The sequence below is a fragment of the Hylobates moloch genome, unplaced genomic scaffold (assembly GCF_009828535.3).
Source record: "Hylobates moloch isolate HMO894 unplaced genomic scaffold, HMol_V3 SCAFFOLD_3, whole genome shotgun sequence".
Classification (NCBI taxonomy): domain Eukaryota; kingdom Metazoa; phylum Chordata; class Mammalia; order Primates; family Hylobatidae; genus Hylobates; species Hylobates moloch.
The window spans coordinates 174795866-174867954 of record NW_026652278.1 but is presented as its reverse complement, the minus strand read 5'-3'; the positions used below and the strand labels follow the sequence as shown (position 1 = coordinate 174867954).

General features: G+C 42.6%; 2 protein-coding genes across 12 annotated transcripts in view; both read left to right on the top strand.

The window, feature by feature from the left end:
* The window catches only part of FAT1 (FAT atypical cadherin 1), a 138949-nt gene extending 130577 nt beyond the window's left edge, over positions 1-8372 (top strand). For 3 of the 11 annotated variants that reach the window (XM_058436999.1, XM_058436997.1, XM_058436998.1), the window contains 4 exons: positions 331-468; positions 3390-3449; positions 5754-5789; positions 6946-8372. In XM_058436999.1, the coding sequence (XP_058292982.1) occupies positions 331-468; positions 3390-3449; positions 5754-5789; positions 6946-7574 (863 nt within the window). In that variant the 3' untranslated portion in view covers positions 7575-8372. Of the gene's footprint in view, positions 1-330; positions 469-971; positions 1023-3389; positions 3458-5753; positions 5790-6945 lie in introns of those variants that run through there. The other 8 variants (XM_032149067.2, XM_032149064.2, XM_032149068.2 and 5 more) reach the window with 6 other exon arrangements.
* Positions 8373-41697: 33325 nt separating this feature from the next.
* MTNR1A (melatonin receptor 1A) lies at positions 41698-63209 on the top strand. Its single transcript, XM_032149063.1, has 2 exons — positions 41698-42080; positions 62307-63209. Exons 1-2 carry the CDS (start codon positions 41891-41893, stop codon positions 63173-63175), a joined length of 1059 nt encoding a protein of 352 aa, XP_032004954.1. The 5' UTR covers positions 41698-41890; the 3' UTR covers positions 63176-63209.
* Positions 63210-72089: the final 8880 nt, after the last annotated feature.

Here is a 72089-nt window from a genome sequence, read left to right as displayed (position 1 = left end):
ATATATTTGATGCTTTTTTTTTTTAAAGCTACACATATTATTTTAAAACAAAATTTTAGCAGCCTTTACTGTCTAGTGATACCCACAGGCATGCTTATGGGTGATTTCTACTCTGTGAATAATCTCTGAGATGATGTGTAGGTCTTTCTGTGCAGGGTGTTTTTTATTTGTTCGTTTGAGTTTGTAAGGTGTTTCTGTTTTTCTTTCAGTCGTTCATTTATTCAGTAAATCTCAGGCCATCGTTGGGTAATGCGTGGTGTGTCTCAGGATTCAGCGGTGAACAAAACCGTCTTGACCCATATACTTACTGTTTATCATCCTTCCTTTTAGCGAAAGTGGTGGATCTCGATCCCTGTCTTTCCAAGAAGCCTCTAGAGGAAAAGGCTTCCCAGCCGTACAGTGCCCGGGAAAGCCTGTCTGAAGTGCAGTCCCTGAGTTCCTTCCAGTCCGAATCGTGCGATGACAATGGTGAGGCAGCGGTGTGCTGCAACACTGCGATTTGCTTGCTTGTTGTGTTATTGTGTTATCTCACAATGTAGACGCACTAGCTACCCTTAAAAGCCTCACCATATTTTCATTTTTCTTGGACCACTTTTAAACAATACCATACGTACTTGCATGAGTGTCTGCTGGGGAAAATAGCTAAACTGTTCTTAATGGATAGGTGTTTGAACTGGTCAGTAATAGAGAAGAACATATTCATTGAAGGATCTGATTGACTAGTCTTGTATTGGCTTTTTTTTCACAACAGTAAATATCACCCCAGTTTTGTGGGTTTGTCAGAAATCCTCCTCACAACTTTCTTAACCACACAGCACGCACACAAACACGCACACACTCTCTCTCTCTCTCACACACACACACACCCCCTCTAAGAAGAGATGTGATAGTCTGAAATGTTCGATTTCAGTAGCACCTTTGGTATTACAAGGTTTTATTTGTCTCCTCCCCCAACCCCACTGCGGCCCCAGCTCCCATTTGGATCAGAGCGTACTGCCAGAGCACAGTTTAAGAGATTGCTAGTAAGTTTAATTCTATTTCTAATGAAGAAAGTTTGATGGTGGGATCTTTGCCACCAGTTATGTTGATCTGGTTTCCCTATAGGGTAAATCGCATTGATAACTAGCTTTGCCATATTAACGCATACCAGTAGAGAAAATTGTCAATATTCAGTAACACAGTGTAGTTTTTAGTGGAAATTTTTGAATCTCAGAATTAGTAAGTTTAATGATAATTTTTTTATTGTATAAACATGTAATGTTTATTATTAAACATATATTAATATGTTATACATTATTAATATGTTAACATATTAATATGTTATATGTTTCAAATATTATATTGGTGTAAAAAGGTAACCCCACTAATAATTATTCAATCCAGAGTAATATAGTCCATAATATATCATATAGTCCATAAATCCGTATAGTCATCATCTATTGCAGTCATTTTTCAAGCTAAAGATAGCTATAAGTATGTGCTGTCATTTCTGATTTCAAGTATGTGTGTGTGTATATATATATATATATGGTATCAAAATATACCTGTGTTTATTAGGAATAGAGTATATGGACATAGCTTTCCTCGTTAAACCAACAAGATAGAATTATGTCTTTTATCCATTTTAATTCTAAGAAGTTCCTTTTTCCAGTTTTATGTAATAATGTATATCTTGGCCCCTAAATGCTCTTTATAAATACATTTCAGAATTTTATCAGCATTTTCTTTCTAGTTCTTGTTGTTGAAACATCAGTCTTCTTAATAATAGTCCCAAGTGGCCGGGTGCGGTCACTCACGTCTGTAATCCCAGCACTTTGGGAGGCCGAGGCAGGCAGATCACGAGGACAGGAGATCAAGACCATCCTGGCAGTGAAACCCCGTCTCTACTACTAAAAATATAAAAACAATTAGCCAGGTGTGGTGGTGGGCACCTGTACTCCCAGCTACTGGGGAGGCTGAGGCAGGAGAATGGCGTGAGCCTGGGAGTCGTAGCTTGCAGTGAGCTGAGATCACGCCACTGCACTCCAGCCTGGGCGACAGAGCGAGACTCCGTCTCAAAAAAAAAAAAAAAATATTCCCAAGTGCTTTTAATAAGTTATGGTCAAATTACTTATGAAAACTAGCTTCCAGATAATGCAGTGCAGAGAAAAAACATATATACAGGAGTGTTTTTATTTTACTCATTACCGTAATGTAATTATCAGTTGTAAACTGAAAGTCTGCTGAGAGTCTGTTCCTGCATCGTATTCCCAGTTTTCCAGGGCCATTGTTACAGATTACCACAAACTCTGTGGCCTAAAACAATGTAGACTTGTGTTGCTGTCATTCTGTAGCTTAGAAGCCCAACCCCTGTGTCTCACAGGGCTAAAATCACACGATCAGTAGGGCTGCATTCCCTTCTGCAACTCGAGGGAAGAACCTGTTTTCCTTCCTCTCCTGGTTTTTAGAGGCTGCCCACATTCTTTGGCTCTTGGTTTCTTCCATCTCTCAGAGACAGCAACACAGCTTTTCACTGACCACCCTTCTGTCAGCAGAGCTCCCCCCCAGCCGTAACTGGGAAAGCCTCTGTGCGGAAAAATCACCCTTATGATTACATCGGGCCCGCCTAGATAATCCAGGGAAATCCCTCATCTCAGTTTCCTTATGTGAACCACATCAACAAAGTCCCTTTTGCCGTGTATAGTGACATATTCACAGGCTCCTGGGATTAGGACGTGGACTGTTTGAGGGCCGGCCTTCTGCCCACCACATGTGTACATATTTGCCTTGGCATAGCTGTTTTAAAACAATCTGATACACAAATGAAAAGGGAATTTACACAGGAAACGGACGGGCAGAGTCTCCTCCTCTACTGGTACATTAGCTCACCAGCGATTAGTCCATCTGCAAACAGACAGATTTGCAGGGAAAACAATCAGAACAGGGACAAAAACATTCTTGTTTTAGATTGTATATGTTTCTCCTTCAATTTCTTTTTTTGGGGGACAATGTGTGAGTGATTGAGCAGCCAGAAGAGTGGCGAACCACAGATTGTAGCCTTGGAATGTCGAGTCTTGCCTGTAAGATGTTAAAATAAGAATCGTTTTGGCCTGGCATGATCCATAGTTGTAACTGTGAAAAAATTTAAAGCTAAATTTTTTTTAAATTCCAATAAAATATGTTTACTTTATTCTTTTGATTAATAATAACAAATATATAGCTCGATTAGAAAAGTCTCTGAGACACACAACTAACAGTGAGGAGACCATGCATCATTATGTGGTTGTATTAAAGCACTCATCGGTTTGAATTTGAGGTAGAAATGGTATAATACAAAACTTTATTTCATGCACTGTTTTCTGACTAACTGAAGATGTTCCTAATTGACTGCTTTTGTACCTTTTTGCAAGCTTCCATAGTGACCGTAATGCACCTTGTCAACGCTGTGGTTGACACGGTGAGCACAGAAGGTACAGTTGTAAGTGCTCGTGCTTGTGTCTCTGTCTCGCAGCAGCTGTGTCGTAGAGCACGGCCGCATTGCCTATTGCAATGGTAGGAAAAAAGTTTGTGTTTTTGTGGGGGTTGAGTCCTTTTATTTTATGCAGGTGTGTATATATGTAATATGGGTGTTTTGCAAAAAATATTTCGATGTATGTTATGTCTTTGTTCCTTTTTACCATTCATATTGATTTACACAGACATCAGAAGTAACCATAAGATCTTGAGAGCTTATCTATAGGTGGTGCAATATAAAAAAAGTTCAGAAGTAATTTTACCTAAAATTTTTTTGAAACAAAAATTCTTCTTCAAATGTAGAGGAATAAGACTTGAATAACATAAAGCTTTCATAATTAACCTGTAACTGACTCTTCACTTTTGGTTTTTCCCTGAGTATGATCAAAGAAAAGGGTGTAGAGCATGGTAAAAGAATATTTTCATATTTGGTTTAGTGAAAATTATTTAATGTGAAGCTTTATCTGCTCAGAGTTGTAAGAAAGGACATTGAACACCTTCCCCAAATTATTTTAAATTAAAATAGCCCTTTATTAGTGCACTGAAATTCATCACATGGGGAAGGCACAGGCTCATACTTTTCAAACTGTAATGTGAATCAGATCATCTGGATGGCTGTTAAAAGCCCAATTGCTGGTTCCCAGCACCAGCATTTCTGATCCAACAGGTCTGGGTTGGGACTTGAGAATTTGCAATTTTCACCAGTTCGCAGGTAGCTCTGATGGTACCGGTCTAGAGATCCCACTTGAGAACTGCTTACGGAGGCCATCGAGTACACAGACGTCATCATGGAGCTCGGGGGACCCGCTATGCTAGGACATGACGCTGTCAGCGTTCAGGAGGAGGGAGGATAGCTCTGGGCCCCATTTGCTATCAGGCAGAAGAGGCTTAGATACTCCAGTGTTCATCGTTACAGTTACTGATGACGCCTACGCTTCTTTTCCTAAGAAGTACCATGTTTTCACTTGGCGAATCAAAAACTTATCTGTATTTTGTCTAGTGAAGTTTTAGTGTTAAACTGATGACCTTCAGCATTTTAAATATTACTGAAGTTTATAGGAGCAGAATTTCAACAGTTCCTTCATTGCAGTCTCCTTCATCGAAAAATATTTTTTGGCATATCCAAGAAGTGCACATTGAATTTAAAGTTGAAAGCTATTACTAGTGCCTCAGTAACAAAAGTTGATCTTTTTTTGTTTAAAGGAATTGCTACTTTTGTCACTAGACTTAAAAATGATTCTGTAGATACATGTTACCTAAATGCTGGCGTATTCATTTTTTAGAAACACCAGTCTTTTAAAATTATTGAAATTTCTAGAAGTGAACTATCAATCAAATATTTGTCCCAAATTATAACACTGTTGAATGCATAGAAAGCCTTGTTTAAAAAATCACTGATGTGACCGTTTTTCTACTGTGATGTCTACTTTCACAGTTATTGGTAGTTTCTAACAGTGCTTAACCTGCGTTATCCTGTTTAATCCTCCTAACAACTCGAAGGGATTTTCACCCCATTTCAAAGAGAGAACCTGAAGGTTAGCCAGGGCCAGGGCAGGCGTCTCATGGCCCTAACTGATAGTGGGATTTACGTGCATTTGGTTACACATCCTGCTAGGCTTCTGTGTATAAATGCGGGGCCCTGGCAGGGCAAGTGTAATTACAGACACGGGGGTAAGTGTAGCCGTGGTCTCTTTAGGGAATGGCTCACAGTGTAAATATTTAATCATATTCAGAATACATATAGTTTGGAGAGATCTTCAGCTTATAGATCTGTCTTTAAGTATCTTAAGTTTGCCTGTGAATTCCTCTGAATTCAATGTCCTTTGAAGTTGCAATGTGCTATAAAGTGTGTGCATTATGTAGCTGTAGATGTGTTTGGACTATCACCTGTGTAATCTGATCAGCTTATATTTTATTAGAGCCTGTTTGTTTTATTTTAATTATTCCTAAGAAAATTCTGTGTTTTCAGGCTGTGATTGTCAGAAACAAGGAAAAGAAAGTAATATTTGAGTTTTCTGGCCAGATCTCTGGTTCATCATTCCATGGTCTTTTTCCTGCACTTCCATATTCCATTTTATTTGTGGTACATACATTTCTCAGCCATTTGGAATTGTTGTAGATACTGGCGTAAGGACATGCTGTATGGCTGATTGGGCCTTTATAAGCAGTTTTCATTGTTCTGTGTACTTACCTTTATTGCCTTTTCAGCCGTCTGTTTTAATTACAAATGTTTTCTTTTTTTCCTACTCTGCCACCAAAAGAATCTTTGGCTGCTCCTGACCTCAGCAAACCAAGAGGTGACTTACGCATGCCAGTTATTCATTGATATTCACTAAAAACAATGGGTCAAGCCTTGCCCCAGTGCCGACTGACTACACTGGGTCGCCCGGTGTTTGCAGCAGTAACTAAGTACACGGCTGCATGTGTGTGCGCATTGCATTCGAAGCACAGATTGCCTAACCTTCTCCCGCCTCTACAAGGATTTTTTAAATCCTAAGGAGGAAAAAAAAAAAAACTATTCCAAAATTGGAAGTTTTTTTTTTTTAAATAGTGATGCTTTGTATAGTCTAAAAGGATCATAGTCCTTTTGGAAGTAACACAGATTGATTGTTACAGTGTATCAGAGGCTGTGTTATAATCTTGCAACGCTTGTTCAATTGTATTTTGCTTGAATTGGGGGCATGCTTTGATACATACCTATATTAAGTTAATTTGTTGTCTGAGGGCTAATGAAAAATAGTAATTTTAATATTAAACTTGCTACATTATTATGAAGGAAGCTTATTTTCTAAACTTTAGCATGTTAAAGGTTACTTTTATTACTTTAAAAAGTTGCATTGGCTGGGCCTGATGGCTCACGCCTGTAATCCCAGCACTTTGGGAAGCTGAGTTGGCAAGATTGCTTGTGGCCAGGAGTTTAAGACCAGCCTGGGCAACATAGTGAGACCTTGTCTCTACAAAAAATAGAAATGAGGTTTTTTTTAAGTTGCATTAATCAGTATTTTTTTAATGAGAAGTAGTGCAGATCAAGTGACACTGGGTATTTTGCTAATGTCCTAAGACTGGTTCAATACTTTTCTTCCTATAGAGCAATGGGTTCTACATTACAGAAGAAAAGTTAAAAGGATGGTTAGAATCATTTGTAGAAAAATGTATAGAATTTAGATGCTAGCATCCATTTCTCTTAGGACTCCTTTCGTCTCCTTGAATGTTAGTTGTGTACATAAAACCGTGAGTCCACATTTTAGAAATAGAGCCTAGTTCATAGGGGTCTTTAAACTGGAGTGGGTTGAGGGATGTCTTCAGAGCAAAGACGAGGAATTTCCAGTGGTGAACTTTGAATGAAGGCATAAATGCAGTTGCATCTTTGTGTCTTTGATACACTGAGCTCTCTTTCCATGGCACAAAAGCTTGGGAGAAGACACACTGACATCTCATTTCTTTCCCACCAAGGGTATCACTGGGATACATCAGACTGGATGCCAAGCGTTCCTCTGCCGGACATACAAGAGTTCCCCAACTATGAGGTGATTGATGAGCAGACACCCCTGTACTCAGCAGATCCAAACGCCATCGATACGGATTATTACCCTGGAGGGTATGACATCGAAAGTGATTTTCCTCCACCCCCGGAAGACTTCCCCGCAGCCGATGAGCTACCACCGTTACCGCCCGAATTCAGTGATCAGTTTGAATCCATCCACCCTCCTAGAGACATGCCTGCCGCGGGTAGCTTGGGTTCTTCATCAAGAAACCGGCAGAGGTTCAACTTGAATCAGTATTTGCCCAATTTTTATCCCCTCGATATGTCTGAACCTCAAACAAAAGGCACTGGTGAGAATCGTACTTGTAGAGAATCCCATGCCCCTTACCCGCCAGGGTATCAAAGACACTTCGAGGCGCCCGCTGTCGAGAGCATGCCCATGTCAGTGTACGCCTCCACGGCCTCCTGCTCCGACGTGTCGGCCTGCTGCGAAGTGGAGTCCGAGGTCATGATGAGTGACTATGAGAGCGGGGACGACGGCCACTTCGAAGAGGTGACGATCCCGCCCCTGGATTCCCAGCAGCACACGGAAGTCTGACTCTCAGCTCCCCCCAAAGTGCCTGACTTTAGTGAACCTAGAGATGATACGAGTGATCCGCATTGTTCTTTGCAGCAGTGCTTCTAAGCTTTTTTTGGTGAGCCGAATGGGCATGGCAGCGCTGGATCCTGCACCTCTGGACATGCTAGCCATTTGCAGTGTCCCAACTACTGTCATCGTGAGGTTTTCATCGGCTGTGCTGTATCCCAACATCTTTTGGGATTTACATCTGTCTGTGTTAAAATAATCAAACGAAAAACCAGTCCTGTGTTGTCAGCATGATTCCTATATTTATATAGATTTGATTATTTTAATTTTCCTGTCTCTTTTTTTTGTAAATTTTATGTACAGATTTGATTTTTCATAGTTTTAACTAGATTTCCAAGATATTTTGTGCATTTGTTTCAACTGAATTTTGGTGGTGTTAGTGCCATTATCTAGCACCCTGATTTTTTTTTTTTTACTATAACCAGGGTTTCACTCTGTCTTTTTCCACTGAAGTATGACATTTTGTTAGAATATTTCAGTGTAGTCATTCATTTCTAGCTGTACATAGGATGAGGGAGAGATGTGATACATGAACATGTCTTACATGGGTTGCTGTATTTAGAATTATAAACATTTTTCATTATTGGAAAGTGTAACGGGGACCTTCTGCATACCTGTTTAGAACCAAAACCACCATGACACAGTTTTTATAGTGTCTGTATATTTGTGATGCAATGGTCTCGTAAAGGTTTTTAATGAAAACTACCATTAGCCAGTCTTTCTTACTGACAATAAATTATTAATAAAATACTTGAGCTTTACTGCCTCTTTTTCCTTCCCATTGATACTCCTGTTCAGGATTCGGTGGCTGAATTGAGATAGAAGAATGGATGAATGGAAGGGTGGATATTGATGTATTTGCTTTTAGTGGTCAAGGCGTAAATGCGAAAATCCTCTCTACCCTGACCAAAAGCCGGGCTGTCCGTGCAGAGCTAGCCACCAGGTGGCAGTATGTAGCTGCTTGATACGGCTCAAAACTATAGCCACAAAAGTAAAAAGCATAACTTTTTAATATTTTTCAACAAAACCAAGAAAATTTTATACATTGTTAATTAGTATGAATTTATTGGTTGTAATTTTAATGCTTACATGTTTTTCACCTTTGTCAATGTTTTGTATCAAAAACAGTCTCTATGAAGCATTATACCTTTCTGTAGTCAACTTACACAGTACTGTATGATTTAATGTGAGATCCAGAAGCTGTTTTTTATACAGTCAAAATCCATCCCTACTTCCAACACATTTATTGAGTACTTACTATGTGCCACTATGATATGAATGACAAAGAATTAAGCTTTCTTAGAACTTGGGAGAAACATGTTTTCCCTTTAAGTAAATGCCTTTATTTTCATCAAATAATATAAATACATAGTTTAAAAACATCAAAGAGAGCTAAAATATATATAATAAAACAGCAGTCCCATGCAACCTGCTGTACCCAGGTACAACTCCTTAAGCTGTTTTTCTCATTCTTCCTTTCATATTTTCAAATGTGTATATTATTCTTTCCTGAGTCACTAAATTTAGAAATTGCCTATTGACTCCCTACGGTGTTGGAGGAAGACCATGTAACCTAATAGGCCTCCACTGAACTTGTTTTCCTACCATTAGTTATAACGTAATTTTTGGATTAATCCATATAGAGTGTTTCCATTACTTTGATTATGTAAGTATTCACTGCTATGCCAAGCAGTATATGATGTTTATTTTCACTTACTTAGCAACTTTCTTTTTTTTAACAATTGTCTTTTTATTTTACTCATTTTTTAAACTTGTGACTATTCGTGTATTCAGAAAACATTTTCCCTCAATAATAACTATATTATTTTGCCTGCACAGACAAAAATCCTCTGCCGTCTTGGAGTTTACATTTGGTGGGGACAGGTGGTAGGAGATGATCAGGAGATACGTGGTAGTGTTTAGAGTAGTGAGTGCTGAGGAGAGAGACTGATTGAGGAAGGAATGTGTGAGATTGTGATGGGAAGGGACGTTCTGAGAAGACGGCAGGCCTCAGTGGCAAGCGGCATTTGAGTCCAACCCTGAAGTTGATGAGGAAGAATACCACGTGGTTTCTCTGGGGACTGTTCCAGGCAGACAGATTAGCTGCTACTGTAAAGGGAGGAGTGTGAGAACGCCCAAGGAAAACACAAGTGCAGCTTCTCATGTACATGGTCACAGCAGGAAGTCTGTCCGTGCCTTTTTTTCCCTTGGACATTCTCCTCAGGGAGCCCCTCAGCTTGGTGGCCCAGACTCCATTTTTTGTTCTCTTCGGCATCTATAGTTGTTGTTCCAGAATATTCTCCTTACCATGGACTCCATAATTTTCTCTTGGCCTAACTCTTGTTTTATATCCTGGTACTGTCTGAGAAAGAGTTGCATGGGAAGTAATTTTTTGTGACTTTCTGAAAGTGTCTTTATTCTACTCTTGATAGATTGGGTGTAGATTTCTGGTTTGGAGGTAAATTACTTTCAGAATCTTGAAGTCACGGAACCCACCGTCTTCCAGCTTCAAATGTTGACATTGAAAAGTCCGGTGTCATTCCTAGCCCCAGTTGACTATTCGTGGCCTGATATTACTCTCACAAATCTTCAGGGATATTCCTCTGGGGACATGCTGCTTCTCTACAAAATTGTGAGATTTCCTGCTGATGTCTGGCGTGGGCCTTTTCCAGGGATTGCTACTCAGTGTTTACCATGAAAACCCATGTTGTGGGGACTGTTCTTGCGTTATTTCTTTGATCATTTCTTCCCCTCTGCTTTCTCAGTTCTTCTTTTAATTCTCAAAACAGGTGATCTCAGTTCTGTTGTCAAGACTCATAACTATAGGTTGCTTGACTTGCTAAATTCTCTCACTTTTTGATTGAACTCCTATTGTCCAAGAATCTTTGTTTTGTTCCCCTTCTGGGATTCATTCCACTTTTATCTTCTGTTCCTTCTGTTACCAGTTTTATTTCTGCTGTCATTTTTAATGTTTAAGAGACTGGTCTGGTCCTGATTGTCGCTTTTCTGTATTACACCGGCATTTTTCCTGTTTTGGAGCTCCCTGGTATCTCATTTTTGCTCATTGTATTTTAGAATAAGTCCTTCCATTTTGCCTGGTTTCCCCCTGGGAGGGCTTTTAAATACTCCTTTGCGGAGGCCTTGCTCCCCTTTCACCCTGCTGGCTTTCCTCTTGCTTGTTTTGAGCCTGATGAGGCACTCAAGCTGGCCGAAAGCCGTGGCTGTGCTCCTTAGCTCCTGGACTCCTCTGTGACACTGTGGGCCCTGGACTCCTCTGTGACACTGTGGGCCCTGGACTCCTCTGTGACACTGTGGGCCCTGGACTCCTCTGTGACATTGTGGGCCCTGGACTCCTCTGTGACATTGTGGGCCAGCTTGCTTTGTCTGTTTCTTTGTCTTGTCTTTGAAGAGTTTCAGTTTCTCCCAAGGAAGGACCTTCTGTTTCCAGCCTGGGAATTATCATTGCTCTTATTTTGAAGTTGGCCAGATGAGGGGACTGGGGATTTGTCATTCCCTTAGTCCTCTAGTTCTGGGTTACAAGAACTTTTCCTGCTTCTTTCTCTGTCTATTTTATCATCGAGGCGGCTCAGGATAGAGCTGAGAAACTGCATTCTAACAGCTTGAACACAGTTCAGACAGCATCCCCGCCACTCGCCCCATTCTTCACTATGTGTGTGACAAAGGGGCCTGTTCCCGTGGCCTCCAGGCTCTGCTGCCCAATCTTGCATCTGCTGTAGTGTGGTTTACAGTTAACAATGCCTCTTAAAAGCATTGAAAATGGAATTGCTTTTTAACTTTTTCCCCCATTTCCTGTTTCAGATTCATTTTCCTTTTTTAAAATAATGTCTTGTTTCCTTAAACATTTATTGTTTGATTGATTTTCCGGAGAAGAAAGGGGGCGGAATGTAGCACTCCGCCATCTGAACCTGGAAGTCCGGAATGTGCTCACACCACCCGTTTCCAGTGTTTGGAAGAACGCTGGGGTATCAGTGTTCTATTGCTCCACAGGACATGGCCATACATTGAGTGGCTTAAAATCACCCCCATTACTTCTCATTGCATAGATCAAATCCCCCAGGCATGGCATGGCCAGGTTTTCTGCTCAGCTTCTCACAGGCTGGAATCAAGCTGTCAGGCTGTAGTTTCATCTGAGGCTGGGGAGCTCACGAGGATCTTGGCAGAATTCAGTCCCTTGCAGTTGTAGAACCGGTCTCAGTTTCTTGCTAACTGTAGGACAGAGGTTCCCTGTTTCTTGCTGGCTGTCCCACTTTTTTTTTTTTTTTTTCTTTTTTTGAGATGGAGTCTGGCTCTGTTGCCCAGGCTGGAGTGCAATGGTGCAATCTTGGCTCACTGCAACCTCCGCCTCCCAGGTTCAAGTGATTCTCCTGCCTCAGCCTCCCGAGTAGCTGGGATTACAGGCATGCGACGCCGTGCCCAGCCAATTTTTGTATTTTTAGTAGAGATGGGGTTTCACCATGTTTCTCAGGCTGATATTGAACTCCTGACCTCAGATAATCCACCTGCCTTGGCCTCCCAAAGTGCTGGAATTATAGGCGTGAGTCACCGCACCCGGCCCATGCCCACTTTCTTGACAGCTTCTCTTGAGTCAGGTCCTAGCTCCTCGGCCCTCTCACATGGTAGCTACATCTTGACCTGCCTCCTGACCTCAGGAAGGGCCTGATCCCTTTTAAAAGGCTCACGTGATTTAGTCAGGTGCTCACCCAGGACATAAAGTCTCCGTTTGAGTAACTAAAAGTCAGCTGGTTAGTAACCTAGCCATGGGAATTCCCATCACATTCACAAGTCCCATTCACCTTCGGGGGGGGGAATTACACCATGTACCCCAGGACAGGGATGGGTTCTTTGAGGCCATCTTAGACTTCTACCTACCAAAACTGGCACTTTTTGTTGGTTCTTGGTTTTATTTTATTTTTATTTATTTATTTATTTTTTGAGACGGAGTTTCACTCTTGTTGCCCAGGCTGGAGTGCGATGACATGACCTTGGCTCACTGCAACCTCCGCCTCCCGGATTCAAGCGATTCTCCTGCCTCAGCCTCCCGAGTAGCTGGGATTACAGGCATGCACTGCCACGCCGGCTAATTCTGTATTTTTAGTAGCGACAGGGTTTCTCTATATTGGTCAGGCTGGTCTCGAACTCCTGACCTCAGTTGATCCGCCTGCTTCGGCCTCCCAAAGTGCTGGGATTACAGGCGTGAGCCACCGCGCCTGGCCGGTTCTTGTTCTTTTTCTAAGGGATAATTCCCTTATTTAGCAGAATAATTTTTAAGAAGTTTAAGGTTTTAAAATGTCTAAACATAAAGATCATAAAAGATTTAAATATCTTTAAGCCCTTGGGGGAAATGGGGAAATGTCGGTTAAAGGTTACAAACTTCAATTACAAGAGGAACGAGGTCTGATGCCCCCAGGTTTCACCTGGATTCTATGAGACAGACACCACACACTAGATTTCAAAACCACTTACTATTTGTCACAATCTTTATTTGGTACCCTTGGAAATTGTGGTTCAGCTTAAAAGAAGAGATATACAGGTTAAATATCCATTAGAAAAAAGGCTAGTAAATATTTACTTTTTTTTTTTTTTTTTTTTGAGACGGAGTCTCGCTCTGTCCCCCAGGCTGGAGGGCAGTGACGCGATCTCGGCTCACTGCAAGCTCCACCTCCCGGGTGCCATCCTCCTGCCTCAACCTCCAGAGTAGCTGGGATTACAGGCGCCCGCCACCGTGCCCGGCTAATTTTTTGTATTTTTAGTAGAGACGGGGTTTCACCGTGGTCTGGATCTCCTGACCTCGTGATCCACCCGCCTCGGCCTCCCAAAGTGCTGGGATTACAGGCGTGAGCCACCGCGCCCGGCCATATTTAAACTTTTAAATTTCTATTTTTCTTAATTCTACCTCTAAAATTTGGGGGGGGGGTTTGTTTTTGTTTTTGTCTGTCTGATGGGAAGAATAAATTGAAGTCACTGCTTGTCACGTTCATTTTTGTTCTAGAGTGTGTGGAGCCATCCTACTCAACCTGCTGAAAAGTGAGGTAGACTTTCCCAGTGCCCAGAAACAGCAAATGTTTTTCCAGAAGCTGCATTAGCCTTTGGGGGCCACTTTCTATTGGGGGAGCCCACCCCCAATATTTCAACGTAGGTTCTATTTTCCATAAGCGTTGGCTGGCTGAGAAATAAAAAGAGACAGTAGTACAAAGAGAGGAATTTTACAGCTGGGCCGCCGGAGGTGACATCACATATCGGTAGGACCGTGATGCCCGCTTAAGCCTCAAAACCAGCAAGTTTTTATTAAGGGTTTCAGAAGGGGAGGGGGTCTAAGAACAGGGAATAGGCACAAAGATCACATGCTTCAAAGGGCAAAAAGCAGAACTACTAGTAGGGATCTAATGAAGATCACATGCTTCTGAGGGAACAGGATAAAGGGCAAAAGCAGAACCACTGATAAGGGTCCATGTTCAGCGGTGCATGTATTGTCTTGATAAACATCTTAAACAACAGAAAACAGGGTTTGAGAGCAGAGAACCAGTCTGACCACAAATTTACCAGGGCAGAGTTTTTCCCATCCTAATAAGCCTGAGGGTACTGCAGGAGACCAGGGCACATCTCAGTCCTTATCTCAACCGCATAAGACAGACATTCCCAGAGCGGCCGTTTATAGACCTCCCCCTAGGAATGCATTCCTTTCCCAGGGTACAAATATTAATATTCCTTGCTAGGAAAAGAATTTAGTGATATCTTCCCTACTTGCATGTCCCTTTATAGGCTCTCTGCAAGAAGAAAAATATGGCTCTTTTTGCCCAACCCCGCAGGCGATCAGACCTTATGGTTATCTTCCCTTGTTCCCTAAAAATTGCTGTTATTCTGTTATTTTTCAAGGCGCACTGATTTCATATTGTTCAAACACACATGTTTTACAATCAATTTATACAGTTAACCCAATTATCACAGTGGTCCTGAGGTGACGTATATCCTCAGCTTACGAAGATAACAGGATTAAGAGATTAAAGACAGGCATAAGAAATTATAAAAGTAGTATTTGGGAACTGATAAATGTCCATGAAATCTTCACAATTTATGTTCCTCTGCCGGGGCTCCAGCTGGTCCCTCCGTTTGGGGTCCCTGACTTCCCGCAACAACTTTTAATGCACAGAAGCATTAAAAGTGGATGCTACCTCAGTCTGAATGCACTCTCGCACAGAAACTAAGCATTAGCCTAGGAAATAAGGGACTCATTCAATGTGTGTGCGCCCACACACATTGCTAATGTGGATGACATGAACTCAAAAGCTTCAGTTTACCCCTTTTAATGAAAGCACTGGAATAAGCTCTTGGAAAGCAGGGCTTTGGGTTGCCAAATGGACTGTCATAGAATTTCACCTACTTTAATGCTGGTATTAATCAATAACTCAAAATCGGGGCTGGGCATGATGGTTCATGCCTGTAATCCCAGCACTTCGGGAGGCCAAGGTGAGACGATCACTTGCGGCTGGGAGTTCAAGACAGCCCGGGCAATGTAGTAAGACCCCATCTCTAGTAGAACTTTAAAAATTAAATTAAAAAAAAATAGCTGTAATCCTCAGACATATAGGAATTAGGGCTAGCTATTATTTAAAAATAAAAAGTAAGCAGGGTATCAACAGGAATTAGGAGAAACTGAACATCTGGATTCTTTGATACCTAAGAGTGTAGGGAACTCAGCAAATAACCCAAGCTATGAAATGCCACCTCCCGGGAGCTGCCACAAGCTTGCGGGTTAGCTTTAGGATGTTTCAAGTGCAACACCAAGATGCAATCTCAAGTCCTTAGTTTCGAGATGGGGTGGGGAAAAATTAGTCTTACCATCTCCTGCTAAAAAGAGAAGGAAGGATATTGTGGGAACTGAGGTGACAGGAGTGGAGGAGGGTTGAGGAGGTTGGGGGAGGACACTTGGGGACATGATGGCAGGGCTGGCTGCAGGAAGGAGGGAGGTGGCATCCACTCTGCACAGGGCTCAGCCAATGTGAGCAAATGAAAGGCCATTAAAACTGCATCACAGGAATGCATGGCTGCCTGCTAAAGTCAGTGGCAAGTTAAGCTGAGAATGTTGCAGACAGAGAATGCATTCTCATGTCATCTACTTGGGTGCATTCAGTGGGAAGGCTTGTTGACATGTTCGTTCCTGCATGCATCTAGCGGGTGTTCCCTGAACCTTCACCCTGGGCCACACTCCCTTCCCTGACCTCTCTCTTCCTGGTGTCTTCAGATAATCCCGGGATAAATCTCTTATTAAGCAGAATTGTTTTTTTCTTTAAGTTTAGAGTTCTAAAATGTCTAAATATAAGCATTATAAGAGATTTAAATCCCTAATCTGTTGTGGTAGTGGGGCAATGTTGGTTAAAGGACAAGATGAGCAGGTTCTAATGTACAGCATAGTGATTATAGTTAGTAATAATGCATACTGGACATTCACCGAGAGAGTGGATTGTGTGTTCCCCACGGAAAAAAGGTAATTATGGGAGGGGATGGATATGCTAATTAGACAGATTATGTAATCATTTCACAATGTATATGCGTATCAAATCATCACATTGTACACCTTAAATACATACAATTTTTATTTATCCATCATACCTTGATAAAGTTGGGGAAAAATAAACTCCCCAAAGTTAAACTCCCCAACAAGGGGGAAAACCCTAGGATCCTTCCACTGCTTTTTGGCATTTCTGCTTCCAGGAGATGATACAAAACTATCTCAAAAAGGCACCTGGATTTCAGACAGTCCCCTTTGTATCTCAGGGTGACATTCCTGGTTCTTCACAGTTTCTTTCTGTTCAAATCACTAGACATCACTGGAATAGGCGCGTCATCTCTTCATTTTGTCATCTGCTCTAGTAGGAAGTCCTTCATGGTGTTGTATATATTTTAATTTTTTAAAAAAGGACATCCATACTGTATTCCAACCATGTAAGTTACAGGTATATAAAGTAGAAACAAAATGATTAGATACATTTTCTTAAGATTTCTGGGATACAAGCAATCCTACATTTTAAAACTGCCATCGAATACATTATCACGTTTTAATTTTTATATTTTATATTTAAGTTGAAAAAAGTAAACTATTTTGAAAAAATACAGGATTATAATCATATCACCCAGAAACACTATTTTGCATGCAATAATCTGATTTTATTTTCTGAGTGTGGTTTACAAAATCCGTATCTTGCATCAAATTTGTGCCCTGCTTTTCTCACTTTAAAGTACGGGTCCTTTTCAGAAAAATTCCATTTTAAAGCGCTGTGTACTATTGCATAGCATGAATTTGCTATAACTTCTTTACCTATTTCATTTTGCTACTTTGAAGATTTTTTAAATTTTTTCGCAACAATGACATCTTTGTATGTTCATTTTTGTTCCTCTTCCGGGCAGATTTATAGATGTGTGGATTATCTGTTTTCAAAGTACTACCTATCACATAACAAAATTCTAGAACTGCAGCACTGGAACTCTGATGGGATTGTGCTCAGATCTCCTTAACACTGATGTAGTCCTCTGCCCTTACTTCCATGCCAACGTTTCCCCCACCTTTTCCATGTCATGGCCTATGTAGAAAACGTTTTTATGGCACCGTGGGTGATATAAAGGCCCTAGGCTGCTCTAAACCAGAGATTTCAGAGTGCTGTGGTTACGGTGGGCCCCTCCCAACTGCCCAGTTTGCCCCAGCAGCCCGGAGGGCTGGAGCACCAGGCTCTGTGCACGGAAGCTCTGCTATAGACAGCTCTGGATAATCCTGCCTCCCTGTCTCTTCCTGTGAATTTATTTCTTTTTCTTTCTTTCTGAGATGGCGTCTCGCTCTGTTCCCCAGGCTGGAGTGCAATGGCACAATCTCAGCTCACTGCAACCTCCACCTCTTGGGTTCAAGCGATTCTCCTGCCTCAGCCTCCCAAGTAGCTGGGATTACAGGCATGCACCACCACACCAGCTAATTTTGTATTTTTAGTAGAGACAGGGTTTCACTGTTAACCAGGCTGGTCTCGAACTCCTGACCTCAGGTGATCCACCCGCCTCGGCCTCCCAAAGTGCTGTGATTACAGGCGTAGGGTGCCCGCCACCATTTTTGTTTTTTTTTATTTTTAGTAGAAAACTCTGTCTCCAGGCTTCATGATTGCCAACTGGCTGTGAATCCTGACCTCCAGGTTCAACCGAGATTACAGGTGTGAGCCACCGCGCCCGGCCTGTGAATTTATTTCCATGAAACAGTCTAGACCAGAATGGAATCATCTTTGTGAAATTTGCTTTAATTTGGATTCAATTTTCAGTGACTGGGGTCAATGTAAGGCGTAGGTTTGCTGTCTGTCAGGCCCACTGGAAAACCCTCCCGCCCCCACGCGCCACCTCCCGTCCTCTTCTGCTTGATGGGCTCCCCTGTCGCGGCAATCCCCACTTTGACTCAAGTCTACCGCATTGGGTCAGTGGCTTTCTGAAGGTCACGCTCTTTCTCTTTAGCCGACTGGCATTTGCTATACTTTCTGACTGCTCTTCACGAAAGGCATTAGGCTCCATTACAATTAGTGCACCCGCAGAGAGACAGAGCTGTTTGTCAGAATTTAATTTCCGTGCTAGCAGTTTACTGCCTCTACTGCAAACAGAACGAGCCACTTGAATAGAATGGCAAGTATTTTTTTTTCCCCAAGCAAATCTCTGCTCATGTGAGCACTTAGGCAATTACTGCACTTGTCACTGCTGTTGAAGTGTGGATGTGTAAGAGCTGCATTTTTCCAACGATGCCAGACTTGAGGAGAAAAAGCGTGTGACACGTTTGAATGAAAATGTCATCACACCAAGTATATCCTGTAGGGAGCTAACAGTGCACGTCTCTATAGAAGAGATGATAAATATGAGCTCAGGCCTGGCTCAGTGGCTCACGCCTGTAATCCCAGCACTTTGGGAGGCCGAGGCGGGCGGATTACCTGAGGTTGGGAGTTCAAGACCAGCCTGGCCAACATGGTGAAACCCCGTCTGTACTAAAAATACAAAAATTAGCTGGGCGTGATAACGCATGCCTGAAATCCCAACTACTCAGGAGGCAGAGGCAGGAGAATCACTTGAACCCGGGAAGCAGAGGTTGTAGTGAGCCGAGATAGTGCCTCTGCCCTCCAGCCTGGGTTACAGAGTAAGACTGTCTCAAAACAAACAAAAAAGATAAATATGAGCTCAGATTCCTAAATTCCAAGCATTATCCAATTATCTCAAGAGATAAAATTCTCAAAATGTCTAATGACTATCACTTTGCTTCTTTTTTTTTGTTCCTTTGTTTTGAGACAGAGTCTCACTCTGTCACCCAGGCTGGAGTGCAGTGGCATGATCTCGGCTCACTGCAGCCTCTGCCTCCCAGGTTTAAGCAATTCTCCTGCCTCAGCCTCCCTAGTAGCTGAGACTACAGGCGCGCGCCACCACGCCCGGCTAATTTTTTGTATTTTTTTTTTTTTTAGTAGAGACGGGGTTTCACCATCTTGGACAGGATGGTCTTGGTCTCCTGACCTCGTGATCCACCTGCCTCGGCCTCCCAAAGTGCTGGGATTACAGGCATGAGCCACCGCGCCTGGCCACTTTGCTTCGTTTTAATGTTCATGAGCTCTACTTAAGTTTCAGCATAAGGGGAGAATATGGAGAGAGAAACAAGGGCTGGCCCGAGAGGCTTCCTGCCTGACAGTCTCGGAAGCACAGTTCCACGTCTTTATCAAATTCAAAATGTTAGCCCACCTGCAAAGTAGGATTACAAACGCATTTTTAAATGATGCTCCTGTTTTGTGATTGGTGTTCTTAAAATTTTAATTTTAAATGAGTATTTTTCTCTTCCTTTGAAAGAAGAGAAAGTATACTTTTAAAAATTTTACCTATTTAAGGAATACGTGATGTTTACTTACATATACACACAAATGCATAGGGAGAAGTTTACTTCAGTCAAGCAAATGACATGTCTACCGTTTCACATAGTTACCCTTTTTGGTGTGTGTGGTCAAAGTACCTAAATTCTGTCTTTTTTTTTTAATTTTTAATTTTTTATTTTATTTTATTTTATTTTTTATTTTTTTATTTTTTGAGACGGAGTCTCGCTCTGTCGCCCAGGCTGGAGTGCAGTGGCGCAGTCTCGGCTCACTGCAAGCCCCGCCTCCCGGGTTCACGCCATTCTCCTGCCTCAGCCTCTCCGAGTAGCTGGGACTACAGGCGCCCGCCACCACACCCAGCTAATTTTTTGTATTTTTAGTAGAGACGAGGTTTCACCGTGGTCTCGATCGCCTGACCTCGTGATCCGCCCGCCTCGGCCTCCCAAAGTGCTGGGATTACAAGCATGAGCCACCGCGCCCAGCCCCTAAATTCTACTCTCTTACTAAATTTCCAGCATACATGATGATTTGGATGTGTGTCCCCACCAAACCTCACATTAAATTGTATACTTCATTGTTGGAGGTGGGGCCTGGTAGGTCATTGGACCATAGAGGTGGAGTTCTCGTGACTGCTTTAGCACCATCTGCCCCCCACCCCACCCCAAGGGTACTGTACAGTGAGTTCTCTCAACATCTGGTCGTTTAAATGTGTGTAGCACTTCCTCCCTCTCTTTATTCTTCCAGCTCCAGCCATGTGAGAAGCCTGCTCCCCCTTCCCCTTCCACCATGACTGGAAGCTTCCTGAGGCCTCCCAAGAAGCAGAAGCTGCCATCTTCCTGTACAGCCTGCAGAACCGTAAGCCTGTTAAACCTCTTTTCTTTACCAATCACCCAGTCTGAGGTTTCTTTAGAGCAATGCAACAACTGTCGATACACATGACAATATTATTCACTGAAGCCTTCATTCTTTACACTTCCTGGCTTATTCATCCTACATAGTGGACACTTTCTATACTTCAACCTCCATCTCCTCAATTCCCGCCACCACCCCCACCCCACTACCCCACCACCCCACCCAGTGGTCCCTGGTAGCCACAGTTCTGCTCTTGGCTTCTGTATATTTGACTTGTTGTTTGTTTAAATTTCACATAGAACAGGGATGATGCAGTGTCTTTCTTTCTGTGTCTGGCTTATTTTGCTTATTTTGCATAATGTCCTCAAGTTCATTATCAATTATATTATAAATCACAGAATCTCCTTTTATACAGCTGAAAAAAATATTCTAGTGTGTACACATACCACAGTTTCTTTATCCATTCATCCATCAATGGCCCCACGGGTTGTTTACATATCTTGGCCCTTACGAATCGTGCTGTGATAAACAGGGGTACAGATATTTTTATGAGGTGGTGATGTCACTTTGCAGAGGGATTGCTGGGTCCTATGGCAGTGCTATTGTAATTTCTTTAGGAGCCTCCATCTACAGTCTACACCAATCTACAGTCCCACCAACAGCGTACCAGGGGGCCCTTGTCTACACACCCTCACCGACATTTGTTATCTCGTCTTTTTTATCATAGCCATTCTGACGAGGGCTCATTGTGGTTGTAATTTGCCTTTCCTTCGTGACTAGTGGTGTTGAGTACCTTTTCATATACCCGTTGACTGTTTTTATTTCTTCTTTGGAAAAATGTCTATTTAGGTTCTTTGCCTTTTTTTTTTTTGAGATGGAGTCTCGCTGTTGTCAGCAGGGGCTGGAGTGCAGTGGTGCGATCTCGGCTCACTGCAACCTCCAGCTCCCAGGTTCCAGCAATTCTCCCACCTCAGCTTCCCAAGTAGCTGAGATTACAGGCACCCACCACCTCACCCGGCTAATTTTTGTATTTTTAGTAGATACTGGGTTTCACCATTTTGGCCAGGCTGGGCTCGAACTCCTGACCTCAGATGATCCACCCCCGCCTTGGCCTCCCAAAGTGCTGGGATTACAGGTGTGAGCCACCGCAGCCGGCCCTTTGCCCATTTTTAATTGCGTTATTTGGTATTTTGCTATTGAATTGTACGAGTTCCTTATATTTTTCAGATATTAACCTCTTATCCAATATGTGGTTTGCAAATATTTTCTCCCAATCTGTTGGCTGGGTTTTCATTTTGTTGGTTATTTTCTTTGCTGTGCAGAAGCTTTTCAGTTTGATGTAGCCCTACTTATTTACATATTTTCTCTTTTATTGCCTGTGCTTTTAAAGGTGAGATATCCAAAAAAATCCTTGCCAAGTTCAATCTTAAGAAGCTTTCTACTTATGTTTTCTTCCAGGAGTTTTATGATTTCAGGTCTTACATTTAGGTCCGTAATCCATTTTGAGTTGATTTGGTATATGGTGTGAGATAAGGCTGCATTTTCATTCTGTTGCATGTGGGTATCTAGTTTTGCCAATACCGTTTATTGAAGAGACTGTCTTTTTCCCATTGTGTCTTCTTGATTGCTTAAGTATACTTTAAAATAGATACTTTAAATTAGTATGGACCAAAGAAAATGTTATTCATAAACCTTATTAAAAACAAATTATTCTAATTAAATAAACTGAATGATCAAGATGCAGAAACTTCTCCAACTAAAAGCTCTTATTGGGTAGAAATGGTTTTTAATAATAATTTCTTTAAAATGCTGAGTTTTAACTTCTAGTGGGGAATTTCACAAAATTTAAAAATACACAGAGGTCCTTGAAAACTGAGGTCAGGCATGCACTTAGAGCTGTTACCGCTCACACTGAACGCAGGGCGAGCTCTGTGCTTTTTACCAAAATATCAGCGAACTCTGCTGAGTCTGTGCACAGGCTCTGTTCAGTAGCGTTAGCTGCAGTTCATCCTTGGGCTCCGGTGGCTGAGCCCACGCTCTTTGCCAAGTCCCTCTGCTGCACCTGGTGGGGTTCCAGTTTCACCGCTGAGTTGGACTGTGACCACACCTACGGTTGGGTAGCTGCACAGTCTCTGAGTTTGATTTATTTAATGGATCAAAGTTCAGTCCATTCTCTCTGTTGGCCAGATATATTTTTGGGTACATGTACAATGTCAGGTTTTTACATATGTATCCATGTCCATTTTTGCTGCACCCATCAATCTTTGTTCCCCTTCCTGTGTCCATGAGTTCTCATTGTTCGATTCCCACCTATGAGTGAGAACATGCAGTGTTTGGTTTTTTGTCTTTGCGATAGTTTACTGAGAATGATGTTTTCCAGTTTCATCCATGTCCCTACAAAGGACATGAACTCATCATTTTTTATAGCTGCATAGTATTCCATGGTGTATATGTGCCACATTTTCTTAATCCAGTCTATCATTGTTGGACATTTCGGTTGGTTCCAGCTCTTTGCTATTGTGAATAGTGCCGCAATAAAGAGTGCTGCATTTTAAAACTACGTACCCTCAGGGTGCACTTTCAAACTCCCAGGCCTTTGGGCACCAGTGGCAGGCAGGGACGGCCGGCTTCAGAGCACACACCTAAGTTCAAAATTATTGAACTCTGCAGTCTTTTTTTTTTTTTTTTTGAGACAGAGTCTCACTCTGTCTTCAGGCTGGAGTGCAGTGGCACGATCTCAGCTCAGTGCAACCTCCACCTCCCGGGTTCAAGCAATTCTCCTGCCTCAGCCTCCTGAGTAGCTGGAACTATAGGCATGCGCCACCACGCCCTGCTAATTTTTGTTTTTATGTTTGTTTGTTTTTTTTTCAGTAGAGTCGCAGTTTCACCATGTTGGTCAGGATGGTCTCAATCATCTTGATCTCATGATCCACTTGCCTCGGCCTCCCAAAGTGCTGAGATTCCAGGCGTGAGCCACCAGGCCCGGCCCACAGTGATTTCTTAGCCGAAGGATGTTGAACCAACTGCCTACCTTCTACTTAACTTACTTTCCGCAGCTGAAAGGAATATGACTGATACCTCACAGGAGTTTTGTGAGGAATCAATACTAACCATCTCATTGAGAGCTGTTCTCTTTCTCTGTTTTTTTTTGTTGTTGTTTGTTTGTTTTTTTGAGACAGAGTCTCGCTGTGTCGCCCAGGCTGAAGTGAAGTGCAATGGTGGGATCTTGCCTCACTGCAACCTCCACCTCCTGGGTTCAAGCAATTCTCCTGCCTCAGCCTCCTGAGTAGCTGGAATTACAGGCACCCACCACCACAACCACGCCCGGCTAATTTTTTGTATTTCTTTTCTTTCATTTTTTTTTTTTTTAAAGAGAAACGGGGTCTCACTCTGTCGGGCAGGCTGGAGCACAGTGGTGCGATCACGGCTCACTGCAGCCTCAAACCCCAGGCCTCAAGCAGTCCTCTCACCTCAGCCTCCCAAAGAGTAGCTGGGACTGCAGGCGTGCACCACCGCGCCCAGCGAACTGTTTAAAGTTTTTTTGTAGAGACAGAGGTCTCACTCTCTTCCCGAGGCTGGTCTCAAACTCCTGCCCTGAAGTGATCCTCCCACCTATGCTTTCCAAAGTGAGTATACTTTGGGAATACAGGCGTGAGCCACTGTGCCCGGCCGTAAGAGAAGTGTTCTTATTGAATGCTCATTACATACTAAGCATTGTACAATTACTAACTTCATCCATCCAGCAACCCTCCTCAATATCCCCATTTCCCAGATCAGGAAATCGAGGCACAGAGAGGATGACTTTTTTGAAGGTCACACCAGAGGTCAGTGTTGACACTGAAACTCAAAGCCCTGGCTCTGGCCTCAAAGCTTGTCCCCTCAGACCTCCTCCCCGGACAGTCCCTTGTGGAGTGAGCCAAAGGGCACAAAGGTAGAGCCCCTTACACCGGGGCTTTGGGCACAAAGTAGATGTGCAATAAATGTTGTATTACTGTTCTGTTTTGTTATTGTTTTCCCCCTAACCCATCCCAATCTTCAAACATGCATTTTAATAGTTAAATATTATTAAAGTGCATCCTAAGAACATTTAGTTTTGTAAATGCCCTTTGAGAACACGCCGCACGTCAGCATTTTCTAAATAGCTAGCTTAGGTCATTTGAGGAATCATTCACTAGTCCAGAGGAGCCCTGGCGTCGAATGCTTGCTATTTTCACCCATTCGGTGCGTCCAACACTGGAGACTAGACAGGGTGTGGGGTGTGATGAAGGCTCAGGGTGCTGCTCACAAATGACTGTTCGCAAGTGACTCTTGCTGTTCATTTATTCAAGTATTCTTTCTGAGTATGTACTGTGAAGCATTCTGTTTGCCATTAGTGCAGGAGGAACCAGGTCGTCCCCGCTCTTTTTTTTTTTTTTTTTTTGAGACAGAGTCTCACTCTGTTGCCCAGGCTGGAGTGCAGTGGCGTGATCTCAGCTCACTGCAAACCCCTGCCTCCCGGGTGCAAGCAATTCTCTGCCTCAGCCTCCTGAGTAGCCGGGATTACAGGCGCCTGCCACCACGCCCGGCTAATTTTTTTTTTTTTCCTGTATTTTTAGTAGAGACGGGGTTTCACCATCTTGGCCAAGCTGGTCTTGAACTCCTGACCTCGTGATCCACCTGCTTCGGCCTCCCAAAGTGCTGGGATTACAGGCCTGAGCCACCGCACCCGGCCTGTCTCTGCTCTTTATGAGGACTAAGATAAAGATGTACAGGGTCAAACTCACCACTTCCTAGGGTAACAGTGAAAAGGAGGCTGGGCATGACCAACTCCATTTCGCTCCTCGCCCGCCCCACCCCACAGTAGTACCATTTAGGCTAACTGCTTTTGCTGACCCCTGCACATAGGCCAAGCTCACTATGGGAGAAACTGAGTGTACAGTTTAACTTTAAGGCAAGGATGATAGCAGTCCCTTCCTCTAACTAACCCACGCAGAGATAAGGAGGGCCACACAAGTAGCAATGTTATGTTAAGGATTTACAGGTGCACTGTGGCCTGACCAGGGACAAAGAGGCTTCACAACCCCCTCGGACCCTCGCTAGTGCCCAGATGTCTGTGGTCATTGGCCACCTCTTGTCCTCAACTCCCTCCCTCTTCTCCCGTGCCCTAACATAAAAGCCTGAGAATTTGCATTCCCTCCAGATGGTTCTTTAGGAGACTAATCTGTCGTCTTCTCGGTTTGCTGGCTGTTCAAAATAAAGTTGCCTTCTGTGCCCCAATACCTTGCCTTCCAACTTATTGGCTGTCATGCAGACAGCAGTGCCGCAGCTTGGACTCGACTCCACTAGCCCATGCCCTCATTTTCTCACCAGCTTCATTTCACAAAATAAAAATCTCTCTTCCTGCCCGGCGTGGTGGCTCACGCCTGTAATCCCAGCACTTTGGGAGGCCAAGGCGGGTGGATCACAAGGTGAGGAGATTGAGACCATTCTGAATGACACGGCGAAACCCCATCTCTACTAAAAACACAAAAAATTAGCTGGATGTGGTGGCACGGGCCTGTAGTCCAGTTACTTGGGAAGCTGAGGCAGGAGAATCACTTGAACCCAGGAGGTGGAGGTTGCAGTGAGCCAAGATCCAGCCTGGGTGACAAAGCAAGACTCCGTCTCAAAACAAACAAACAAACAAACAAACAAACGAAAAAAAAAACAAAAAAAAATCACACTCTCCTCCTTATCTTGGCTCAAAGCCCTGGTGCTACTGAGGCTCACACACTCTTCCTCCCTCTGCATCTTGTCTCATCCATTCATTCTTTCATTCACCCAGTTCAGGTTACTTGGTAGGTTGCATTAATGAGGTATTCGTTTAGTCTGTGCCCTTTGTTATGTCCTGTGCACATAAAAGTGAACAGAACTTGCTTAGTAGCAGTCATGACCTGTAACTGAGAAAGAATCATTTGCTATGGTCAAGGAGTTATGTGCTGTGAAGCAACAGGTTTAATAAAAACTGAACTGTGGTGTTTATGGCTTTTTTCTCCCAACTCCTAAAAAGCCCTCACATATGTAAGTGCTGAAGTAACAGTTGCATGTTTGGAGTAGCAGAGAGTAAATCAAAACCAGAAAGTTTTCCTAATCACTTGCGAATTTCCCATATGTTAACTCGAAATGAAAGCAGCATGATGCTCATTCAGCCCTGCATTGCTGCAGAACCTTAGGCGGGACAGTAATTGGGGGCAACAGGAATATTTGTAAGTAATCTGCAGTTCCAGATAGAATAACAGACACAACGTCTGCTCTCATGGATTGCTGACGCTCTCGTGCCTTCACAGAAAGGAAACATGAACACAGAGCGAAACCACTCCTCCTTCAGTCAACATGTATAATAGAGGCGAGGTTGATGGGCTTGGAATGTTAATGCGTCTCGGAGAGGCGGACAGGGAAGTGGTTTTCCATGGGAACTCTGCCGGTAGCGCTGTGCAGGCATCTGTAGCTTGTGCTGAATTTGCATGTGCCAAGCTCCAGATAATGAGTCTCCTTCCCCAGCACAGACACACACATCGCGATTCAGATGCTTCTCTGTGTGGGAAACCCCCTAATCCACACACTCGCACTTCCTGGGTCACTAACGTTCAGACGGACTGAAATTTCCCACAAGTGCCCAGTACATACCTGATATGAAATCGCTCAGGGAAGGCAGCTGGGGCCCTAATACAAGCTGTGGACCGACATCCCTCACTAGGGGTTGAAGATGAGGCCTCAGCCTCTGGGGTTGAACTCTCGGCTCACAGTCAAAGTTACTCTGAGGAGGACGCAGCTGCTCTAACCTTTGACAGGTCTCTGCTGCTTTGGCGCAGGGAAATCCTTGATGGCTCTCGGCTGTGGGGCTTTCACTTGTGTGCTGTGTGCACTGCACTTTATCATTTGAGACAGTGAGCAACCCACACATTTGACTGTGGCACCTTCTCCCTAGATTATAGAAAAAAAAGTGTCTTGATGTGTTTAACTCTTGTGTTCAGTAATGTCTTTGAGGAGCAGCAAATCCATTTGTAAAGAAATTAATGAGCCCATTTTCCACATCTGCTTGAAAAACAGATCCCTATCTACTGGTGACAGTGACAGATGAGCTCCCTCTCCTGCCGGGACCAGCTTATTCCTCTCCCTGCACTTAAAAAAAATTTTTTTTGTAAAGGTGGGGTCTTGCTATGTTGCCCAGAGAGGTCTGAAACTCAGGCTCAAGCACTCCTCCCACCTCAGCCTCCTAAGTAACTGGAGGACCACCACACCCAGCTAATTTTAAAATTTTTTGTAGAGACAAGGGCCTTGCAATGTTGCTCAGGGTGGCCTCAAACTCCTAGGCTCAAGTGATCCTCCTACCTTGGCCTTCCAAAATATTGGGTTTACAAGCATGAGCCATCGTGCCCAACCTCCCTGCACCTTTGATGATGGCATACTTCTCTGTTTGAAACAGCACCCACATCCATTTTTTTCTGCCTATCCAAAACCTTATATATTCTTACAATTTAGGAAAAACTTTCCTCAATTTTTTTTCAGTTTTAAGTACCTATCCACTTCATCTTTGCTATCAGAAATATGATTATAATACAAACTTAGAAACTTGATAATAAGTTCACTGGCATTCTTTTCTATGTGCTCAAATTTCCTCCCCAAAATCACCAAAAGCATTAGTAGACCCTGCAGTGCCTTCAACTGCCGCTATTCTCGAGCGGTGAGCAGGTGAGACTTTGAATCCGAAGGCCAGTCCTAGGACCTTCTCACCAAACCATCCCTCACTTGCCAATTCCTATTCCAGGCGGTCTGTTTTTCACAACAATTATGGGCACCTGTATTTCATAACCACCATCACAGTGCACATAGTAGGCATGGCACCGAGCTGCTTTGGGCATGTATTTTTATGTATGTCAGTGGGAAAACTGGAATTATTTCCAAGTCACTTTTTTCTGCAGGCAGTGTTTTACTTGGGTTAGTATGAAATGAAACCTTATGAATAACATTAACTATTATTAAAAGATTATTTATTTTATGGTATATTTAGGTCTTGAAATTAGGGTACATGTATATTTAGTGAAAATATATGTACTTTAAATAAAATTGAAATTCTCATGTTGTTTTATGTCTTCCAGAGGACTTAGTGTAGTGCTCTCTTTATAGCAGGCAGAGAAATAAAATCCATATTAGCTCACTTTATAATGGAATATAAAAAATTCTTTGGGCTAGGTGCAGTGGCTCACACCTGTAATCCCAGCACTTTGGGAGGCCAAAGCAGGTGGATCACCTGAGGTCAGGGAGTTCGAGACCAGCCTGGCCAACATGGTGAAACCCTGTCTCTACTAAAAATACCAAAATTTGCCAGGCGTGGTGGCACATGCCTGTAATTCCAGCTACTCAGGAGTCTGAGGCACGAGAATGGCTTGAACCTGGGAGGCAGAGGTTGCAGTGAGCTGAGATCACGCCACTGCACTTCCACATGGGCGACAGAGCAAGACTGTGTCTCAAAAAAATACAAAAAACAAACAACAACAAAATTCTTTGAGTGAAAAATGTGTGTTCTCCTTCCTGCTATTGACTGGAGAAATAAACATGTGGAAAGTGTCTCCAGACTTGAGAGTGACAAATACATTAAAAATCCATGTGCCTGGCAAATAATATCTTTTTCTGATAAATTAGAAGTTTCCAAATATGATGAAAGACATAATCTCATGAATATTTTGTTATTTTATAGCCACCAGCCAATAATGGATTCATTTATTCTCTCATTTTATTCAACAAGTACTTGTTGGCCAGGCGTGGTGGCTCACACCTGTAATCCCAGCACTTTGGGAGGCCAAGGCAGGAGGATTGCTAGAGCCCAGGAGTTTGAAATCAGCCTGGGCAACATAGGTAGACCCATCGCTACATAAAATTTAAAAATTAGTCAGGCATGCTGGTGTTCGCCTGTGGTCCCAGCTACTTGAGAGGCTGAGGTGAGAGGATCTCTTGAGCCCAAGAGGTTGAAGCTGCAGTGAGCCATGATTGCACCACTGCCCTCAAACCTGGGCAACAGAGAGAGACCCTGACTCAAAAACACAAAAAACAAAACCAAATAATTGTTGGTGTAGGCTGCACGCCAGCTACTGTGTTAAGTACAGGGGATGCAACCGTTTACGAGCCCCAACCCCTGCCTAATTGCTGCAGGATTCCAACAAGAAAACAGAGGTATGGTACGGCACGTGGTGAGTGCTGGGTTAAAGGACATACAGAGAACCGCAGGGGCACAAAGGAGGGAAATGTAACCAGGACTTGGAAGATGACCTCACAGATGAGTTATCCCAGGGGTGACTGGGGATGGGAAGGGTGTTTCCGGCGGAAGGAACACATATGGGGAAGCTGGGAGGAAGGAGGGAATATGAGGTTTGAGGAACTGGAGAATGTTCACAGGGTTGGAGGGTAGAGCAGGTTCCCGGGGGGAGGGAGAGGATGGGCGGGAGGGATGAGGCTGGAAAGGCTGGGTTATGGAAGGCCTTGGAAAACCTGTGGAATTCGGCTAGAATCCCACCCAGGAGTGATGGGCGTGCATTGATGGGTTTTATGCACACATGTGGCTATGCATTTATCTATTTATTTTTATAAAAAGGAATATTGTAGTTAGATTTATAATTTTAGAAAAGATTCTTGGCTTTTGAATATATTGAAGGGGAGGAGGATGGGAGCCCGAGGGATTGATTAGGAGGCTGTGATACTAATTTCTGCAAAACATGATGGTGGCCCCAACTTGGTTAGGAGCCCCAGGGATGGAGATAAAACAATGGATTTGAAGCTATTTAAGAGCTAGAATAAACAGATTTGTTCTATTTGGTACAAGAGGCAGAGAAGATTGCAACACCTAACTTTCACACTAAGCATACCTCTGCAAACACACACACACGCACAGACACACATGCAAACGCACACATGCACAGACACACACAGACAGACACACACACACAGACACACGCATCCACCCAAGGAGCTCCTTGTGTAATTTAGAAAATGTTGCCTACACCTCCACTCACATCCCTTCCTATCTTCCCAAGTGATCATTCATGGTGTGATACCAAGGAATTTGCTAACAGCAATTTTTTATCTTCCAAATAAATGCACAAAGTAATTAGCATTCTACAGGTTAAATGATAGATCCTTGCTTAGAGTTAAAAAGAAAAAGTGACTGTAGACCTGAATCACATAAAGTTTGAATTTCAGCAACGGCTGCTTAGTGCGATGCTGTAACTGCAGAGCGAGGGGAGGAATAATGCTGTGTCATTGCATAGTGAAATTTCCAACCCAAATCCTAAACAGGAAAGGCAATATTTTAGAGGAATGCCAGCAGGCTAATTTAGCTTCTTCGTATATTTTTTAAATAAATGTTATTGTGTATAAGGTATACAGCATGAGGTTATGACATTCATGTACACAGTAAAATGGTTACGATAGTGAAGCAAATTAACAGATCCATTATCTCCCACTGGTACCCACGTTTCGTGCATGGCAAGAGCAGCTAGAATCACTCAGCAGAAATCCTGCGTATGACTCAGCATCGTTAACTGCAGTCTTCCCGTTGTACGTTAGACCTCTAGGCTTGCTCACCCTATATACCTGCCACTTTTTCGTTCATCCTACAAATCTGATTCTTCGACCTACATCTCCCATTTCCTCCTCCCACCCTCCCCCCAGCAACCACTGTTTTATTCCCTATCTCTGTGTATTTTTTTAAGATTCCATATATGGGATCCTATAATATTTTTCTATGTGTGTTTGGCTTATTCACTTAGGATGAATCCTCCAGGTTCATCCACATTGTGGCAGATGGCGGGGTCTCCTCCTTCTTTAAGGCTGAATAGCATTCATACCTCTATCTACATCTACGTCACAGTTTCTTCACCCATTTGTCTGTTGGTGACACTTATTTTGCTTCCCTATCTTGGTTGTTGTGAATAATACAGTGATGAACATGGGTGTGCAGGTATCTTTAGGAGTTGGTGATTTTCTTTCCTTTGGGTAGAGACCCAGAAGAGGGATTGCTGGGTCACGGAGTAGTTCTACGTTTAATTTCTTTAGAAACCTCCACGTTGTTTTCCATGATGGCTGGACCAGTCTATAATCCCACCAGTGGTGGACAAGGGTTTTCTTTCCTCCACACTCTCACTGACACTTGTTAGCTTATCTTTTTGATGACAGCCATCCTAATGGCTGTGAGGTGGTATGGATAACTTAACAGCTTAATATATTATTAATTTTACACTTTGGGACACACACTCTCTAAATGAACATCAGGAGTGTACTAATAAAATGAGTAGATTATGGCCGGGCACAGTGACTCACACCTGTAATCCCAGCACTTTGGGAGGCTGAGGTGAGCAGATCGCTAGAGTCCAGGAGTTTGAGCCTAGCCTGGGCAAGATAGCAAAGCCCTATCTCTGCAAAAAATACACACATTAGCTGGGGATGGTGATGCATACGTGTACCCTCAGGTACTTGGCAGGCTGAGACAGGAGGATCACTTGAGCCCAGGAGGTTCAGGCTGCAGTGAGCTGTGATTACACGACTACACTTCAGCCTGGGTGACAGAGCAAGACCCTGTCTCAAAAATAGAAAAGAAAAGAAAAGAAAAAAAAAAGTAGGCCGGGCGCAGTGGCGTACGCCTGTAATCCTAGCACTTTGGGAGGCAGAGGCAGGTGGATCACCTGAGATCAGGAGTTCAAGACCAGCCTGGCCAATATGGGGAAACCCCATCTCTACTAAAAATATGAAAATTAGCCAGGCGTGGTGGCGTGCGCCTGTAATTCCAGCTACTCAGGAGGCTGAGGCAGGAGAATCGTTTGACCCAGGAGGTGGAGGTTGCAGTAAGCTGAGATCGCACCATTGCACTGCAGCCTGGGTGATGAGAAACTCCGTCTCAATAAAAAAGAAAAGAAAAGTAAAAATAAATTAATAGATTTACTATCAATATTTAGAGATAGAGAAACTATATAAAGATAGCAACAAGAGACAGTATGACCTTCAAACCTTCGAAGTTTATGATTAAAAACAGGTACTTACAGCTACTTGTGAGGCTGAGGCAGGAAAATCGTTTGAGCCTGGGAGTCAGAGGCTGCAGTGAGCTGTGATCCCACCACTGCACTCCAGCCTAGGCGATAGAGTGAGACCCTGTCTCTAAAAACATAAAAAATTAAAAGTACTTAAACAGTAGGGTAGTGAGATTTTAGTAAGTTAGGAAATATTTACGATTATAGAGTTTTATAACTGAAAGTTAGATTTTACAATCTTCCAAGAAATTATAAAATAAGTTTTTAAAATGTTAATCCTGTTTCTGGCAAATTCTCTTCCTATAACATTGTCGGAAGTACCGGGATAAGGAACGCACACCTGCACGCCCAAGAAAGTAAGAACATTTTGGCCGGGCGCGGTGGCTCACCCCTGTAATCCCAGCACTTTGGGAAGCCGAGGCAGGCAGATCACGAGGTCAGGAGATGGAGACCATCCTGGCCAACACAGTGAAACTCCATCTCTACTAAAGATACAAAAAATTAGCCGGGCGTGGTGGCGGGCGCCTGTCATCCCAGCTACTCGGGAGGCAGAGGCAGGAGAATGGCGTGAACCTGGGAGGCAGAGCTTGCAGTGAGCCGAGATGGTGCCACTGCACTCCAGCCTGGGCAACAGAGCGAGACTCTGTCTCAAAAAATAAAATAAAATAAAAAGAACATTTTGCAGGAGCCTAAAACAAAGAATAAATTGAAATACAAGAGCTGAGCCTGTGATAAGCCTGAGGAGCTTGTCCCTCAAAGGAAGCAAGCGACCTGAGTTTTAGTGCCCGTGTGCAACTAGGGGGTGAGTCAGTCCATGGTGATGCAGACAGCTGGAACCGAGTCCTCGCCCTCTGCCACGTTCCCAAGGCCAGATGCTCAAATAGCCACACACAGTGAAATAATGGACTTGGTGAGGGTGGCAGGGTTAGGGGGGAAATTGCCTAGCCAAGGAAATTTGCTTGTTTCAGTTTTGACCAGAGGTAAATAAAAAACTCAGAAATGTCTTCTCTGAGTTTCTGAGTGGTATGAGTTCCACATTTATTTTGTTTGCATGCTGAGGAACCGCCAACCCAAGAAATTTACATAAAAATGGACCCTGTTAGGTGATAGTATGGAGTGTTTTGTAGAAGCAGCACATAAATAAAAGACAAGATGTACACCTAGAGGCTTGTGAAACAATAGGACACTAAAGAATTACAAGTAACAAGAGGGAAAACTGGATCACCTTTGAAGCCATGACAATTAGACTGTCAGCTGATTTTCCACAGAGCAGTAGAATCCCTGAGGGAGTAATCAAATAATAATCTGTAAGTGCTGAGAAAATAGTAACTGTCAACGCTGAATTCTTTTCTTTCTTTCTTTTTTTTTTTTTCAGATGGAGTCTCGCTCTGTTGCTCAGGCTGGGGCACAGTGACGAGGTCTTGGTTTACTGCAACCTCCGCCTCCAGGGTTCAAGCGATTCTCCTGTCTCAGCCTCCTCAGTACCTGGGATTACAGGCATCCACCATCACGCCCAGCTAATTTTTGTATTTTTAGTAGAGACGGGGTTTTACTATGTTAGCCAGGCTGGTCTCAAACTCCTGACCTCAAGTGATCTGCCCGCCTCAGCCTCCCAAAGTGCTGGGATTATAGGCATGAGCCACCACGCCCAGCAATTTAGAATTTTATACTCAGCTAAGCTGTCATTCAAAAACATGGGTGAAATCAATATGTATTCATTCACATAGAAACTTTTTAAAGAGTTTATTATCAATAGATGCACTGTGATGATACTTTAGGTAAAAGGAAAAGTGAAATGTACAGAAAAACAGTGAATTAAGAAGAAAAACATGAAGGATGAGGAGGCGGGAAACACAATAAAGGGATCAATAAAAAGCCCAAAATTAAATGGTAGAAATAAGTTTCAGTACCTTAGTAGTCATAACAAATGTAAATGAGCTAAAGTCTCTAGTTAAAAGATATTCAGATAAAATAGAGATAAAGAAGCTGTATGCTATTTACATGAATCTCACCCAAAACACCAGAACATTTGGGAATAAAAAGTAGGAAGGAGAGATACAACAGACACATATAAAGCAAAAGGAAGAGGCCGGGCGTGATGACTGATGCCTGTAATCCCAGCACTTTGGGAGGCCAAGGTAGGCAGATCACCTGAGGTCAGGGGTTGGAAACCAGCCTGGCTAACATGGTGAAACCGCCTCTCTACTAAAAATACAAAAATTAGCCAGGCATGGTGGCAGGCGCCTGTAATCCCAGCTCCTCAGAAGGCTGAGGCAGGAGAATCCTTGAACCCAGGACGGGGAGGTTGCAGTGAGCCGAGATCGCGCCATCGCACTCCAGCTTGGTCAACAAGAGCGAAACTCTGTCTCAAAAAAAAAAAAAAAAAAAATAGAGGAAGACTGATGCAGCTGCATTTATGCCTCTGACAAAATAGACTGTAAGACAAAAAGTCTTATTACAAATAAAGAGGGATGCTACAAAATGATATGTTTAAAATCACTGGAAGACATAATAATTCTAAATTTATTTTTACTCCACAACGTTGTCTTATGTAAAACAAACACCAAAAGAATTACAAGAAAATTAAGAACCTACATTCAAAATTGACATTTTAACTCATTATTTTGAACATGTCAAATTAATTTATGTGTTATGCAATTTCAGTCAAAATTGCAAATGGGGTTTTATGAAACTTGACAGGCTGAATTTTAAAAGAAGTTATTTGGAAGTGCAAAGAACCAAGGATAATAGGTATTACACATCAGGCCAAGGGGATAGGAAACCTGGGCTGAAGCATAAACAGGGTTGTTCCAGGTTAGCCAACCATTACCAACTCCCTGAGAAGCAGAAGATTTTGGTGAAATAATTAACTCATGCTCTTATAGATTCCTTACAGTGATAAAATGATCTCTAATTAATTACAGATAATAATGTACTTCCTATATCACATTCTTCGGGGATGTTAAATATGATCTCTTGTCTTACAGTTTTGGCTGCAAATTTAAAAACCAAGAAAAATCCAACAGACTCTCCATTATTTTTACCTCCTAAAGCAAATTTTAAAGGCCACTTCTGTATGACATCTTAACACTTGTTCTGCCAGCATCAGCCCCTCAGCCATACTGTGGGCACAAACACGGAGAGGGAGGGAGAGAGAGAGAGAGAGATTGCATCCTGCACAATTGGACATGTGGCATTTTCATTATTATTCCATGATTACTATCATTATCATTTCAGTAACAAAATATTATCAAGATATTTTCTAATTTCTGTTGCATTTATTCTCTGACACAACAATTATTTAGAAGTGTGTTGTTTAATTTCCAAATGGTTTGGATTTTTCTGGTTATCACATCTTTATTATTTCTAATTTAATTCCACATAGTCAGAGACTATATTCTCTATTATAATTTCCTTCTTTTCTTTTCTTTTCTTTTTTCTTCAGACAGGGTCTCATTCTGTCACCCAGGCTGGAGTGCAGTGGTGCAATCCTAGCTCACGCAGCCTCAACCTCCTGGGCTCAAGCAATCCTCCCTCAGCCTCCTGAGTACCCAGGACTACAGGTGCATAACACACTGCCTGGCTAATTTTTAAATTTTTTTGTAGAGACGGGGATGGGTCTCCCTATTGTGCCCAGGCTAATCTTGAACCCCTGGGCTCAAGTAATCCTCCCACCTTGGCCTCTCAAGGTGTTGGATTACAGATGTGATCCACCGTGTCTAGCCTGATTTCCATTAAAAATTTTTTATTTTTATTTTTTGTAGAGACAGGGTCTCACTACATCATGTTGCCCAGGCTGCCCTTAAACTCCTGGCCTCAAGCAATCTGCTCTTAAACTCCTGGCCTCAAGCGATCCTCTAACATTGGCCTCCCAAAGTACTGGGCTTACAGGCATGAACCAACATATCTGGCCCATTTTAAAATTTTTATTGAGGCATTTTTTTTATAGCCCGTCATATGTTTCTTCCTGGTAAATATTCCATGTACAATTGAAAAGTCACGCTTGTTGATAGCATTGCTCAGATCTTCTATGTCTACTGACTTTTTGTCTAGTTTTCTATCATTGCTAGGGCAGGGATGTTATAATTTCCATTTATGATTGTGAAATTGTCTATTTCTACCTTATATTCTGGCCATCTTTGTTTGCTTTATGTGTTTGAAAGCTATGTTATTGAGTACATACAATTTTTAAAATTATTGTTGTTTCCTGTTGAATTGACTCTTTCATCGTTATGATGTGTCTCTCTTTATCTCTGGTAATACATTTTGATTTAAAATCTATTTTACATCACGATCCATTTTAAATCTGATATTGATATAGCCACTCTGGCCTTTTTGTGCTTACTGTTTGCTTTATGTATCTTTCATATGGTTGGAATTTGTGTCGCCACCCATATTTCATGTCTAATTGTAATCGCCAATGTTGGAGGTGGGTCTTGGAGGGAGGTGATTGGATCATGGGGGTGTATTTCCCCCTTTGGTTCTGTTATTGTGATAGAGTTGTCATGCGATCTGGTTGTTTACAAGTGTGTAGCACCTCCCTCCTCTCTCTCTTCCTCTTGCTCTGGCCATGTAAGATATTCCTGCTTCCTTTCACTTTCCACCATGATTGTAAGTCTCCCAAGACTTCCCCAGAAGTCGAGCAGAAGCAGCCATGCCTCCTGTACAGCCTGTGAAACCGTGAGCCAATTCAACCTCTTTTCCTTATAAATTACTCAGTCTCGGGTATTTCATCCACCATGGGATGACACAACGAGAAGGCTTTCACAAGGTGCAGCCCCTTGACCTTGGATTGCCCAGCCTCCAGAACCGTAAGAAATACATTCCTTTTCTTTGTAAATTACCCAGTCTGTGGTCTTCTGTTATAGCAACACAATGTGGGGTAAGACCAATGGCAAAAGGGACTTTCAGATATAATTAAGGCTATGGACCTTCAGATAGAAAAATTCATCTGGGTTGTCTAGTTGGGCCCAATCTAAACCCATATGCCCTTAAAATAGAGAACTTTCTCCAGCTAACAGCAGGGGAGATGAAGCAGAAGATAAAGCTAGAGAAATTTGAAGTGTGAGTGGGACTCTGCCCACCATAGTTGGCTTTGAAGATGAGAGAAGGGACTGTGAGTCAAGGAATGCAGCCAACCTCTAGAAGCTGAGAATGACCTCAACCTTACAACCACATGAAACTGGATTCTGCCAGCAACTTGAATGAGCTCAGAAGTGGATTGAACCTTAGAACCTCCAGAAAGAAACAGTTCTACTTCTTTGTGGTTTTATCCTCATAAGACCCTAAGCAGAGGGCTCAGCTGAGCCACTTTGTACCTGGACTTCTGGTCTATTTAACTGTGACATAATACATGGATGTTGTTTTAAGTCTCCAAATTAATTTAATTAAGGTAATTTGTTATGACAGTAATAGAAAATTAGCACAGTTTCTGATGAGAAATCAGCCGTTAGTTGGATTAATTGCTAACCACTACGTAATATGTAACTTGACTCTAATTGCTTTTTATCTTTGGCTTTTAGCAGTTTGACTATGCTGTGCCTTAGTATGCTTGTTTTTGTTTATTCTGCTTAGTGTTCATTTTGCATGTGCAAATTTATGTCTTTCCTAAAATTCAGGAAAATTTCAATCATGATGTCTTCTAATATTTTTTCTGCACCATTTTATTTCTACAGCTAGTATTCCAATTAATATAATCTATAAGAATTGTAAGCTTTGTTCATTTTAAAATATATCTTTTCTCTGTGTTTCTCTATGGTGGACAATTTCTGCTGGTTTATCTTTAAGTATACTTCCTCCGTCATGTCCATTTGGCTAGTAAGTCCATTGAGTAAAGAATTAATTTCAGAAATTGTATTTTTCAGTTCCAGAATTTCCCCTTCGTTCTTTTTAACTGTTTTTATTTCTTTCGTGGGAGTTCCTACTTCTTTGCTGAGACTGTTAGTTACAACATTTGGTTCATTTAGGGACTGGATTTGATTGATCTTATTGTATCTTAAAGAATGTGGATAGATAGATAGATGATAGATAGATGATAGACAGATAGATAGACAGATAGACAGATGACAGACAGATAGATAGACAGACAGACAGATAGTTAGACAATATTTTCATATGTTACATAATTTTGAATTGTACCATGGACATACAAATCTTACACTGTGTGTATTGTAGATGCTATCATTTTTCTCTGTTGAGTTTTCTTTTCTTTGTCTCAGTAGGCGGTGTTCTTGGCTAGGCTGGAACTAGAACTGTTTTCTTGTGTGGCAGCTCCAGCCTCAGTTCAGGCCTTTTGCTCTGGTTGCTTCCTTTGGGCCTATTCCTCACGTGCTGGGTTCAGGGATGCTGGCAGTCAGAGTCTGGGCATTCCCTCTCTGGGTCTTTGTTTTCCGGGATTTTGCCATCATTTTCAGTGTTCATGGTTTCCCAGCTTCACCTTTCTCATTCCCCAGGGAAGAAAGATCATGAATGTTGTTATGTGCACCCCACCATTATGTATGCCACCCCTTTTGGGGGAGAGTTAGCCATCTATGCCTTTGTATTTCATCTACTGATTTCACAGATTTGTGTATCAAAACCCCAAGTACAGGAGTTTTACCTGTAACAAACAATGCAGGGAGAAATAACTATGTGTCCTGACATACATGGACACTGTTCAATTGTTTTCTATTAGTAAAACGACTAGCACCATGTATGCAGTTTGAAGACGTTCATATCTGGTGCACAGGAATGCTTTTTCTCCATGTGTTTCAAACCACACTTGGTACTACCAATATTTTATGTTTTCTAAAGTGATCGCTGGCATGGAAACTTTCTTTTTTTTTTTTTAACTTTTTTGCTAAAAGAGGTTACACAAAAATTTTTAGTTTTTGTCTAATTATGACCTTTAAATATATTTGTATTTTTTCCTTAGCTCTTTATATAATTGTCTTAATCTGTTTTCCATCGCTGTTAAAGAATACTGCAATACCTGGGACTGGATAATTTTTTTTTTTTTTTTTTTTTTTTTTTTCTGAAGCAGAGTCTCTCTCTGTCGCCCAGGCTGGAGTGGTAATTTTTTAACGACCCACTCTCACTGTAACTAATCCAGTCCCAGGAGAGCAAGAACTGACTCATGGCTGCAGAATTAACGCAGTCAGACAGAGTGTCATAACCCTCTTGACCTGATCGCCTCTTGAAGGCCCCGCCTTCCCCTGGGGACCAAATTTTCCACACATAAATTCTGGGGACATACTGAAACCATAACAATAATGAAGGCTATCAATGCTTTGTCTCTTAGATATATCACAGATCATTTCCCCAATTTATCTAGCTTCACTTGTACGTGGTGTTTTTTGAATATAGGACTTTAACTTTTCCGTAGTCAAATCTATCACGACCGAGAAACACTATCACTTAGTAATGAGGCTCTTTGCCTGGCAGTCAGAGACCAGAGTTCCAATTCTGCCTCTACTTATTACTAGCTGCGTGACTTTGGTACATTGCTTAACCTCTCAGCACTAGAGGTTTCTCGTCCAGAAAATGGTCACAGCAGTGCCAGACCTTGTGGAATTGTTAACACATTGTGCAAACAATGGTTGTAAGTCACCGATGCCAGAGATGGGAAGTGACACATGCTGTCCATGGCAGCTGCTACCTGTTCTTTCTATGGTTAGGATTATTTCCTGCCTGTCTTTTTTTCCAGGCTTACAGAGTGCTTCTCCACCTCAAGTGATATGTATATTTAATTTTTTTTTAGTGATCGATCCAGCCTATGTTTAATTTTATTATAAAATTTTTTTTATATGTTTTTCAATTATGAATCAATCTTTACTGCAACTTCCGCCTCCCGGGTTCAAGCAATTCTCCTGCCTCAGCCTCCCGAGTAGCTGGGACTACAGGCGCCCGCCACCACACCTGGCTAATTTTTGTATTTTTAGTAGAGATGAGGTTTCACCATGTTGGCCAGGCCAGCCTCAAACTCCTGACCTCAGGTGATCTGCCTGCCTCAGCCTCCCAAAGTGTTGGGATTACAGCTATGAGCCACTGCGTCTGGCTTTTTTTTTTTTTTCTTTTTGACAAGATTTTGCTCTGTCACCAGGTTGGAGTGTACTGGTGCATCATATAGCTCACCGAGCCTCAAACTTCTGAGCTAAAGAGATGCTCCCACTTTGGCTTCCCAAAGTGCTAGGATTACAGGCATGAGCAGCCGTGCCTGGCATACTTATTGTAATTTTTTTTTTTTTTTTGAGACAGAGTCTTGCTCTGTTGGCCAGGCTGGAGTGTAGTGGCACGATCTCGGCCCACTGCAATTTCCGCCTCCTGGGCTCAAGCAATTCTCCTGCCTCAGCCTCCCAGGTAGCTGGGATTACAGGCGCCCGCCACCTCGCCCGGCTAATTTTTGTATTTTTAGTAGAGACGGGGTTTCACCATGTTGGCCAGGCTGGTCTTGAACTGCTGACCTCAGGTAATCCGCCCACCTTGGCCTCCCAAAGTGCTGGGATTACAGGCGTGAGCCACCGCGCCCGGCCACTTATTGTAATTTGTAATGAACATTTTGATACTGGTAGGTCATACTTCTCTCCTGTTCATCTTATTCAAATCCTTTTCCTACACTTTCTTTTTACTCTTTCAAAGAAACTTTAGGTTATTTGATATTTTTCTTGGGCCGGCATGAAGTATATGAGGAAAACGAGAATTTCAGGCTTTGAATCTAGGAACACTCTACGTCTCTCCGTTTATTTAAATTTCCTTTCATGGTTTTCATGAAGTTTTTTCCCTACTGCACACAACGGGTTAGGCCATTTCCCGGCACTTTGACATTGCTGTCGTGTATCCGATTCTTCTAAGTGTGCTTTCTTCCTCATCTTTACTGATACTTACAAAAGTACATACACATTTTTATCATCTGCAAATATTGATTTTTACTTTTTTCTTTGAAAATGTCATTTCATTATCGCAAACATCTAGCACAATCTTAAGCGGTGCTATACACAACGGAAGAGAGTCCTTGTTTTTTTCACATTTTACTAATTATGAGGCTAACAGGTGAGATAGTATTTTATTCCCATTTTGCAGATAAGGAAGATAAGGGAGGTGGGGCACACAGCCGGGGAACTGGCCCCAATCCCATTTCGCATTTGAGCCCAGGCAGCCTGGCCCTGCTGGGTGAAAAGTCCCATCCCAGAGAAGAAACCCAGTGAACGGCCTCGCCGTGCGCCCACGAGGAGAGGCCTCTGGGACACCGCCCCCAGGGCGCGGCGGCTGGGCCCGGCTTCCCGCACCGGGGCGCTGTCGGCCCGTGGTGCGGGGTTCGAGGTGTGGGCGGGGAGTCCAAGTGGGCTCGCGGCGGACACCAGGTGTCACCTGTCTGGCGCGGCGTGGGCGTCCGGGGGCGCGGCGTGGAGGAGCCCGCGGGATGGGGCGTGGGCGCGGGGAGCGCCGGGCGGAGCCTTAACAAGTGGCCGGGCGGGCGGACGAGGCGGGCGATGGCCCCGCGGCCGGGACGCGCACAGGGACCATGCACGGCAACGGCAGCGCGCTGCCCAACACCTCGCAGCCCGTGCCCGGCGGGGACGGCGCGCGGCCGCAGCCCTCGTGGCTGGCGTCCGCCCTGGCCTGCGTCCTCATCTTCACCATCGTGGTGGACATCCTGGGCAACCTCCTGGTCATCCTGTCGGTGTATCGGAACAAGAAGCTCCGGAACGCAGGTAGGGCCCGCGCCGCCTCCCCTGGGCCAGCGCTCCGGACGCAGCGCCTCTCCGCGGGCAGCCAGCCTTCCCCAAGCACTTGGTTCTTCTTCCCAAACACTGCGGACTTGGAGTTATTTTTCTTATTAGAGAGGACCCCTCTCCAGCCTGCCCATTGAAAGTGCCTTTTCATAAGACACGGAGTCACAGCCCCTAAGAGGTGGGACACTCCACCAGAGTCGGGTTCTGTTTCCTATGGGGACACCCCCGTCTGGTTGTCCTGTCTGAGGTTTATTAGATTGAGAGGCATCAGGTCCAGGCTGCAGAAAGTTCCTCAAGCAGCCTCTGCAAAGAACTGATCAATTGCTCGGTCTTACATGTGATTTAGTTTTCCTAACATTGTTAAAATATGGAAACATAGAAGCTGGCAAAATGATGGAGCAGCCGCCGTGGTTTTGTCTTTCGGAGTAGTCTGCAGTTACCAGCCTACAGTGGAAAAAGAGGCTCCTAAACGTGCTGTGTCCGGCAGGCCGCAGCTCCTCCAAGTAAACAAGTTGACACTTTAAAAACGGAAGTTGTTGTGTTAGAGTGGGCAGGTAGCCAGGCGTGAGCAGGAAAGAGTACACTTACGTATAATATGCAACTACAGATAATTTTGTGCTTGAGTTAAACTTGCTTTTTCCTCCGAGCAATGCACTGAACTGGTTTGTTGTGGCGGGAACCTGTGGACAGTGTGTTCTTAGGATACTGGATGTTCAGAGCTCTAAGTGATGATTAGATGCTTGGTTCTCTGAAGAAACTAGTTTTTTATTTGGAGGCACTTTTGGGAGAAGGGGTGGGGAAGGAAACGTGCACTTACATGTCTGCCAAGATCAATATTTTCGTTTTAACCAGGTGGTTAAGAAAAGCTCTAATTTTGCTTAGCTCCTTTTGGGGAGGCTCACCCCTGTCCTGCCTCCCCCACCCGCCCCCAGTAATGCTTTTACAGTTTGTAGTTTGAGAATTAGTTAAGCACCTAGTAATATGAATTGAGTTTGAGTCAGTAAATTGAATAAACTCACTTCGTAGGTGATTGATAGAAACTGGAGGAATTCTGCCTTCGAGAAGAGGCTCTTTCCTTCCTAGCAATAAAAACGGCTTTCTCTGGACCAAACAGGTTGTGAGCACGGGGTTAACTGAATCCCAGCGCAGCCTTGTGGTGTGGTGCCATTGTTAACTCACCTTACAGAGGAGAAACCGGGGCTGCAGATTGTTCACAGGGACTGTAAGTGTGGGCAGGGCTGAATGCCCAGAGGTGGCCTCCAGAGCTCGCCCTGCTTCCTGGCTGTCAACACCTGCAGCATTTGGGAAGTTTGAATCCTGCAGAACCTTTAAAAAGTGTTCGCGGCTGGGCGCGGTGGCTCACGCCTGTAATCCCAGCACTTTGGGAGGCCGAGGCGGGTGAATCGCCTGAGGTCAGGAGTTCGAGACCAGCTGGCCAACATGGTGAAACCCTGTCTCTACTAAAAATACAAAAAATTAGCTGGATGTGGTGGCCCACGGCTGTAATCCCAACTACTTGGAAGCTTGAGGCAGGAGAATCGCTGGAACCCGGGAGGCAGAAGTTGCAGTGAGCAGAGATTGTGCCATTGCACTCCAGCCTGGGCAATAAGAGTGAAACTCCATCTCAAAAAATAAAATAAAATAAAAAGTGAAAAATATTCACGCCTGAACAATTTTACTTCTTGTGTTTTCTGAAGAAGAACTTAAGAACTCCTTACGCACACTTTGTATTTTATTTGCTAATGCATGCTCTTAAGAGGATATTCCTGTAGCTGCCTGGGAGACCCTTAGTGAGCTTTAATCCGCACAGCTTTAGAAGTTTCATATTTTTATAATAGGGATTTTTTGTTTATATGTGCAGTTCAAGCCATTTGAGGATTTCTGGAATGGATAGTAATTTGAAACAGTGATAAGGATAGCTGATTCAAATATAAGTTTTGGTATGCTTATTAAAAGTTTTGATGATTTTCAGACCTCTCATTTCAGCTAAATTAATTTTGTTGGCTTTAAGGATGAAATGTTGGGAAGAAGAGAATGGGAGAAATGAGAATGTGAAGGCATCTAACCTTTGAACCATCACTTTCCTTTGGAAAGCTGATATAATTGCAGTGATTTATGCCACCTTCCTCCCCTCAAGGGACTGTATTGACATTTGACTTCCCAGGGAATAAATTAAAAATGGCTAACAACCTGCATGGCGGGGACACTGGACAGCCACAGCCCACACAGGCTGCAAACAACCACTGGCATCTGTGGTGCCAACAGAATATTCGCTCTACTCTTGTCCACAATTTGATAATAGAAGTGATGCTACCATATCTTCTGAGTAAATTTGGTAGCATAACGGACGATTCCTGCCATGGAATGCTAGGATTAGATCCTTGCTGTGCACCTTCTGGTTTCAGAAATCAGTGAAGCTAAATACCAAACTTCATTTTCCACAGTTGTCGAATTACAGATAATACCTAACCTTTTAGCCTCATAAGAGTGTTGCAATGACTGTAGTGAAATGGTGCACATGAGAATACTTTGAAAAGGATAAAACAAGTAATACTGTGTTGGCTTGTTTGTTTTCTGGGTACACCTAACAAGGGTGTGCTCTGTTTGTTGGAAATCATTGCGCTATAGACCTATGATTCGTGCACTTTTCTATATGTACATTATACTTAAATAAAACTTATTTTACCAAATATCAGGCAAGAGTACAATACTATCTTGCCTATTCAAAATTCAATTATCTGGCTAACTGAGGTAGAATACAGCCAATAAATGGAAATTAGCAAAAATGACAGGCTTTCACCTACAGTGGATTTGTTCTAACTTAGAGTGCCACAAAACTGTGATGCTGGTGTCTAGGTCCCTGTAGATTATGAGCGAGAAATTAGGAGGAAGATTGACACATTTAAAGAAATAGTATATAATAGCAAGCAGCATGGGTTGAAATAGACTCATTAAATGCAGATCTGAGAAACAGAGCAAGTGTGCTTACATTGTAAAGATGTAAATAACCCTGCTCACCATTCAGTGCTCCTGAAAGCAGCACAGTGTAGTAACATATTTATTATCATCACCGGATTCATCAACGAGAGGTGTCATCATGAGTGGTGTGTTCTACTTAAGAAGACAGGGATATAATACATTTTAGCAAGATACCTGTCAAAAGCAGTTTATTATTATTATTATTTAATCTGTGTGCACAGTAGGGTAAACTTGTCAGTATATGTTTTAAAAAATCGTTTCCCAGAATGGCTCTATGGCTGGATGGCTGACACTGTGCTAAGCCTCTCTTGCACTTGTTTCTTTCAGGTCTCTATAGAATGTTATATTTATCCATTCTGCATTACCACTCAGAGAGGATGCATAGAGTATGGAGCGAATGTGGACTTTGGGCCTCAGAGATCTGGTTCAAATCTTGGATGTACCACGGCTGTTTTAAGATGCCACTTATCTTACAGGGATACTAGAAGGATAAACTTAGATTCTGCCCATCATTCCACCTACCTACCCATCCATCCACCTATACATCCAACCACCCATTCATCCATCCACCCACCCAATGTCCATCCATCCATCCATCTATCCATCCATCCACCTACCCACCCACCTACCTATCATTTTGAGGTACAAATAATAGTATTATGATGTTAATATTAGTATGCATCTGGTGATTAGTTCTTTTTAGATTGTTTTTATTTTTTAAGTGTATGTTTTTTAAAAAAAACAAGTAGACAATATGAACTGGAAAACAGTGAAATCAGCCAGAAATGGAAGGTTTAGAATCGAATTCCCATTTGTGACATTATGCAAAATACACAAAATCTCCATTGTCTGAGTTTTCCCTTTTGTAACAACCATTATCTCTCTGGAGCAAGAAGGCCTGAGATGTAAAGACTGATTATTTCAATATTCAGCTCTTCTCTAATTTTAAGTGAATCAGCTCTGGAAGCTACAGTAGCTTCCTTGGGCAAGCATGCTACCATTCAAAAACCTACGACCTAACTTGTACTGTACAGACTTGGAAAATGATTTCAAGCTAACCCCACTTCATGTGATCTCCAAGCCGAGAGGTTTCTTGTTGGCGCTGCTGTAGTTTCCCTCCTGTTGCTTTCCACAATATTTGAAATTACTGATTCAGGGCAATTTTTTACTCTAGAGACATTTTATTGATTTTTCTCCCTTGTATTCTTAGCTGTTGTTCAGATTTCTATGACTTTCTATCCTGGTTTCTATAGTACATTGTTATGGAACCCCAAGTTTTTACAAATATGTCAAAGTAATTCCCAGAATCCCCTGTAAATCTTATGACAGTAGTTTCAGACTCTCAAATACATGATTGAATTTGGGTCTGAACTTTGGTTCCTCCAGCTATTCATTTCATAAGAAAGTATTCCTGGCAGGAATTTTCAGTGTTGAATTAATCACAGATAAGATAGAGCTTTTGCTTGCTTTCAGCATCATTTTTCTCTTGGCAATTTTGGGAGCTAACCTAGGATAAAATAGTCCTAGATTAAACCTTCTTCTATGAGTATTTACTGCCATTTGATGGTTCTGTTTTAAAAACATCTACACTGAAAAGTATCATGCCTTGGAAGTCACTTTAAATCTCCACAGAGTCTTTGGAGCTCATTCTGCCCCTTCTTCCTTAGCACCTTTTAAAAATAATCACCAGAATAACTGGCGTGAATGGTAAGATCTTTACAAGGTGCCTTGAGCTTTCCCTTTCTTTCTAAGTATTTGTAAGTTGCCTCGCTGACAGAAATACCCTTTCTTCTAAAAAGGAAACTCACATACTCCTTTAGCGTTTTCTAGCACCAAAGAGGCAATTAGTGGATTGTTGTTAAAGAATCGTTTATGCATGCACAGAACTCTGCACGCTATCATTGGTGCCATCTCTGCCTCTTCATGAAGACGATCAGCAGCCTCACTTCTGCCCCTCTCAAATAATCAAGGTGACCAGAAACCTGAGAGCTGTATGTGATATCTCTGTGATTTTTAGTGCAATTAAATAATGCTGCAGATAAGAAATGAACTGCTGGATTCTCTGGATGAAGGTCTTTCTACAGAGCTGTACACCTTCGGCAATCCCATTGAAGGAATCAGTCTCAGAAGAAGAGACAAGAAAGAAAATGCATTTGCATGGTGCTGAATGTTATTCAGGTTAATGGAGGTGAATTTGAGTTGTTAAGCGTACAGTTTAAAAGCGTGCTCACTTGCTTTGATACTGAGTAGTTTTGGTGCTTATTGAATTGAACATTTATCTGGATAAATACTTACTGCATTCCTACAGTATAAGGCAGAATGTAAATGGTTGGTAAATTTTTGAGGGTTTGTCAAAATTCAAGGTCCTGTGCTAAGCTTGGGTCAAACGTGCCTCCTACTTTCAAAGAGATTGCTTTCTATCAGGGCACTTTAGAAATGTGTGTTCTTTTTATTTTCAAACAAAGATAAGACGTGGAGTATAAAGGTATGAAAATAGGAGCATATTTACATAGCAGAAAACTTTTTCAAGAGAAACGTGAAAGTTGGTTGGTAGATGGTAGCTGGAGCTTAAAGCAATCAGGAGAATTTTCTAGAGTTGTTATCTTAGGAGAAGAGAACAATGTAATAACTGGGAGATGTGAAAACTAGTTCATATGTGAAATAGCAGCAGATTGAGACAGAATTAGAGAATTTCAAAGAAACTGATCAGTGATGGAGACATGGCATAACTATTAGTGAAGAACACACTGGTTCAGGTCTTTTGAAGAAACACCTGCTGGAGAACTAGCCTGCTAACTCACGTTTATACTTGTTTTCTCACATAGTTATTAAGTGGTGGATTATAAAAATGTGTAATTAGTAATTAGTATTTCCTCTTTGATGATTTTCTGAACATGTTTAGGAATATAAAACTCTTATGATCTTGGAAGGGATAATGTGCTTTCATCCTTCCTGCATTCATTCCCTCCTTCTTTATTTATTTTTTTATTTTATTTTATTTATTTATTTTTTGAGACAGAGTCTCGCTCTGTCACCTAGGCTGGAGTGCAGTGGCGCGATCTCGGCTCACTGCAAGCTCCGCCTCCCGAGTTCACGCCATTCTCCTGCCTCAGCCTCTCCGAGTAGCTGGGACTACAGGCGCCCACCACCACGCCCGGCTAATTTTTTGTATTTTTAGTAGAGATGGGGTTTCACCGTGGTCTCGATCTCCTGACCTCGTGATCCGCCAGCCTCGGCCTCCCAAAGTGCTGGGATTACAAGCGTGAACCACCACGCCCGGCCCCTCCTTCTTTATTTAAATACTTGCTGGATGCCTCTATGTCCATCTATAGGAGCTTAGGACACGATTTTGTCTCAAGAGAAAATTCTGGTTCACTTGTTTTTATTTTAAGATGTGGTTTAAATTGCAATTTTTACTTTTAAAATTTTTTTGCCAGTTAGTTTTCATTCTATTTTTTCCTTTTATTATTTACTTATCTTTTTAGCTCCTTTCATTGTTCCCTCTGAATTTGGAATACTTCCAACTGTTCTCATTTGTGCATATGTCTGTGTAGGTATCATATAGTCTTTTACCATGTACTTTTTTTTAAAAGATTGTTTTACATATATTATATATATATATATCTTTATAGACTAAGCATTCCTTATCTATGGAAGATTAGTGCTATTAAAGGTCATTTTTTTGTGATATGTCCCTCTGAAGCACATGGCCTCTGGAGCCAGATGCCTGGAGTAAAACTCTGGCTCTGCCATCCCATGCGTGTGACGTAGGGCAAGTGACCTAATTTGCTCAGTTTCCTCACTTGTTAATTTGGGACAGTACTAATATCGTGAGGACTAAATGGCTTGCTGTATACTTGAAGTGCATTATGAATTAAATATAACATTCCCAGCGGCAGAATAAATTCCTTTTGTTAGTTGGTATTCTTGGTGTAGAGTTCTGATGTGTAAACATATTTTTATTTTTAAGGCAGAATGCAATATTTCACACTTACAGGTCTTTAAATACTCTGTGAGTACATAAAAATAGAGTCAAAATTTTAACTTTTGAAAAATTACTTTTATGAGAATATTATTTTATACTTTTGTAGCGTTAACTTATTTTCCTCTGGTTGATTTAACTTTCACATATAAATAAGGTTCTATTATGATTATACCATTTTTAATAAAACTCTCTTTTGGATTTAGCAATTTAGAGTTATTATTTAGTGCAGTTAATCTGTTTATTCAAGATGGGGTTTTCACTGAGTCCTTCAAGGTTCGAAAAGTGCCTAAGGGAAAAAAGACTCCTACCTAAAGAGAGTTCATATAGTTTTTTTTTGATTGCCTGTTAACGTCGCTGAAGTATTCTGATTTTGTTTTTGTTAAAGTTTCATCCTAAATTCTCTAAGACGAATAAAGGTACAGTATCAGTAATTCATCTTCCGTTTAAGGGTGAAAGGCTGAACCAGTCAGGCTATACTGTGGATGTTTTACAAGTTACAAATGCCTCACTAAACCACCCTTCTCAGAAGACAGTAACTGGGCATAGAAAATGAGCAGGATTATTTGCAGGATGCTACACCTTTAACACTGACTGAAATCCAGATGGGAACAAGCAGGAATGTGTATGATTTCTTAAAGCCACCTCAGGTGCCCTTGGTCTCTCGTACTATATATACAGTGTATATGCAATACAGTGTGCGATGTAAAGTGTACAGTGTACAATATCATGTATAATAGAAAGCAGTACCAAGGTCTGCTGATTCGCTCTACAGCAGCAGTCAACAGTCAAGTTAGAGACCAGGTGGGGGACTGGAGACAGAGTGGGATAGAGAGAGAGGGATGAGCCAGGAGGACACGTGGAGTCCAGGAGGCAACGGAGCCCTGAGGTGGATGGAACCGGGGTTCAAACAACAGCGAGTACTGTGAACCAGGTGTGGGAGGATGGTGTGTCCCAGGAACAGGGTCTGATGGGTACAGTATGTCCCAGGAACAGGGTGTGAGGAGGACAGTGTGTCCCATGAACAGGGTATGGGGTGGACAGCGTGTCCCGTGAACAGGGTGTGAGGACAGTGTGTCCCAGGAACAGGGTGTGGTGTGGACAGTGTGTCCCATGAACAGGGTATCATGTGGACAGCGTGTCCCGTGAACAGGGTGTGAGGACAGTGTGTCCCATGAACAGGGTATGAGGTGGATGGCATGTCCCATGAACACTGTGTGAGGTGGATGATGTGTCCCTTGAACAGGGTGTGAGGTGGACGGTGTGTCCCATGAACAGGGTGTGGTGTGGACAGTGTGTCCCTTGAACAGGGTGTGAGGCAGATGGTGTATCCCATGAACAGGGTGTGAGGTGGATGGTGTGTCCCATGAACAGGGTGTGAGGGGGACAGTGTGTCCCATGAACACTGTGTGAGGCGGATGACGTGTCTCATGAAGGGGGTTTGAGGAGGACGGTGTGTCCTTTGAACAGCGTGTGAGGTGTATGACGTGTCCCATGAACAGGGTGTGATGTGGACGGCATGTCACATGAACAGGGAGCGAGGTGGATGGTGTGTTGTATGAACAGGGTGCAGGGTGAGCATTGTGTCTCATGAATAGGGTGTGATGTGGACGACATGTGCCATGAATGGGGTGTGATGTGGATGGCATGTCACATGAAAAGGGTATTATAGTTTGGAGAGTTTAAGGAGTTAAAGGCTGGGAGAAGGAGTCACCAAGAACGTCACTGAATACTGCGGGGCTCTTTAAGCCTGGGTATTGCGGGGTGGTGAGTTGTCACGTGTACTGTGGAGAGCCGTGTGTGGAAGGTGGAGAGGAGCAGTGAGGCTGATGGCAGGAGGGGTGGGGGGTGAGAGGAGGCTCATCGGCTATGGAGAGACCCCTGTTCCATTGCAGGGACCAGGGAGGGTCCTCCCTAGCCAGGACTGTGTGCCAGGGAGGAACCTTCCATGAAGCAAGACGTGTGGTTTCCATCACAGGGGAACAGAAATAAGACATGAGTGAATAATTCTGCAAAGAAAGATGGGCCACACGCCCTCAAATCCTCGCCACGGCCCTAATTCCATATTAAGAGACTGAGGCTGTGGGAAGCTGTGACTTACCTGAGGTCACATTAGCAAGTGGCATGGCCAGGATCTGAATCTGGCTTTTGTTTCTACACTCAGGGTGCACACTGCCTCTAGTAATCTGAAAAGACACGTTTCTAAGGTATAGTCTCTTTACATTGAAGAACCTAAAACATTGACTGTGTGCTTCGATGCCTGGAAGTAAAGCCCTTCCCTTTCCCTTGTACTGCCAGAGAATATTCCCTACACACCTGCAGTAGCTCAGCTTTCCCTTGTCGTACAGGTAACATGTATGCACGTGGAATTTTAAAAAATACAAGCCAAGTTTGTAAATAGTTCTTTATTACTGGTCTTTGTGATGCTTAAGCTCAGGCACACTCAGTTCCTTTTAGTCTTCATGAACAGTACTGTTCAGGGGGCCTCTAATCTTGCATTTCCACATGGTTAAAGTCCAGGCTGAAACGAAAGAAGGAGTGAATATTGACCTGACGGGAAAACCAGCATCTTAGTGGATACAAGCAGAACAGCAAGTAATTTCTGCTTTTCTGAGGGAGCAGTTCAGAGGCCAAAGGGTGCGTTAATTCAATCAGCAAATTATTTCCGAGCCCCTATTATGTGCCAGGCTCTATGCTCACCGCGAGAATGTGAAGGTTCATGTCCACAGTGAGGACCTGAGTCTCAGAGGGAGACAGACTGCTGTGCGAATGTGTGTTTTCATGTTGCCTTGATATTGGAAGCAGATGCACATGTAGTGAGGATGGAAGCATGGAAGAGCAGTGCTGGGAGGCAGCTACAGTCTGTAACTCCTACCCAGTATGGTTGGTTCATGTCTGTAAGACACCATAGTAAGTAGCTCCTTTTTCGATCTAGAAGCCAGTGACCTCTTTAGGAAACCACTCAACCTCATCATAGAGCTGAAGGTCTATTTTAGGTTTGCTAGAAACAGAACCTGAGACAGAGGCTTGGTACTCGTGCTTTGCTGAGGGAGCACTCTCAGGGGAGCTTGTAAGAAAGAGAGGAGAGTAGATCAGGGCAGGGGAAGGGTCAGGGAAGGATGGGGTCTCAGGGAAAGCCAAGACTTGGCCTCATCCGTAAGTTGGGGCCTCTGGGCATAAATCCAGCAGAGTTGCCATTACTTGAGGCAAAGGGACTGGTCGTTTGTACCCTATTCAGCGGCTCTTTGATCAGTGAAGGCAGTCTCTGGGGAAGGAGGCAGTCCTTGCCAAATGAAGGCGCCCAGCACTCACAGACACTTTGGGGAGAAACAGGCCAGCAGCATCTACGACAACACCCGTGAAAGACAGGATGAGCAGAAGCCGCCAGGAGCCCAGGCTTGCTGTGGTGATGGGCCCTGCTAACCCCCACGCAGAAGGAAATAAAGTCTCTGCAGGGTTAATCATTGCACAGATTTGGAGATTATCAAATGAGGAAAAAGATAGCTAGAGCTGTAGAAACAGAAGTTTTTCAGAAATACATATTTTCATTGTCCATGAAAACTTCAGACACAGGGTCCAAACTTTGCACAGCATCAGATAGGTTGATAGATTTCTGTGTAATTCACAAAAAAGCAAAGTGATTCAGAAGTATTCATTCAAATGCAAATCAGCCTGAGGATTGCAGTATGGGATTTCTAACAAAGAGCAGAAATGACTGATAAAAGGTAAGAGTCTGGCCCAGGATAGGAAGTTCCTGTAGATTTACTTAGCTAAGACTTTCACTAGTTAATAATGGCATATCTAGCATTAAAAAAATTACACAAATGGCTGCTGCAGGCCAGGCATGGTGGCTCACGCCTGCAATCCCAGTACTTTGGGAGGACGAGGTGGGTGGATCATGAGGTCAAGAGATCAAGACTATCCTCGCCAATATGGGGAAATCTCATCTCAACTAAAAATACAAAAATTAGCTGGGCGTGGTGGCATGCACCTGTAGTCCCAGCTACTCAGGAGGCTGAGGCAGGAGAATTGCTTGAACCCAGTGGGGGTGGGGGACGGTGGAGGTTGCAGTGAGCCAAGATCACACCACTGCATTGCAGCCTGGCGACAGAGCCAGACTCCATCTCAAGAAGAAAAAATGAAAAAAACAGCTGCTGCTTCATTTCCACCTTCCAAATCTTATACAAAATTCTTTTGTGGATGAGGCTATCCTATAATTATGCAGAAAACAGAATTCTGGGGAGCATAGTTCCAATTTAGCTAAGTTGACACAATACTAATTCAATACAGTCCACCCCTTGGCAACTTGGGTTCTATCTACATCTTTTAACCATATTTAACTTCAAAATAAAGGAAACATCAAAATTATGCTTCCGTCTAACAAAGCAACTATCCCTTGTAAAATTGAAAATACATTAACCCTCTTTGTAAAAGAAAGTACAGTCTCTTTATCCAACTTTACCTGATTTTTGTTATTCTAGTTGAGTCACATTCCCCATTTGATATCCTATAACTTAAATTCTGAGACACAAGGTTCACTGATACATCTTATATAAGATGGTAGGGGAATAGCAGAGGGAAAGAGACACAAAGTTCTTACTATATTCACAAATTGTTCATGGTAAAGCAAGCAGGAAATACTCATAATTATTTTAGCCCTCATGTCTGCAGTTGGCCAGGTGGCTGTAGTGGGTATTTGGAACTACCATTCCCTCCCCGCTCCCTCTGCCCTCTGGCTCTTCGTATGTTCTGGTGGCTTAAGCCTTCATTCCTAACACTCTGGGACACTGGCATTCCTGCCTATATTGGGTTATTTTGGTTTCCCATTGGCTTCAATCCTAGGGCATGGGAGTACTGAGACACTCTAGGGATTCTGGCGTGCCAGACCTATACTTCCTTGCTCCTATTGTGTAACAATAACCCAGTTTCCCCTTGATAATCAGGACTAAACACGTTAAGCACAGTAACCCCCCTCTTTATCTATTGATTCACTAGAATGAGGAGCCCCAAATAGCAGGTGGCACTCTCAACCTCCAGTTTTTTGGTTTTCTTTTTTTTGTGACAGGATCTTGCTCTGTCGCTTGAGCTGGAGTTCAGTGGTACCATCGTGGCTCCCTGCAGCCTTGAACTCTTAGGCTCAAGTGATTCTCCCACCTTAGCCTCCCGAGTAACTGGGAATACAGACATGCACCTGCACGCCTGGCTAATTTATTTTTTGTAGAGATGGAGTTTCACCATGTTGCTCAGGCAGGTCTTGAACCCCTGGGCTCAAGTGATCCACTCACTCAGCCTCCCAAAGTGCCAGGATCTGTGCCTAGCCTCAATTTCCAGTTTAATGAAACCAATGGGGTGTCTCCTGGTGGAAGCACTGCTCCCTTGGGAACTAAAATTTTAGACCAACAGAACCTAAAGCTTCAGAGAAAGGAAGCAAACATTTTGCTAGGGTATCACCAACGTAATTTGGGAGGATGAGCTGCCATTTTCACCCTTGATTTTCCGATCCATGAATCCTGGCCATGGGATGAGCAACATTCTGTGTTAATCACTGATTTAGAGCAGGTGCCACATGATAGGGACCTGTACCCTAGGCTCACCCACCTGGTGCTGAAACTGAACTTTCAAAAGCCATTCCACCAATCTGTCAGGTCAGCTGTTTTGAGATGGGAAACCTGGTAAGGGCAGTGAATTCCCAGGACATGGCCCCATTGCTATGCTTCATTTGCTGTCAGAGAAATTCCTTAGTCAAAAGCAGCACCATGAGGAATACCTTCATGGTGGAGAAGGCATCCTGTACGTCCGTGGAGGTTAGGTTGCTGGAAGATTTAAGGGCCTGAAAAGGTAGAAAAGGCAAATCCATATTCAGAGTATGCCTCTGTTCCAGCCAGAACAAACCACTGCTCCCTTTGATGATGGAAGTGGTATGTAATCCACCTACCAGCAGCGTCTGGTTGATTTTCCCAGGGAATGGTGCTCTGCTGGTGTTATCTCCACTCTTGGCAGGCTGGGTATTCTGCAGTGCAGCAGTGGCTGCATCCAGATTACTTTCCATGAGGAATAATCTGTTGCTGAGCTCACGAATAACTTCTATCCTTGCTGCCATGACAACTTTGTGAGCCCATCGGTCAAGGACTGGTGGCCAAAGACAGATTAATTGATATACACAGGTTGCATCATCAAGACACAAATGTCTTCACACTGAGTGTCCATTCTGAGAGGTCTGTGTGCTACGTCTTCTCCAGAGCCCCATAACTGGTTTTCTAATTATGTTTCTTCCAAATCCTTGCCCGTCTAGCTCAGTGGTCCCTAACCTTTTTGGCACCAGGAAGACAAATTTCATGGAAGACAATTTTTCCACAGGACAGGGTGGGGGAATGGTTTTGGGATGAAACCTTCCCACCTCAAATCATCAGGCATTAGTTAGATTCTCATAAGGAGTGTGCAATCTAGATCCCTCACATGGAGTTCATGATAGGGTTCGCACTCCTATGAGAGTGTAATACCGCCACTGAGCTGACAGGAGGGGGAGCTTAGGTGGTAATGCTTGCTCACATGCTGCTCACCTCCTGCTGTGCAGCCTGGTTCCTAACAGGTCACGGACCCGGTCTGTGGCTAATGGTCAGCTAGATCAGTGGCTAATGGTCAGCTAGACCAGGCGTCTCCAACCTGATCGAGCTGACCATTAGCCACTGCCCATTAATCTAGCCGACCATTAGCCACTGTCCCCATTCAGGTTGGGGACCCCTGATCTAGCTGACCATTAGCCACTGCCCATTAATCAGTGCAGATCTGAACCTGTGGCCCTCTCTCCTTCCAGGAAAAATGAACAAGCAGTTTGAAGCATTGCTCAAAGTTCTGCTTCCTGGGAGGGTCTTCCTCCATCCTTGTTTTTCAGGGCTGTACTGGATTGGGTCTGTAGTGCTGCAACCATCCAATTTCAGGTAGTGTCAGTAGGTCATGAAAAGCCATATGGAAACCAGGCAAGAAGGTTTTTTTCTTTGTTATTCAGCTGGTCAGGGGCACGTCCTCATGAGGCCATAGGAGCATGCTGAGGGAATGGAGGCAGGGTGGTGGGAATGTGGGCTGTGGCCGCTGAACCACTTGCTCATGCATCTTCCTTGTGCCTTCAGGGGCTGCTGGAGCCAGGTCTTGGGTGTACGGCTTCTGTTTGATGCTGTGATGGGCAACTTTATGATTTGGTAGGTCAGACAGCACCTGTCCTTAAGAGAGCTGTCAGATCACGTGTCACTTGGGGGTCCGTGTTCAAGCATTCAGACTCTACTAAGACCAAGTAGGAAGTAAAAAATGGCATCTGCAAAGGAGAGCACAGATTTGCTGCAAAGTGCTAAGGGTCTGTGTTATGAGTCATCTGAATGTGCCTGCTAAGGCCTCCCTACAGCTTTCCTATTAACATGCAGTGGTCCCTCCATATCCATGGGTTCCACATCCGGGGATTCAACCAATCATGGATTGAAAATACAGTATTTGAGGGATGTGGAACTCAAAGACATAGAGGGCCGACTTCACATGTTCACAGGTTCTGCAGGGCCAACTGTGGGACTTGAGCATTGATGCGGTTTGGCTGTGTCCCCACCCAAATCTCATTTTGAATTACCATGTGTTGTCAGGGACCTGGCGGGAGGTAATTGAATCAGGGGGGGGCAGTTCTTTCCTGTGCTGTTCTCGAGATAGTGAATAAGTCTCACAAGATCTGATAGTTCTATAAGGGGGAGTTTCCCTGCATAAGCTCTCTTTGCCTGCTGCCATCCAGGTAAGATGTGACTTGCTCCTCTTTGCCTTTCACCATGATTGTGAGGCATCCCCAGCCACATGGAACTGTAAGTCCATTAAGCCTCTTTCTTTTGTAATTGCCCATTCTCGAGTATGTCTTTATCAGCGGCATGAGAATGGACTAATACACGCATCCATGAATTTGGGTGTCTATGGAGATCCTGGAGTCAGTCCTTGCTGATACCAAGGGACAACCCTATAAACAATTCAAGCACCATTGGTGTCTTAGTCTGTTCCTGCTGCTATAACAATATAGAATAGGAAGTTGTAAATAACTGAAATGTGTTTCTCACAGTCCTGGAGGCTGGGAAGCCCAAAATCAAGGCACTGGCAGATTTGGAGTCTGGTGAGGGCTGCTCTCTGCTTCCAGGATGGTGCCTTCTTGCTGTGCCTTCTGGAGCAGATGAATGCTGAGTCCTCACATGGTGGAGGGATGAACAACTCCCTGGCACCTCTTTTATAAAGGCACTAATCTCATCTGTAAGGGCTCCACCCTCATGATTTAATGACTTCCTAAAGGCCCCACCTCTCAATACTGTCACATTGGCGATTAAGTGTCAACACATAAATTTTGGGGGAGACACATTTAGACCATAGCCATTGGATCAGATGGATCAGGTGGCTGAGCAGCCTTCAGGGCCTTGTTCTGGGTTCCAGTCAACACTGACAGCTTTTTGAGTCACTCAGGAAATGGGTTGGTTTAGTACATCCAACCCATCGTATGGTTGGTATATTTTGTTTTTCATCTTGGTGGTTGGAGGGTGATGCAATGACATTGTTTTCACCTTGGAAGGTGAATACAGGTGGGTTTTTTTTGTTTGTTTTGTTTTGGTTTTTTTTGTTTTTTTTTTATGGAGTCTTGCTCTGTTGCCAGGCTGGAGTGCAGTGGCACGATCTCAGCTCACTGCAACCTCTGCCTCCTGGGTTCAAGCAATTCTCCTGCCTCAGCCTCCCTAGTAGCTGGGACTACAGGTGCACACCACCAGGCCCAGCTAATTTTTGTATTTTTAGTAGAGACAGGGTTTCACCATGTTGGCCAGGATGGTCTTGATCTCGTGACCTCGTGATCCCCTGCCTCGGCCTCCCAAAGTGCTGGGATTACAGGCGTGAGCCACTGCACCCGGCCCAGGTGGTCTTTTAAGGAATTCTTTTGCCCCTGCAGGCCGTGACTACCAGTGTCCCTTAACTACTGGAAATAGGGTTTCTAATACTTTAAATCTAGTCCTATTACAGAATCAACTGCAGGTAACCCAAAACCAATACAGAGAAACCCTCCTGAAGGTTCTCCTTGATCCACTTCCAGAACCAAATTCTGTATCAGTCTGGGTTCAATCAATCCAAGAAGCAAAATTGCTAGAGCAGTTGTGTGAGCTGATTAAATAGTGTATTTGAGGTTTTCGCTTCTGTGTCTGGTGCTGCTGTCTAAAGTCCACGGAGTTGAGAAGGAAAGCTGGATGTTAGGAGGGGACGCAGGGGAAGCTAGAACCTGGGAGGAGGGACTGGAGCTCTGGAGGAAGGTTGAAACTCAAGCCAGGAGGAGGCGAGCAGGAGCTGGAGAAGCTGTGAGCACACTGCCGCCACCCACCCCCTGCAGGGCAGCAGGTGAGACTCGGAGTGCCCAGCTTGCGGTGGCGTCTGGCACTTGACACAGACGTTCTGAGCGCAGAGAGCAAGCTACTGCTGCACTTCCACCTTCAAAATCTCACGCAGTTGCCTCTTGTGGGGAACACTAACCCGGAGCGGTCCAAGGAAGTCTTTTCAGCTTCGCGAAGTTGGCACAATATAAACCCACTGTGCATCGATTAACCCTCGGCCAGGTACTGTTCAAGGTGGAGGAAGAAGATGTCTAAGACAGGCAGTGTCCTCACCGAGGTGATAGCTGGGGCTGTGGGAGGTGGGGAGGAGTAGAGACATAATCACGATTAACAGAAAAGCAACGCCGCGTTGCTGTGTCATTCCCAGAAGGGACTCATGGGACTGGTTCTGAGGAAGGCACTCCCGGCAAGCTGGCATTTTAGTTGTCTGTTACCTTATTTTGTTCATATCTATGCCATATTTCACTTCCAATTTAAAGTTTTATTCCTGGGAACAAATATTGACTGTGCATTTTATAGTTGGTGCCTTTAATCACCGCGAGGCTGATCGCTGTTCGTCTTGTTGCCAGCATGCTGACTTCTAGGTGTTTCCTCCCCCATCTTCTCTTGAGAATGTTCTAGTTCTAATACGCTTCTTTAGAATTGTGCCTGGAGAGGCTGTAAGCCAGGACGTAGCCACAGGGCCCAGTTTCTGAGTCTCCTATCTGTAGGAGCACAGGAGCTTCCTCAGGGAAATAGCATTGAACAACACTCACCAGTTCACAGCATTGGTATAATCCTGACTCTTTCACTAAGTAGTCATACGACTTCATCCAATTTAACTCTATATTTTTGTTTTCTCGTATTTAAAAAGTGGGAATTACCCAGGGAGATCATTAACCGATCTTTCAATTTTAACGTCCTATGATTCTATGATTCTGCCACAGTAAGGATTGGAACTATGTTCAACAGAGAAGAAATTCTTACCCATGAACAGACATTATTTTACATTTCAGAATGCATTATTAAGCTTGTTGCATACAGTCCTGGATATCTGTAAAAACGGGTAGATTGTCCATATGTCTGGAGTTACATAGATTTGAGTATGGAATAGATGAACTTATAATGTGTATAATTATCATTAGATGACTTAATTTCTCTTATCTGGTGAAGTTCATTAAAGAAAAAAGGAAATTCGCTTTTTCCTTCTCCCCCAGACACCACACACCCCCCATGCACACATGAACACCAGTGCTAAAGCTTTATGTGCGTTACCTGACAGCCACACCTGTATGGGGTCTGTGGCTTAATTAATTTTTACCAAGCATTTGTAAAATGGGATTAATTCAAATAATTAAACTAATGATCTAATTAATGTAATTGCTTGAATTGTAATGCAACGTAATTACTATAAAATAAATGGAGCAGGGTATTCGAGCCATGAAAGAAATTTATGACATCACTTTTGATTTTATTTTTAAGCTCTTTTAAAAATAAATCCATATTAGGCCAGTTTGTCATCATGACACTCTGAGTAAAAATGTGCTGTTACAATGACAGTTTAATTTGGAACAGAATTTCACATATTATAGATACTTTTAAAGCATTAAACATTATTAAAATATGCCTCTTAGGAATTTAAATGTTTCAACACTAATTGCAAGTGATCTGTGGGAAAAATAAATTTGCCTTTGTAACTTTAATTTGGACAAATACAACCAATTTTTAAAGAATTTGCTTTTATGACAATTTACCTGAAATTCCTAAATAAATGGCACAGATTTTACCTTTCTTTCATCTTGACTGCTATGGGCTGTCTCATTTCAAATATTGGGAAGTGACAGTTTAATGAACTCATTAAGTGTTTGAGCAAAAGTCACTGTATTTATTGGGTGTGGTCTAGGACGCAAATATGAGGCAATGTACTCACGAGGGCCACTGTCTGGAGACGCAGGGAAGCCTGGCCTACAGGTCAATAGAATAGAAGGTGAAATCTTCTGTACCTCCACCTGGGATCTCTCCGTCCCTGTCTAGCGCACCCCTTTCCTCACTGCTTCTGGTTCTGTGCGTGCTCTGGTGCTGCTGCTTACTCTAGTGTAATTTTCTTTGTCTTTTTTTTTTTTTGAGACGGAGTTTTGCTCTTGTCCCCCAGGCTGGAGTGCAGTGGCGCAATCTCTGCTCACTGCAAACTCCGCCTCCTGGGTTCAAGCAATTCTCCTGGCTCAACCTCCCAAGTAGCTGGGCTTACAGGGACACGCCACCACGCCCAGCGAATTTTTGTATTTTTATTAGAGACGGGGTTTCACGGTGTTGGCCAGGCTGGTCCTGAACTCCTGACTTCAGGTGATCCACCCACCTTGGCCTCCCAAAGTGCTGAGATTACAGGTGTGAGCCACTGTGCCCCGCCACTCTAGTGTAATCTTTTTGGCTTTTCCTGTCTCTCAATTCCTGTTTCCCCCGCACCAAATATATGCATTTAATATGTAAACTGAATTGAATTTATTATAATTTAATCTGAGTAAAAAGCAGTATAAAGTGGTTTAAGATCCTTCAAAGGAGGAAGCTCTTACCACTAGGGGGGGCAAATGAGCAAAGGCTTCTGGCATTTCTGTTTGAGATAGACTTGGGAGAACGGGAAGGATTTAGAAAGTTGATGTGAGGAGCCATTCGAGGCAGAAGGAATAGTAAGAAACAAAGGCAGGGCCGGGCGCGGTGGCTCACGCCTGCCACCCCAGCACTTTGGGAGGCCGAGGCGGGTGGATGGCTGGAGCCTGGGAGTTCAAGAGCAGCCTGGACAAAGTGGCAAAACCCTGTCTCTACAAAAATAACAAAAACCACTTTATACTGCTTTTTACTCAGATTAAATTATAATAAGTTCCACCAGCACCTGTGGTCCCCGCTACTTGGGAGGCTGAGGTAGGAGGATTGCTTGAGTCCTGGAGGCGGAGGTTGCAGTGAGCCAAGATCGGACCATTGCACTCCAGACTGGGTGACAGAACAAGACTCTGTCTCAAAAAAATAAAAATAAAAAAGTGACTAGAGTTTTTTTTCTGCAATTAAATATGTTGTTATATTAATTGAGAAAATTAGCAGACTATTTAGGGTTTAAGTTTTGTAACGTAAGTTCTTTATAAAATCTAAGAGAATTTCTGCATTTTCCTTTGGTTCAAGGTGAGGGAGTCATAGAATAAGAACATTTCTATGGTGTAAGACACGGTGCATGGCACTCACCACAGATAGTCTCATCTCATGCTCACCACAGCCCTAAGAGGAAGATGCTCATTATCCCATCATCTAGGAGAGGAGGCAGACGCTTGGGGAGGTCAAGTAACTTGCCCCGGTTGGACAGTTAGTAAGGAGTGAAGCCATGTTCTCATCCAGACGGCTGGCGACAGAGCCCTCTTGCCCTTAACTCCCTCTCTATGGGATCAGCAAGAACAGAAGCTAGAGGCCCCTTGAGAGCTGCTGAAGGACTACAAAGGGAATGAAGACTTGAACTTAAGGAAGTTGTGGCTGGCTTGACGTCATATGCGATTTCTCAGGTGATGTACAAGGCTCCAGAACAACAGGTGCAGTGCAAGTATTCCGATCTGAGGACTTTTTAAGAGATGAGAAACTGAACGGTTTGAAAGACAGCAGTTTTGGACATGGAACAGGCCCTGTTCTGGGGAGGTGGGAGTGTGTGAACAGTGGATTTGATATGTCGGGAGCGGCACTGGGCTGGCTTCCTGTGAAACGGCCTCCACTTCATTTGCAGTGCAGCCGCCGCAGCTGTGACATCAGGTCATCAGAGCTGCAGAAGCAGCTCCTTCTTTAACAACTATAACAGAAAACCCACTGTGAACTTGTATTCACTGTATTTTCTAAACGATTCTCTTTCAGGAAACATCTTTGTGGTGAGCTTAGCGGTGGCAGACCTGGTGGTGGCCATTTATCCGTACCCTTTGGTGCTGATGTCGATATTTAACGATGGGTGGAACCTGGGCTATCTGCACTGCCAAATCAGTGGGTTCCTGATGGGCCTGAGCGTCATCGGCTCCATATTCAACATCACCGGCATTGCCATCAACCGCTACTGCTACATCTGCCACAGTCTCAAGTACGACAAGCTGTACAGCAGCAAGAACTCCATCTGCTACGTGCTCCTCATATGGCTCCTGACGCTGGCGGCCGTCCTGCCCAACCTCCGTGCAGGGACTCTCCAGTACGACCCGAGGATCTACTCGTGCACCTTCGCACAGTCCGTCAGCTCCGCCTACACCATCGCCGTGGTGGTTTTCCACTTCCTCATCCCCATGATCATAGTCATCTTCTGTTACCTGAGAATATGGATCCTGGTTCTCCAGGTCAGACAGAGGGTGAAACCTGACCGCAAACCCAAACTCAAACCACAGGACTTCAGGAATTTTGTCACCATGTTTGTGGTTTTTGTCCTTTTTGCCATTTGCTGGGCTCCTCTGAACTTCATTGGCCTGGCCGTGGCCTCTGACCCTGCCAGCATGGTGCCTAGGATCCCAGAGTGGCTGTTTGTGGCGAGTTACTACATGGCGTATTTCAACAGCTGCCTCAATGCCATCATATACGGGCTACTGAACCACAATTTCAGGAAGGAATACAGGAGAATTATAGTCTCGTTCTGCACAGCCAGGATGTTCTTTGTGGACAGCTCTAACCACGTGGCCGATAGGGTTAAATGCAAACCGTCTCCACTGATGACCGACAATAATGTAGTAAAGGTGGACTCCGTTTAAAAAAGCACCACGTTCCCGGTGAGATGCACACGCTGCGTAAGGCCTCGCTCTTGACGGATGTCTGGAAAAGCAGAGTGGTGGAGGAAACTTCCAACTTTTACCTGGCTGCTGCCATAGTTTCTGAGCTAATGTGCTGTCAGCGTTATAAACACCTCCAATTCTACTAGTCAAGAGAAGTACAGGATGTATGGAGAGTTACATGTTAACTGAGGAATGTGGTTCAGGGCTGGGGTGAGAGTAAGCTGCTGAATGCATTCAGGGGAAGGAGTGTGCAAACTTTTATTGTAAATGAGTGCCACAAAAGGGGTAACTGCATTCTTCTTCACTTTTTGAAGATTTCTAGCAGAAAAATGAATAGAGAATTTTATTTATAAATGAGCATATGGAACAATTTTTTTTTCTGTAAATGGAACGAACAATGAAAGTGGGGTGAGTGCCTCTTATTACAGAGGGAAAGGCTGAACATAAGTCAGTTAATGGCTCATCAACAATCACAACCACAACCAACACCACAAACCTTTCAGTTGGCAGAGTTAGCATTGGGTAGCTATACTCATGGTCATAAATGTTTGCTGCTCTGTATTACAAGTTGTGCATGCAACCAGATAAAGAGCTAAATTATAGGCCGGGCACAGTTGCTCACACCTATAATCTCAGCACTTTGGGAGGCTGAGGCGGGCAGATCAGCTGAGCTCAAGAGTTCGAGACCACCCTGGGCAACATGATGAAATCCCATCTCTAACAAAATACAAAAAAATTAGCTGGGTGTGGTGGCACACACCTGTAATCCCAGCTACTCAGGAGACAGAGGCAGGAGAATCCCTTGAGCCCCGGAGGCAGAGGTTGTGGTGAGCCGAGATCACGCCAGTGCACTCCAACTTGGGCTACAGAATGAGACTCCACCTCAAAAAAAAAAACAAAGAACTAAATTATGTTACAGAGCTCTTATTCAGATGTCAATTACCCTGGGACTTTAAAGCAGCAGTTACGTTTAAAATTTTATTTAACTTTATTAGACATTCGGCTTATTATTATTGTGTCACTGAGCAGCTGTTTTGAATTGATCTCTGTTCATTCATTAATTTGTCGAATGAGCTCAGTTAAAAATGACAAAGGATCAAGTTGCTGTAGACTTTTTGATACGGTGCTGAATGTGTTCTAGATTGACCCTTTAGTTGTGCAGGTAAATAACTGAAACCAGATAGCTGTTCTTTTACAGATACCGCAAAACAATATTCTTCAATAATTCATTGTAGAATTTCACTGCCCTAATAGTACTGAAAGTCTGAGAGAGAAAAAATGCATCACAAAACTATGGTTTCATAAACTTTGACAGGAGTTTACCCCAAATGGTTATTTGAGACTACTGTAAGGTATGTCGTATCAAGTGTTTTGCTACAGATGATAACCATGTTTTCTTGTATTTTAAAAGTCTGTAGCAAAGCTGTCACATACTAGAATAAATTGCTGATTTGCAACTATATACGTAAGACAAAAAGTTATCTGGATATATTTGCTAATGATTCTTTTCATTAAGCATATTTGGAAAACACCAAATTATGTTTGTCATTGTTGGTGTGTGTGTGTGTGTGTGTGTTTGTATGTGTGTACGTTGTCTCCAAAACTTTACCCAAGTCATTTATGTGTAAAAGTTCTGAGTTCTTATCAAAATCAAATTTAAATAGTAAAGATAATATTTAGGCCAGTGTTCCAAATTTCAGATAACTGAAACTTAAAAAATCAACCATGCTTAACTGAGTGCTTTTTGCAGTTTTTTTTTTTACACTCTTTTCTTGATGCTTGGTATGAATTACTATGTTGCTAAGTGTATACAGTATGATTCTTTTGTCCTTTATGGAATTTTATTTCTTTATTTCTGTATTGTACTATATTTGAATTGTATGTCAGCAAACATAGTGAATAGAAAACTGTGCCCTTTAAAAAATTGCCAAGAGTAGCTCATCTGAAAATCAAGTATGTAACTTTAAAATATTGAAATGATTTTTCGCTACCATCAGATAGTTAGAATATTGCCAATGAAACAGCTACTCATAAAGATCAAAGTAAAATACCCAGGTTTCCCTTACTAGAATCCTCGTGTAGAAGTCTCAAATCAGTCGAGGTGTTTTCTCCGTTTCCTCACTGTGATATCAATAAGTAGAGCGTCCTTAGCTCTGTGTTTTTTTCCTCTTGAAAATCTCAGATATGTAATCAGTTGTGCCTGATATTTTCAGTGTAGAAATTATTTTGTAGTCTGTTTGGAAGATTAACTCTTTCAAGACCATTAGATTAGGACTTATCAAATAACTGTTGCATAGTACTAATGGGTACCTGGGTAGTATTGTGTAGTGTCACAGGAGATGTGCTCCTTAGTCAAGAAAGCAGACTTTTTCTTTTTCTTTTTTTTTTTTGGAAACAGAGTCTTGCTCTGTCACCAAGCTGGAGTGCAGTGGCACAATCTTGGCTCACTGCAATCTCCGCCTTCTGGGTTCAAGCAATTCTCCTGCCTCAGCCTCCCGAGTAGCTGGGACTACAGGTGTGTGCCACCATGTCCAGCTATTTTTTTTTTTTTTTTTTTTTTGTATTTTTAGTAGAGATGGGGTTTTACCATGTTGGCCAGGATGGTCTCGATCTCTTGACCTCATGATCTATCTATCTCGGCCTCCCAAAGTGCTGAGATTACAGGCATGAGCCACCGCGCCCGGCCAGGAAGCAGACTTTTTCATGAAATCTACTAAGCTGTGTTAATGAGCTATCAACCTATATTGAGGTAAGTATCTGCAGTCTATCAGAATCACTTGTTTCCAGTGCAAAGAATCTTTGCCAGTCTCCCCTCAGCCTATGGGAGTACTAGTGGTGATGTGAGGGTTGACATAAAAGAGATAACGATATTTTCTGTGGCATATTTGCAAATTCTAGGATTATTTGCATGTGTCTATAGCTGGGATTTCACTGCCTAGGCTGGAGGCTTTGTGAGGCCAAAAATAGTACCTGTGTTATAACAGGGAAAAATGCCCCTTTTTAAAAGCACTCAGTGGGATCTGAGACTCTGATTAGGCAAAGTCTATACAACGCCATTTGACGTGGAGTAAGGATCAGCATCTATCATTGTCTTTTCTTCTATCAGTTACTGGAATGCTGTGCAATTAAAAGCATTCCATAATTTAAGTACCTACACTAACATCCAGTTGGATTGCATAGACAGAAACATTTGACCATTCTAATTTACATAAATTATTTGAATATTATCACTGGAGAGCTTGCTTCAATTGTATTCTCCTATGGAAAATCCAAACCATGTAGGATTATCTTTTTTGCCTTTAGTGAATGTAACTTTTAAACATATATTGTTGTATTTTTTTATACCTGTTGGAACAGATTAGTTTGGGACATACTCAATATACTATATTCTGTAAGCTTCATAGTCATATAAAATATGGTTTTTCTTTGTTTAAAACTAACAAGTTAATAGATACTATAGATTGGGGAAAGGAATAACTTCAGTTTGCTCTATTGTATGTCTCATTACCAAATGTGTGTATGTGTAAATCATTGACATGCATAAGCAATCACATATTTTTCTGACAAAGCAGCAGAGCAACTTGATTTTAAATATTCTGGGAGGCGATTTGACAGGATAATCAATCTTAGATATTAAATCCATAATTGCTTAGTGATTAAACACATTCAACATGAATGTTAGGTAATGAATTTTGATCATCTTTTGGACTACCTCTGATTCATCACCAAATATTTCACTGTGAATAAGCAAACACATTTGGAATATGTTTTTAAGTCATCTTAAAGGACTGAATTATTATATTTGAGAATTACGTGAGCATAATCTATATGCAGCTTTTTCTTTTGAAAACATAATTTTCAAAATTTCTTGTTCCATTCTTCCTTTTACTTTTTTCTACTTTTGTGCTTGAAAATAAAGCATCTCTATTTAAAAAAGTTATTGTGTACAGTAAAAAAAATGCTCTAGGCCGGGTGCAGTGGCTCACGCCTGTAATACCAGCACTTTGGGAGTCTGAGGCAGGCGGATCACCTGAGTTCGAGAGTTTGAGACCAGCTTGACCAACATGGAGAAACCCCGTCTCTACTAAAAATACAAAAATTAGCTGGGTGTGGTAGCAGGCACATGTAATCCCAGCTACTCAGGAGGCTGAGGCAGGAGAATCGCTTGAACCCGGGAGGCGGAGGTTGCAGTGAGCCGAGAGCGCACCACTGCACTCCAGCCTGGGCAACAAAAGTGAAACTCTGTCTCAAAAAAAAAAAAAGTGCTCTAATCTTTGCAATGGTAGCACCCACTTTGCTATGTTGATTACAAGTTTTTGGAAATCTCCAGAACTTGTAGGGGGAGAATTTAGGGAATAAATGAAAGTGATTTTACTTGTGTCCAGTATTTATGTTGCTGACAAGTGTGTACTTATTTTATTTATTTATTTATTTTGAGACGGAGTCTCACTCTGTCACCCAGGCTGGAGTGCAGTGGCGCGATCTCTGCTCACTGCAAGCTCCGCCTCCCGGGTTCACGCCATTCTCCTGCCTCAGCCTCCCAGTAGCTGGGACTACAGGCGCCCGCCACCACGCCGGGCTAAATTTTGTATTTTTTTAGTAGAGACGGGGTTTCACTGTGGTCTTGATCTCCTGACCTCGTGATCTGCCGGTCTCGGCCTCCCAAAGTGCTGGGATTACAGGAGTGAGCCACCGCGCCCGGCTGTGTGTACTTATTTTACTAAACGTCTTTTAGAAGACCAAAGATTGAATGTAAACTAAATTTGTAAAATACAGACAAAGGCCAAAAGGTAGAGATATCTAACTAAATTAGTATCCACATAATGTAATGATCACTAACAAGGTAAACATTTAGTAATACACGAAGTGAAACATTTAGTAATACACTAAATGAGTACCAAGAGACTGTTGTGGCGGTTGCAGTGTTTAGAGGGTTGTGATTGAAGCTCTTGTGCTGTCAACTTAATGCCTGTTGGGGCATCCCTAATTGGGGTCACTTCACACTTGTCTACCCCCAGAAGAACAATGGAGTCGAGTGTGCAGCCACCTTGTTTGAAAGTGGTAAAGGAAAATTTAAATTGATGGAACCACAATCATAAAAAAAATACGAAGTTAATGATTTTAGAATCATGACCCCTAATCATATCTATTATTGTATTTTTCTTCTCTGAAACAGAAACAGTTTAATAGAAACAACTATTTAGGAGTGTTTTTTCCCGTTACAGAGTTTAACGTGAGAGAACAAGTTGGTGTATGGTTGTGTGTCTGTGTGCGCGTGTGTGCATAGTGTGTGTTTTAGCCAGCTAGCTGCTTTTTTTTCAATTGTAATGTTGTTGATCTTAGGGAATATGAACAGCCTCTACGGCTTTGAAGAGATAAAAGATTATTTAGGTGCTGTGCTGTGTTGTTAGTAATAATGACGTAATGCTATGTTCCTAGAAAAGAGTGTCTTGATTATGAGGACACACTTCCGTGTTCCGATTACAGGAGAATATGATGAACGTGGCTGTTTTCAAACCAACTGATTACCATTGCTTTTAGAAAGGAGACACTTGTCTTTGTCCTTTTATTGTGATAATCTGGTGCTCTAATTTCTGATAGAACTGTTATGTTGCAGTGTGTGAAGCAGATGTGTCTAGTTTGCTAAGGAGAAGTAGAGAAAATTGCTTACAATAAAAAAATAAGTGGTACCTTCTCTTTCTATGATGATGTTCAGCAAGCCTCTAAGAACTCTTGGGTTTTGGTGCACAAAGGGACTAGTGATTATCCACCAAGCACCATTCCAGTAAATACTGGATGAGCCTCAATGCTTACAATACAAGAGTGAGAATCAGTTCAACTGTTTGGTTTGCGTAGTAGAACATAACTGATTTCTGCCTAGAAAATTGTATCTTCATTAACTCTCTGACCACTGTGCTAGAGAATAAGTGTTTGCTTAGACAATGTTTAGAAAACTCAAAGTAGTTAAAGATAAGATGTTAACTTGAGTTCTGCTACTGTTTTATACTGGTAACTATTTTCTTGCAGTCTGGATAAAAATTTTAATAAAAGTTGAGGAAGCTTGTTTTTCCACAAGATGATTTAATTTTGTATTTTTGAAAACACAGCCCACAATGTAGTAAACTTGCGTGTTTTTACTACTTTTTACTCATATCTGTGCCTTGTTACTGCCAAGGATGAACTTTAATGGGATCTTTGCTTGTGTATATTTGTTTTAATGAAAGTTATATGTGTATATGTATACACATGTGTATATATGGCAAAAGATGAATATGATTTTATGTCATTATTTTCAAGGTGGACAGTTTGTTTTTCCTGTTATTTGTTGGAAATTAAACAAAAGTTGGTTAAGAATGGAAGGTTGCTGGGTGTGGTGGCTCATGCCTGTAATCCCAATGGCCCAGGAGGTTCAGGTGGAAGGATCTCTTGAGGCCAGGAATTTCAGACCAGCCTGGACAACAACGAGACCCTGTCTCTTAAAAAGTAGAAAATTAGCCAGTAAAGATGAGATGCACCTACAGTCCCGGCTACGCAGGAGGCTGAGGTCGAAGGATTGCTTGAGCCCAGGAGTTTGAGCTGCAGTGAGCTATGATTGCGCCACTGCACTCCAGCCTGGGCCAGAGAGCAAGACCGTGTTTCTAAAACAACAGCAACAACAATAAAGACGGAGGGTGGTTTTATAATTACTTAATGTGTGCATTTGTTTATAGACAATAGGCCTGTCTCTTTGGTTTTGGCATTTTTCTCAGCAGAATTTAAATTAGTTATTCATATGTGTTCATGTGCATACCTACATTATAATATATATATTATATTGTTATATTCTAGTCCATCATGGAACGGAACTGAACATAATTGAACATTGCTTCATTTTGATATATGTAACCAACAAACGCTATTCTATTCTAAGCACAGATTTGTTGCACAAATCAAATGTGTTTCTGCAAAAAAAAAAAACAAAAAAGACCCCCAGAAAACATTTCTTGGTCAGTCTATATGCATAGGATGGAATTCTTTATTTCTTGCAACTTCTGGAGGAAAAAGACAGCCTATCTTCTTGACCTTTGCATGACCATGTTGTAGAATCATTCAAGGGACATTAGGGGCCATGCTAATGCCAATCCCTTCATTTTACAGATTGTGAAAATAAGATTCACAAAAATTAAGCATCTTGTCAATGACCTGTTAGAGTTAGTAGAAGAGATAAGTCTGAACCATGAGCTCCTGTATTCACTGAAAATTTAGATAATATTGGATCCCTTGGTTTTCCAGAAACAGTGCTCGGTGGTAGGGAGACAGTGATGAACACAGCATGTATTGTCCTAAGTGCTTCCCATGTAGCAGGAAGGGGACAGAACACATCTAATTAGAATGCAGTGCAGCTGCTAACATCAGCAAAAGAGACAACTAGATGCAAATACACACCACCATCTAGGAAGTAGTCTCACCTTCCTAAAACTCAAACCTGAATCTGATTTAACTAGAAATTTTCAGGAAATGTAGGGATCAAGAAAGCATACTAGACAACATCGCAGGAGACAATCAGCAAAACCCAAACTCTACCCAAATCTTTAGTACGAAGAAACCACTCTAACATGTATTTGAAAGAAAAAAAGATAGAGGGGGGAGCAAAGATTAAGAGACATGTCAATTACTTTGTAATGAATCGGTTTGTTTAAGACAAACTATGCTTTTAGAAATTATATAATACAGAGGAAAAATGCAAGTATATGTATGAAAAGGAACTCGATGTATGCTATGGGTGGGACTTCATTTTAATGACTGAAGATAAGTGTCATTTATTTTTTATTTTTTGGATAATGTGGGAAAAACCGACTGACTCTATAAAAAATTAAGTTGGATTCCTTCTTACCACATACTAAATAGAGATGGATTAAAGACATAAATCTGTAAAGATATATTAACGACATTGATAGTACAGTCTCCTCTACTTAAGAAACACGTGGAACTCAGCAACAGCAGATGCACAATTTTCTCAAGTCCACATGGAACATTCTCCAGGGTAAACCACACATTCGGCCATAAAACAAGTCTTAATAAATTTAAAAAGGTTAAAATCATAATACGAAGTATCCTTTCCAACCACAGTGGAATGAAACTAGAAATCAGTGGCAAAGGAACACTGGAAAATACGCAAATATGTGGAAATTAGCACACTGTTAAACAGTAGGTCAAAGAAGAAATCACAGGAAAATTAGAAAATAGTTTGAGACAAATAAAAATGAAAACAACATACCAAAACTTCTGGGATGCTGTGAAAATGGTGCTGAGAAGGAAATTTGTAGCTGTACATACCTACAGTAAAAAAGAAGAAAGATCTCAAATCAACAACCTAAACTCACACCTCGAAGAAATAGAAAACGAACAAACTAAACTCAAAGCTAGCAGAAGAGGGAAATAATAAAGATTAGATCAGAAATAAACTAGAGAATAGAAAACAATAGAGAAAAATCAATGAAACTGAGTTGATTTTTCAAAAAGATGAACAAAATTGAAAACTTTTAGCTAGAATGACTAAGATACAAAGAAAGAAGTCTCAAGTAACTAAAATTGAAAGTGAAAGAGGGGATATTATAACCAATTTAACAAAATTAAAAGGGCTTATAAGAGAGTACTGTGAAAAATTGTGCATCAACAAATTGAATGGCCTAGATGAAGTGGACACATTTCTGGAAACATGTGACCTACCGAGACTGAATCAGATTAGAGTCATTCATTGTCTTCATCTGTTGTTGTGTTACTATAAAGAAATATCTGAGACTCTTTAGTTTAATTAGATCCCATTTGTCAATTTTGGCTTTTATTGCCATTGCTTTTGGTGTTTTACCCAAAGGAATATAAATCATGCTGCTATAAAGACACATGCACACAT

Coding starts and splice junctions, on each gene's coding strand:
- MTNR1A (XM_032149063.1), top strand. CDS start 41,891: ATGCACGGCAACGGCAGCGCGCTGCCCAACACCTCGCAGCCCGTGCCC. Junction 42,081..62,306: donor CAAGAAGCTCCGGAACGCAG/GTAGGGCCCGCG, acceptor ATTCTCTTTCAG/GAAACATCTTTGTGGTGAGC.